At 44.8% G+C, this 71,907-nt stretch overlaps 2 protein-coding genes across 2 annotated transcripts; both read right to left on the bottom strand.

Moving 5' to 3' along the window:
• Positions 1–1,095: 1,095 nt before the first annotated feature.
• Positions 1,096–9,359, bottom strand: LOC138664364 (uncharacterized). The gene is made up of 3 exons (XM_069751003.1): positions 3,176–9,359; positions 2,850–2,984; positions 1,096–1,826 (listed from the first exon to the last, which is right to left on the bottom strand). Exon 1 carries the CDS (start codon positions 9,357–9,359, stop codon positions 7,053–7,055), a length of 2,307 nt encoding a protein of 768 aa, XP_069607104.1. The 3' UTR covers positions 1,096–1,826; positions 2,850–2,984; positions 3,176–7,052.
• Positions 9,360–12,263: 2,904 nt separating this feature from the next.
• LOC138664363 (bactericidal permeability-increasing protein-like) lies at positions 12,264–57,367 on the bottom strand. The gene is made up of 16 exons (XM_069751002.1): positions 57,262–57,367; positions 56,007–56,115; positions 43,769–43,883; positions 41,315–41,443; positions 40,679–40,834; positions 35,938–36,001; positions 35,801–35,861; positions 35,497–35,588; positions 35,249–35,425; positions 33,897–33,956; positions 33,501–33,671; positions 33,359–33,426; positions 21,528–21,570; positions 15,129–15,189; positions 14,831–14,904; positions 12,264–14,255 (listed from the first exon to the last, which is right to left on the bottom strand). Exons 2-16 carry the CDS (start codon positions 56,110–56,112, stop codon positions 14,154–14,156), a joined length of 1,479 nt encoding a protein of 492 aa, XP_069607103.1. The 5' UTR covers positions 56,113–56,115; positions 57,262–57,367; the 3' UTR covers positions 12,264–14,153.
• Positions 57,368–71,907: the final 14,540 nt, after the last annotated feature.

Raw genomic sequence — 71,907 nt, 5'->3', positions numbered from 1 at the left:
GGCGCATCACCGCAAATGAAGGTAACTACAGGTCATTGACCTACTTTCCATTCATTCGCTGGGGTTTTACAGGCACGAGCATCATGTGTGACCATTATACAGTATGGAGCACTGTGTGGCCATTATACAGTATGGAGCATCATGTGTGGCCAATGGCCACAATGGCCACTGGCCATTATACAGTATGGAGCATTAAGTGTGCCCATTATACAGTATGGAGCACTGTGTGGCCATTATACACTATGGAGCATTATGTGTGGCCATTATACAGTATTGAGCATGATGTGTGGCCATTATACAGTATTGAGTTGAGCATCATGTGTGGCCATTATACAGTATGGAGCATCATGTGAGCATTATACAGTATGGAGCATCATGTGTGGCCATTATACAGTATGAAGCATCATGTGTGACCATTATACAGCATGGAGCAGTATGTGTGCCCATTATACAGTATGCAGCACTGTGTGGCCATTATACAGTATGGAGCATCATGTGAGGCCATTATACAGTATGGTGCATCATGTGTGACCATTATACAGTATGGAGCATTATGTGTTCCCATTATACAGTATGGAGCACTGTGTGGCCATTATACAGTATGGAGCATCATGTGTGGCCATTATACAGTATGGAGCTTTTGTGTAGCGACTTTTGTGTTTCGACTTTTATGTGGCGAGGTTGGTGTATGTGTGGTGAAATATGTGCTGAGGGTGGTATATGTGTTCAAGCACGTGGTAGTGTGTGGCACATTTTGTGTGTGTTCATATCCCCCTGTGTGGTGAGTATCCCATGTCGGGGCCCCACCTTAGCAACTGTACGGTATATACGCTTTGGCGCCATCGCTCTCACTCTTTAAGTCTCCTTGTTCACATCTGGTAGCTGTCAATTTGCCTCCAACACTTTTCTTTTCACTTTTTCCCCATTATGTAGATAGGGGCAAAATTGTTTGGTAAATTGGAACGCGCAGGGTTAAAATTTCGCCTCACAACATAGCCTATGACTCTCTCGGGGTCCAGACGTGTGACTGTGCAAAATTTTGTGGCTGTAGCTGCGACAGTGCAGATGCCAATCCCGGACACACACACACACACACACACACACACCTTTATATCTATATAGCTCTGGCAAAATTGAGAGACCACTGCAAAATGTTCAGTTTGTCTGATTTTCTCTTTGTAGGTATATTTTTGAGTAAAATTTAAATGATTCATTTATTCTATAAACTCCTGACAACATGTCTCCAAATCTCCAAGCAATAAATTTTGTAATTTTTTTCTGAAAAGGATAAATGGTCAAAATATAAAAAAAACAAAAAAAACAACAGTGCTTTCAGACCTCAAATAATGCAAAGTAAACAAGTTCATAATCATTTAGAAACAACAATACTAATGTTTTAACTCAGGAATAGTTCAGAAATCAATATTTTGTGGAATAACCATGATTTTTAATCACAGCTTTCATGCGTCTTGGCATGCTTTCCCCAAGTCTTTCACACTGCTTCTGGTGCAAAAATGTAAGCAGCTCTTCTTTGTTTGATGGCTTGTGACTATCCATCATCCTCTTGAGGTTTTCAATGGGGTTCAGGTCTGGAGATTGGGCTGCCCATGACAGGGTTTTGGTGTGGTGGTCTCTTCATTTTTGCTAGAGCTGTATATGTATATATACTGCACTCCTCTTCATGAAATTTACAGAAGTCCATTCACTCGATGCAAAATCAATCCCATCCAGATGAAAGGAACTTATCTCCATCATGTTTCAGGGTTAAACCATAATTCCGTAATGTACAGTTTCATCTGCTATGCGGCCTCCCAATATGTCAGAAACTGAAGAGAAAAAAAAAGGAGCTTATTTATTTTTGCCTGTTTTTTTAGGATATAAAAAATAATTTTTCAGTGACCGCAAAATAAATTTTACACCATGCATAGTTACATAGTTAAATAGGTTGAAAAAATACCTAGGTCCAACAAGTTCAATCTTTCTGCATCAAATACTTTTTTTTCTGCAGTTTTTATGCTGCGTATTTTTTATAAAATGCAAGTGACCTATTTCAATTACACAGATGGTGCAGAAAATCTGCAACACCAAAAACTCACCAAAAACTCACCAAAAGCTCATTGTGGTAACGTAACCCACTCTCCAATCAAAAGTCTTGAAGGTGAAGGTGCTATTCCTTTGAACTAGATCAAGTTTTTCGAACACTTAATAGGAGCAAAAGCCTGAACATGTGCACAGTAATGTTGCTTTTACATTGTGGTGCACCATGTTCACTTCTTGCTATGTGCTGTGTGTGTTGTGTGCGTTTTTTTTTTTTTTTTAAGGCAGGTTCCATACCAAATCCATCTGAAAAAGATGTTGTGTGCACATATTCTTAGGGCGTGCAGACAGTTTTTCTAAGGCACTTAAAAAAAAACAACTTTCTAGTTGAAACCACTTCAGGAAATGCTCCTTCTTTGGGGAGTTTTTTTTTTTTGTTAGGAGTTTATCATTTACCGAAGAGGTTTTAAAGATTTTTTTTTTTCTGAATCGTGCTTTTTGGGTTTGTTTGCTGCAGACGCCTGACAGTAACTTTCAGTTTTCTCACCATTTTTCACTACCTGAAGTAGAAAAAAGTGCTAAAATAAACTGAGCATATGACAAGAGGTTTTACAGCAAAAATAAATGAGTTTTTCAAGTGTATGTGAGGCAATATTTCAGTAATATTTCAGATTTTTAGCTGACTCACTTAAAGGGAACCTGTCACCAGGTTTGGCCGATATGAGATGTGGCCACCACCTTTCAGGACTTATACACATATCTGCCCCCAACCTGACCTGGAAGAACTGTAAAATAAGTTTGATTATACTCACCTGCGGGGCGGTCCGGCCCAATGGCTGTCGCTGGTCTTGGTCCGGCACCTCCCATCTTCTTATGATCGCCGCCCTCCTGTTGCTTCTTGTGAATGGCGCGCCCCTTTGTCATCCACACAGGCGTATTTCTCTGACCTGTTGAGGGCAGAGCAAAGTACTGTAGTGTGCATGCACCGGAAAAGGTCAGAGCAGACAGTTACTCCATCTGCATCATTACAATGGCCCTGTCAGTGCAAATGTCCAAATCCTATTTTCAAGAGCTCCAGTTGTAATCCCCAATGGAATCACTGATGAGTGGCTAGAATGCAATATGAACATAGACTTACTCAGCACCAAGATTGCCTTTGAGAGCGGTGGTGTGATATCGGTACCGGTAGCTGGGCATCTGGCTCGTAGCTCAATGTCGGGCAAATGCCTTCTGATGGTTTGTGTAGACAGTATTTGATGTCTTAATCTTGGTATTTCATAGATTAATCATGGAACCAGTGGTGCAGCCATTTCTCCAGTGTTCAAAAAGCCATTTTTCAGCATGACAACACCAGGCAGCATGCTAACATGAGCAACCTCCACGTCCAAAACGTGCTACCATGGCCTGCAGTGTTTCCAGACTTGTCTCCCATTGAACACATCTGCAATTGTAAAAGGAGCTGACAGCAGAGGATCTTGATGATTTGCCCAAGTGCATTCAGTGCGGCAGAACATTCCTCAGGCAACCATTAATAATCAAATGTAAGTAATGAAGCGAACACATTTATACTTTTTTTTTTAATGAGGAAAATTAATCATTATCACATGTCCGTGTGTAGCAAAAGTATGTAAACCTATGCCTTTAATATCAGGTGTCATTTCCCCCCAGTGCAGTGAGAACTGCCTCTAAACATTCAGTTATGAAGTTATACAGTTCAGGTATTGTTGATTAGTCAACTTGGAGGAATTTTAGCTCAATCCTCTCTACAAAACAGCTTCAGCTCTGTTTTTAATCACCTTTTGGTTGTTTGTGGTTACTCCCTTTTGGTTCTTGTTGGGTTTCAGCTCTGTTATGTTGGTGGGTTTGCTCCCATGAACTGCTCGCTTCAGGTCTTTTCCAAGATTTTTATAGGATTAAGATCAGGACTTTGCCAATCAAAACCTTTATTCTTCTTTAATCAGTCCTTTGTATAATGATTTGTGACTTTGGGTCGTTGTTTGCTGCATGAGCCATGTGCTCTTGAGATTCAGCTCATGGCTCAGATGCATCAATACTGGCCTAAACCATGATGATGTATCACCACCGTGTTTCACAAATAGTATAAGCTTTTTATGCTGTATGTAGGTTGTTTTTTTTTCTCCAAACATAACACTTCTCATTTAAAGGGAACCAATAAAGTAAAAAAAAACAACACTATTAGCTTGTAGATATGGGATTAATCTTTCAGGTTAATAGCGTTAGGAAGTCGTGCAGCTGCGGCACTGAAAGCTCTGCTGCCGGGAGGAAATGGACTCTATTCCTCCCGGCAGCCTTTGGCTTTCAGTCATAGAGGCTCGGCCAGCATGGCTTCAGTCACCGCTCAGAACATAGTGAGTGGCCGTTATAACCTCACCCCGGCACTGACTGACAGTCGGCTCACAGCGGTGCATCAATACAGATATAGCTGTCAGTCAGTGCCATAGCGTGGTTATACCAGCCATTCACTATGTACTGAGCGGTGACTGAAGCCGCGCCTTTATGACCGAAGCCCGATGCTGCCGAGGTAAATAAAGTTCATTTCCTATTGGTAGTTGCACTTTCAGTGCGGTGGTTGCAAGGATACAAAATGCTATTAACCTGGAGATTAACACCATATCTGAAGGTCAATACCATTTTTTCACATGACCGGTTCCCTTTAAATCAAAAGCTCTATTTTGGTCTCATTCATTCACAAGACATTGTTCCAATAGCCTTGGGGCTTGTCCAGGTGATCTTTAGAAAACTGCAGACAGATAACATTGTTCATTTTAGAAAGCAGTGGCATTCTCCTTCAGATTCTGCCATGAACACTATGGCAACCTCCTAATGGGGAACTTGTGAACAATTACATCAATGTGAGAGAGGCCTTTAGTTGCTTAGAGGTTATCTTGGGCTCGTTTTGTGATTTCACAGACTACTATACACCTTGCTCTTGGAGTGATCTATGTTGGTTGAACACTTCTGGGGAAGGTAATGATGAATTTCCTCCATTTGTGCACAAAATCTGACTGTGAATTGTTGAGGTCAAACTCTTTACATATGGTTTTGTACCCTTTTCCAGCCTGATGGGCATCAACATCTCTTCTTCTTAGCCTCTCAGAAATCGTTTTTTGTTTAATGCCATGATACACTTGCACAAATACAGTATGTGTTGTGTAAATGAGAAATTGATCGATCCCTGTTTTTTTTTTTTTAAATAAAACTGGTTGCACACTCACATCTGATTGTGATCCCATTGATTGATTGAAAACACTAGGCTCTAATCAGACCTGTACATAAAACTAATGAAACACCATAGAAAATGTTGTAATTGGGACCCCTTACCTCTTGAAATAAAATATATATATATTTGACTATTCAATGATGTACTTGTCCTGATGATGCAGATGTTGCTGAAATCATGATGACGGGTGGGGCAAGGGGCAGGTGCTAAGAAGCGCACTGCCCCCCTGGCTTACGCACCCATAGTGACGGCGTGGTCTGTCACTATAGGTGGAATGCCTCTGGCTCTAATTTTACCCTCAAATTTTATGCTTATTCTAAGGCTATGTTCACACTTTGCGGATTTTGCTGCGGATCCGCAGCAGATTTGACCGCTGCGGATCCGCAGCAGTTTCCCATGAGTTTACAGTACAATGTAAACCTATGGGAAACAAAAAACGCTGTGCACATGCTGTGGAAAAAAACGTGCGGAAACGCTGCGGATTACATTCCGCAGCATGTCACTTCTTTTCTGCGGATTTTCACCTGCTCCAATAGGAAAATGCAGATGAAAATCCGCAGTAAAAAAACGCGATAAATCCGCAGTAAAAACCGCGACGGGTTTTCACTGCGGATTTTGGAATTCTGCTGCGGAAAAATCCGCAGTGGAATCCGCAAAGTGTGCACATAGCCTAAAGGTTCACATACTTTTGCCACTCACAGACATGTGATATTGGATAATTTTTCTTCATTTAAAAAGATGACAAAGTATAATATTTTTGCCTCACTGGATTTGGTTCTTTTTCAGCTTTCAAACCTTTTTGAAAATGTGATAAATTTAGATAAAATTTATGTAGAAATATGAAAAATTCCTGAGGGTTCACAAACTTTCTCTCGTAACGGGTGCAAGTCAGCGTGGCTATGGATGATATGAGAGCGGCAGCCGCTCCTACCCGGGCTAGGCTGTAGTTTATTGATAGTCATAAACTGATAAAACCTCACATGATTGTAAGTAATAAACAGAACATAAAAGAGGCGATTATATCTGGTAATTTCCAGGCGGCTTTATTACAGTGAGCGATTTATCAATCAGGGTTATTTTTGGACACTTCTCAACTTTCTGCTTCAGCTTTGATAAATTGCATTCTATTATTTCCATAAAATTCACTTGGGACTACAGGAACCATGTTATAAATCTGCATGAGCAGGTTTGAAGAATTATAGGTAGTTTCCAAATATGTGCGGGATTCCTAAATCACTGATCCTGTCTGAGGATGAGGGTATGTGCACACATAGAATGGTCCACTGCGGATTTTTCCGCAGCGGATTTGATAAATCTGCAGGGCAAAACCGCTGCGGTATTTCCTGCGGATTTATCGCATTTTCTTTTGCGGATTCCGCTGCGGTTTTACATCTGCAGTTTTCTATTGGAGCAGATGTGAAAAGAATTGACATGCCGCGAAAAAATAGAATTATTCTTACCGTTAATTCGGTTTCTAGTAACCCACCACGACAGCACACCTGGAGGATGTTACCCCTTTCCTAATAGGGACAGGAAATGACAAGAGGTTAAATAACCCCTCCCTCCTCCTCCCCTCAGTGTTATTATAAAGGACCACAGGAGAATGAATGCTTCAAATTATATTTATTCTTTTCAGAACGTATATTAAGCAAAGGGAGGGATTACTCCTGCTGTCGTGGTGGGTTACTAGAAACCGAATTAACGGTAAGAATAATTCTATTTTCTCTAGTAACCCCCCACGACAGCACACCTGGAGCAGTACCCAAGAGTAATTTTAGGGAGGGACTACAGCACTAAGGACTTTTTCTCCGAAGGCTAAGTCTTCTTTTGACATCAGGTCAAGCCTGTAATGTTTGGAGAACGTATGGACCGAGGACCACGTAGCCGCTCTGCATATTTGCTCGATGGAAGCACTGGCTTTCTCGGCCCAGGAGACAGCTGTTGCTCTAGTAGAATGAGCTGTGAGCTTTTCTGGTGGTGGAAGGCCTTGAATTTGATAAGCCTCCAGGATTGCTCTTTTGATCCAATTTGCAATTGTGGATCTGGAAGTCTTCTTCCCCTTATTCTGGCCAAGAAGATGAATAAACAGATTTTGATCCTTTCTAATCTTCTCTGATGCATGAAGATAATAGAGTACCATTCTTCGAACATCCAAAGTATGGAAATGTTCCTCTTCCTCATTCTTTGGTTCTTGATAGAATGATGGAAGAATTATCTCCTGCGATTTGTGGAAATCGGAGACGACCTTTGGGAGAAAGGATGGGTCTAATCGCAGGATAAGCCTGTCCTGAAGAATCTTCATGTAGGGCTCATTGATTGACAGGGCTTGTAGTTCACCCACTCTTCTGGCTGTTGTTATGGCTACCAGGAAGGTGGTTTTCCAAGCGAGTTTATCCATGGTTATGGAAGATAAGGGTTCAAATGGTGGCAGTGTAAGTCCTTTCAGGACTATATTCAGGTCCCAGGATGGAACTATATTTATGGGTCTTGGAGATATGCGGGATGCCACCGTCATGAATCTTCTTACCCATCTATGGTCAGCTAAAGACTGGTCAAAATAAGAGCTCAAGGCTGCCACTTGTACCTTGAGGGTGCTGGGTCTGAGACCCTTCTCCAGCCCATCTTGTAAAAAATCCAGGATCTTGGCTAGGTTTGGTTTATCTGGGTTAGGTTGTTCAGGAGCACACCATGTGATGAAAGTCTTCCAGATTTTTTGGTAGATCGAATTAGTAACTGTTTTGCGGCTTTTTTGTAATGTTTTAATTACTCTCTTTGATAGTCCTCTAGTTCTCAGAATTGAGAATTCAGAAGCCAGGCATTTAGGTGTAGCCTCTCGGGATCTGGATGCAGTATTGGCCCCTGGTAGAGAAGATCTTTGACAGGTGGAAGTGCTATTGGCCCATCTATTTTTAGACTGATGAGGGCCCCAAACCAACCTCTTTTGGGCCAAAGTGGAGCCACTAGGATCACCTTGAGTTTTTCTGCCCTTATTTTCTGCAGGACTTTTGGTAGGACTGGCAATGGCGGGAAAGCGTATGCTAGCGTGAATGTCCATGGCTGGACCAATGCGTCCACAGCTAACCCTGGATTCATCGGATCTAGCAAGAAGAACTGGTCTACCTTTGCGTTCTGACTGTTCGCGAACAAGTCCACTTCTGGCTGTCCCCATCTTTTGACTAGTATCTGAAAGACTTCTGGGTTTAGGCTCCATTCTCCTGGATGGACCTCTGTTCTGCTCAGGAAGTCGGCTTGTACGTTTATCTCCCCTTTTATGTGTAGGGCGGATATGGAGAGAACATGTTCTTCGGCCCACGAAATTATTCTTGCTGATATTCTTTTTAGATCTTCGTGTCTTGTACTTCCCTGGTGGCGAAGGTGGGCAACTGTTGTCATGTTGTCTGAGTATATTTTTATGTGGGAATTTTGTACAAGAGTTACCGCCGCTTTGAGAACTTCTTCTACTGCTTTTAGCTCTTTGAAATTCGAGGATTGTTGTGCTATTTCGGCCGACCAGAATCCCTGGAATATGTGCTGGTCTACCGTAGCTCCCCAACCTTTTCCACTGGCATCTACTGTTATGGTCACTGCTGGGACCTGCAACCAGGGGACTCCTCTTATTAAGTTCTCTTTTTGTAGCCACCATGTTAATGAGGACTTTACGTGCGGTGGTATCTGGATCTTTTTGTCTAGAGATCTTGGGGATCCGTCCCAGCTTGACAGAATATGTGTCTGAAGTATCCTGGTGTGGGCTTGAGCCCATGCCACCATCTGAATGCAAGATGTCATGGTACCTAGAACTGACATGGCCCATCTTAGAGATACTCTCTTCTTGTCCCGCAACATTCTTATCTTTGATGTAAGCAGAGACCATTTTTGTTCGGGCAAGAAAGATGTTTGGCTGTGGGAGTCTAATAAGACCCCTAAAAAGATCTTCGTTGTGGACGGAACCATATCCGATTTTTTGGGGTTTATCACCCATCCCAAGGATGACAGGATCTGGACTGTTGTTTGAAGATGTTCCTGTAGAATTGGAACCGTGGGAGCCACTACCAAGAGGTCGTCGAGGTATGGGATTATGCATATCTGCCGACTTCTGATGTACGCCATCACCTCGGACATGACCTTTGTAAAGATCCTTGGAGCTGATGATAGTCCGAATGGGAGGACATTGAATTGGAAGTGATCTATAACTTCTCCTCTGGTGACTGCAAACCTTAGAAATTTTCGATAGGTTGGATGGACTGGGACGTGATAATATGCGTCCTGTAAGTCGATGGTTGCCATGACGAAGTCTTTCCCTATTAAGGGTACTGTCGATCTCACGGACTCCATTCTGAATCTTCTGTAGGTTACATATTGATTCAGCGGCTTCAGATTGATTATCATCCGATGGGATCCGTTTGGTTTCCTTATCAGAAAAAGGCTGGAATAATGGCCCTTGTTTCTTTCGTCTTTTGGGACTGTGGAGATCACATTGTTGATTAAGAGATCTTCTATCCCAGTTATCAGGGTGGACTGTAGCTTCGGTGTTGATAACGTTGTCGTTTTCATTCTTTTTTGGGGATATGATGTAAACTCTATTTTCATCCCCTCTTTGACCAATCTTAAGGTCCACTGATCCACACCGATCTCTTGCCAGACTGGGAGGAAGTTCGAAATCCGACCCCCCACTATGGCGGCGTCATTGCTTTCTCTGGTTTTGGGGTTGTGAAAGAAAAAGATTCCTGTCTTTCCCTCCTTTCGGATAGCTCCAGCGACCTGTCTTACCCTTTCCTCTGTATTGAGGAGTATGCTCCTGCTGAGCGCGGAAGGGTCTTTTCCTAGGGTTTCTAGGTTCTGGTAAGGTCTTTTTCTTGTCTGAAGCCTTTTCCAAAAGATCATCCAAGGCTGGTCCAAACATATACTTTCCTTTAAAAGGAATAGAACACAGCCTCATCTTGGAAGTCATATCCCCAGACCAGGATCTTAGCCAGAGTGCACGCCTTACCGAGTTTGACAGTGCAGATGATCTCGCCGTCACTCTCACGGATTCTGCGGAAGCATCTGCTAAAAAGCCTGTTGCCTTCTGGAAGATAGGCAAGGAGGCTAGAATATCTTCTCTCGGGGTACCTGAGGACAAGTGCTCCTCTAGCTGCCCCAACCAGCGATGCATCGATCTAGCCACGCAAGTGGATACTGAATTGATGTTCAGTAAAGACGCTGACGTTTCCCACGACTTCCTTAGTAGTCCGTCCATCTTACGTTCCAGAGGGTCTCTCAGTTGGGAGGCATCCTCGAATGGTAGCGTGGTCTTTTTGGCTACTCTGGCAATCTGGACGTCCACTTTTGGGACTTCTGACCAGCATGACACTGTCTCGGCATCCACAGGAAATCTGTCTTTAATTTCTGCTGGAGTAGTCAGCTTCTTTTCTGGGGATTCCCACTCGTCCAGAACTAAATCCCGGATGTTTTGGTGAATAGGAAACACCTGACGCTTCCTAGAACGAAGTCCTCCAAACATCTCTTCTTGCACTGACTGGGCCGTCTTCTCTTCCTCAACCTCCATAGTTTTCCTTACAGCCGTAAGGAGTTCTTCTATATCAGATGAAGAGAAGTAGTATCTCTCTTGCTGGACAGTTTCAGAGTCCAGGGATAATTCACCCTCCTCTGGGGGTTCGTCCGACATCTCTCCCTGAGAGTCCTCCTGCTCTTCCTCCTGTGGATTAGGTTTTCTTTTCTTAGCCTCAGGAGGGGCACTAGGAGATGGTGTAGGCTGGGAAAGAGTGGCCAGAGATGTTTTAATCTCCTGCTGGATTAAGGTTTTAATCTCCTCTATCAGGGATGGCTGTTCCTCTCTGATAATTTTGTCTGTGCATTCTTTGCACAATGATTTCTTGTATGAAGAGGACAGCTTCTTCATACAAACTGCGCATTTGCGGGTCGTTTTTGTTTTGCTTCCTGATGTGGGTTCCTTGTCCCCCTAAAAAGGAAGGGGAGAAGGAATCATAAGACTACAACCCACATCAGGGAATGGACACCCGGGGCCAGACTACTCACTGGGGCCGGGATGGTGCTGTGTTCTGCAGGTGCAGAGCGCGAGGAAGCAGACATCTCCATAGTCTTCACCACACAGTGGTCCTACCTGCGATGTCTTCCTGTCCAGGGCCTGAATATATAGGCGACCGGACGCAGCACCTGTCCTCCTGGATGAGGACCTCCTCCTCCGGTGTCCGGAAGTACATGGGGGGAGAACGCCGACGTCTTCCATGCTGTCTGCCTAGCGTTCCTGGCTGGAACGCACGAGGAACTTCCTGATTCAGAGAAGCTGGCCGGCGTCTGACGTCATATCCGGCCGCCGGCTTCAGACCGGAAGTACCCACACGCGCGCGCGGTGCGGAGGAGGAGAAGGGCTGGAGAGCTCCGAGAGGCCTCCAGCCGAAGAACGCCCCAGACCTTACCCGCAGGCACGGAATGGCGGCGGTGAAGAGTCCCGAGTCGGAGGAGACGGGAGCAGCGACAGGGAATGGACGTAAGTCTGATCCCCGCTGCCCGGCTAAACAATTCATATTCCCCCCGGTGACCGCTGCCGGCACAGTGCACCTGGGATGACCTCTTCATCCCTAGTAGGGACAGGAAAGAACACTGAGGGGAGGAGGAGGGAGGGGTTATTTAACCTCTTGTCATTTCCTGTCCCTATTAGGAAAGGGGTAACATCCTCCAGGTGTGCTGTCGTGGGCGGTTACTAGAGAAATAAAACGTTGCGTTTCCATGCGTTTTTTTCCGCAGCATGGGCACAGCGTTTTTTGTTTCCCATAGGTTTACATTGTACTGTAAACTCATGGGAAACGCTGCGGATCCGCAGCAAAATCAGCAACGCGTGCACATACCCTGAGACATGTACTGTCTGGATGAAGTGACCTGTCATGTAGGTATATTTTATTATCCAGTGGGACATCAGAACGTGCTAATTATACATTCACAGACAAATCAAAGGACAATAATTTTTCAAATTAATAGATTTATTACAATGTCCAAAAATCTGCATTATGCATAATTGTTCTCTGTCACCACCTGGCGGCCATTTGGCGTACTGCATTTATGAGCTAAATTTCATTTTCTCTGTCACTTTAAATACCTATCTCCACCAGTTCATGAAGATTTTGAGATTGTCTCTGTTGCCAGAGAGCCATTCCAACATACTAGGGTTCACTAAAAAGTTTCATAGTTCTAGGTACGTTGTTAATAATTGCTGGGGGTCCCAGCTTGACCCCCACAATTGTGAGAACATAGATCCAGATTTCCCTGATTTAAATAGCGGTCAAGCATGCACAATGCTGATTCATCATTAATTGTCCATGGGGCTGATGGAGTGCTGTATTTGGCTATCTCCATCACTCCCATAGTCTTTCAATGGAGTGGCATTGTCTATGCTCCCATGCAGTGCTAGTCAAATAAGAGATGAGCGACAAACAAACTACGATATTTCAAACTTTATGCCATACTGTTGGCAAAAACTGCTTAATGAATTCTCCCCATAAGGGTCTATGCACACGTTGCGGATTTGGCTGCGGATTCACTGCAGCTTTCCATGCATTGTACAGTACCATGTAAACCTATGGAAAACCAAATCCGCAGTGCACATGCTGCGGAAAATTCCGTGTGGAAGCACTGCGTTGTATTTTCTGCAGCATGTCAATTCTTTGTGCGGATTCCACAATGTTTTACACCTGCTCCATAATTGGAATCGGCAGGTGTAAAAATGCAGGTGAAATCCGCACAAAATCCGCAGGGGCGTTTTACCTGCAGATTATTCAGAACCTGTGCAGAAAAATCCGCAATGGAATCCGCAATGTGTGCACATACCCTAAGAAAGGCTTTATAGACCTAATGGTGTAGCACACTCTGCTAAACTGGCTGTATCAACAAAGGGGTAAATTTACTTCTGCCATCTAGTGGCAAAACGTGAAACTACATCACACCGCAGTTCTAACGGCAACGCGTTTGGAAAAACTAGGAAACCTTCTTTTATGTCCGACCTTGTATGAAGAACCTATGTAATCCACAGAACTGGAATTTTTTTTGCCGATGGATCCTGGACCCATTACAATGAGGCACCTTTTTTGTAGCCGATTGTTCGTAAAGAAAAAAAGAAAAAAAAAAAAAAATGGAGTCAAATCTCACTTTGGTCTGTGTCCTGGATCAAACTCATCACTGCAAATCAATGGCCCCATGAAAAGAGAAAAAGGGATAGCACATGGATGTCATCCGTATTTTACTATTTGACATTTTTTATTTTATATGAGAAAAACGGATTCAACAAAGATTGTAAAAAAAAAAAAAAAAAAACATTCACACGGATCAAAAATGGATCCAGCATTTGGCAACAAACCTGGCCGAGGGGGAAAAAAAGAACGGACCTTAGTTACACTGGATCTCTGACTGTCGATTCCTCGCTGTGTGATGGTCCAGGTAGCCGCGGAGCCAGCCACACATCACTGTGGTTCTGGGACGCGAGTCCTCCTCACCATTAGGCCACTCGCTTTCTTGGCCTCACATTAAAAATAATTGACACTTCTTCCTCGCCCTAAATGGTGGAGCCCCCAGCTGCGGACTCGGGTGTGGGACTGGACCTGAAGGGCAGTTTTATTATAATGGAGACGGTTTTCATATAATATTATTAGACAGCATCACAGATCGCAGTGCAAACCTCAGTTATGTGGCACACCATGCTTTGCACTGCGGCTCTGCTTGCTCATTTTGCGTTTCGAGAGGTGGTTTTCTTGACAACCAGCCATGACTGATAACGGAGAACAATAGATACAATTACAGTAGGCTTTTTCTGATGATCACATCGGATTCTGCGTTGATGTCACGTCTCCGTGGGTGAAGGCTGAGATCAGAGCACAGCGAGCGGCTCCCTGTAGGGCGGATACTCAGACTTCATAGTACGGTGAGAGGATGGAGTCAGTTGGAGATTAGTCATAATAATTAAATAGCCCTGAGGAGAGAGGAGAACCTGGTGGTCATCCACGGGGAAGAGCCGGGTATCTAAGCCCATCGTGTACCATACTGTATGATAAGACCTCATCCAATCATGTGTGATCACACATAAGCCTATTATGTGTGATACTATGCATCTAATTCTCCTCATTTGTTGTATATTGTCAGGGTATCTAAGCATTTCATGTGTCTACTACTGTACCTGTACCAATTATGTGTGATACGGTTTGCTGAGTTCCTGCATTCAAAACTATAATGGTCAATACTGACTGCTGAGATGGAATATGTTATCCTTTCAGTTTGCTGTATCTAAGCTTATTGTGTGATATTGTCTGCCGAGTTGGCGTATTTAAGCCTATTTTACAATATGGTCTTCGTTGCTTCTGTATCTAAGCCTATAATGTGTGATACAGACTACTGAACTGCTGTATTTATGCCATTTGTGTTATACCATCCGGTTAGCTGCTGTATCTAACTTTATTAAATGTGATAGTATCTACTGTGCTTATGTACCTAAGCCTATCATATGCAATACTTTTTGCCCGGCTAGTGACTTAATGGATGGGACTTCACCTGCAGCACACGAACGATGGGGTCTTGGAGCCGGACTAGAGGTGTTGGCAGTGGGAACATGTTCTTGAGTCGCTCTGCAGACAGATGACAGAGGTGAAAGACGCTGTAGTGTTCATCATGGGGGTTTATCACTAATAAATCCTCTGCCCCTGCGGGGAGCTATCGGGCTCCCTGGGCTATATCGTTTGTAGCTGGGTAGACACAAGATGACTGGTTAAACATAAGATGGTCTGGTCAATGGCTGTCTGAGGACCCTCTATGACCCACCGTAACATAACTCATATTAAAAGACCCTTACCATTCAGGAATGGGGTCATTATTTTCAGGCCTAAGTTAAGAGTTTTCTGCAGAGAGTCCATCTAATAGAAAAATACATGAAACATAGATCATAGAAGGTTCACATATTGTACATTCATAGTGAAGCAGCGCTGCAATGTAAAGTATGAAGGTGGGAGATGGACTCCAAACTATGTAAATAAGGTGAAGTCACTGATTACAGCTAAGGTCTAAAGAAGCAGAAATAAAAAGCAGCCGCATCCAAGGAATGGAGATATAAAAAGCAAATATAAAGTATGTAATCCACAAAGGCATTCAGTGCTAGGAATCTTTAGGGTATGTGGACACGTTGCGGATTTTGCTGCGGATCCGCAGCGGTTTTGACGCTGCGGATTTGCAGCTTTTTTTTCCATGAGTTTACAGTACCATGTAAACCTATGGAAAATAAAATCTGCAGTGCACATGCTGCGGAAAATAGGAATCCGCAGGTGTAAAACCACAGGTGGAATCCGCACAAAAACCGCATAAAATCTACGGTAAATCCGCAGTAAATCCACAGGTAAAATGCTTTTTTTTTTTCCTGCGGATTTCTCAAAACGGGTGCGGAAAAATCCGCAGAGGTTCCATCTACGTGTGCACATACCCTTAGACTTTGTGCTCCGCAACATTGAAATTACACCAAAAAGGAAACGTTGTGGAATTATGGAAATCACAGGACGGAGACGTTCCTGATCTGCAAATGATGGGAAAAAAAACATTTTTAAAACATCTTGATTTATTAAGTAATAAATCCCGACACTTACAGCCTCGGCTGGTATCAGTGAGGTTATTGATGGTTGTCTGAGGAAAGTTCTGCTGCGATGAATGCATTTGGAAAAATCATCAAGATCCGCTGCTGGCAGCTCCCTTTGCAATTGCTGAACAATGACATCCTATACACCATGTTTCAAATTATGCAAATGATATTTTTCTCAGAGTTTCCTAAATGGTCAGTGCAAATGACAGTAAGTCTAATAAAAGTCATCACCCGTTAGATTATATATCGAATTTTATTGAAGAAACCTCCCAATGATAACAGTATAATCGCCAAAATGAATAAAAACTCAAAATGCTCTGTTCCAAATTATTAGGCACAGTAGAATTTCTAAACATTTGATATGTTTTAAAGAACTGAAAATGCTCATTTGTGGAATTTGCAGCATTAGGCTGCCGTCACACTAGCAGTATTTGGTCAGTATTTTACATCAGTATTTGTAAGCCAAAACCAGGAGTGGAACAATTAGAGGAAAAGTATAATAGAAACATATGCACCACTTCTGTATTTATCTCCCACTCCTGGTTTTGGCTACAAATACTGATGTAAAATACTGACCAAATAATGCTAGTGTGACGGCAGCCTTAGGAGGTCACATTCACTGAACAAAAAAGCTATTTAACTTCAAAACATCCTAACAGGCCAAGTTACATGTTAACATAGGAACCCTTCTTTGATATCACCTTCACAATTCCTGCATCCATTGAACTTGTGAGCTTTTGGAGAGTTTCTGCTTGTATTTCTTTGCATGAAGTCAGAATAACTTGATTGTATACATCTGGTCCACTCTTAATTCTCTGACCAAGATGAGCAGAGACCACTCCTCTCTGCTTCACACCTGAATGCACTTAGTTGTACATATATTGCATAGCTCAAGTCTGCATAGACTTCAGTCTGCAGTGTGATTCCTATAAGTGTGTCCTAGAAGTGTGAAGATTATGTAGAATTAAAACCAGAATTGGACCAGAAGGGAACTGGCCAGTCACTGAAAACAATGTTTCTGTTTGTTTTCACTTTCACCCCTATAATCATTCACTTTCTGCTAACTCCCCTAATCCCTACACCAAGTAAGGAACTGTTCATCTCTTCTTCAATCCTCCCCATCCACCTCACCTCCTTCTCCAAACTGTTCCTTAACATACAATCCTCGGTCTCCAAACACAGACAGCCCCCTTATGCCCTCTCCTGCTCCCACCTGCTAACACTTTCTCTGCTCCTTCTCACTGCTGGTGATATCTCTCCAAATCCTGGTCCTTCTCACCACATTCCCACAGTTATTTCTACCTCCCATCCACGCTCTATCACAACCTTCCGTAACCTCTCTAACCTTATACCCATTCACCCAGCCCCTGCTTCCCCAGTCCCACTAACAGGAGCTCTGTGGAACGCTCGCTCTGTCTGCAACAAGCTTTCCTACATCCATGATCTTTTTGTTACTACCAAACTTTCCTTCCTCGCCATCACCGAAATCTGGCTCACCCCTTCTGACACAGCCTCGCTCCTGCTGCACTTTCGTATGGTGGCTTCCACCTTTCTCACCCTCTCCCCCCCCGCCCCAGCAGCAAACGTGGCGGAGGAGTTGGTTTTCTGTCAGATACCTGCTCCTTCACCCCAATCCCACTGCCACCCTCTGTTACCCTCCCTTTCTTTGAGGTGCACTCTGTGTGCATCTACTCTCCCTCCAACTGGCTGTCATCTACTGCCCCCCAGGGCCAGCCACCACCTTCTTTGACCACTTCACCACCTGGCTACTTCATTTCCTTTCTGCGGACATCCCCACTATCATCATGGGCGACTTTAACATCCCCATTGACACTTCCCTCTCAGCTGCCACTAAATTTCTATCTGTCACTTCCTCCTTTGGCCTCACTCAATGGTCTTCTACAGCCACCCACAAAGATGGCCACACACTGGACCTCATCTTCACCCGCCTCTGCTCCCTGTCTAACCTCTCTAACTCACCTCTTCCTCTCTCTGTCCACAACCTTCTCACATTCTCTTCCCTCCACTCCATGTCTACAATCCCCACCCCACAAACTTTCACACGCTCGCAGAAATCTTAAACACCTTGACCTACACTCATTCTCTGAATCCCTCCTCCCTCTTACAGATATAAGTTCCTTACAAAATGTGGATGACGCTGCCGCTCTATATAACACCACAATAGCTGTAGCTTTGGAATCTGCTGCCCCACTTACACATACCAAAGCTCGCAAAATCAACAGACAGCCCTGGAACACCAGCCTGACCAAAGAACTGAGGCGAGCTTCCAGGGCTGCTGAGCGGAGATGGAAAAGATCCCACGATCCAACGAGCACTTCATCACATTCAAACAGTCCCTCACTACTTTCAAGACCACACTCGCCACAGCTAAACAAACCTACTTCTCATCTCTCATATCCTCCCTGTCTCACAACCCTAAACAGTTATTCAATACCTTCAATTCTCTCCTCCGTCCCCCAGCACCTCCTCCCTTCCCACTCATCTCAGCTGAAGACTTTGACATCAGAGACAGTTTTGGTCAACAACCCCCAGAGCTCTTCCTCTCGACTTCCCAGCCCTCCACCTCCAAAACCAACTTCTCCACCATTACAGAAGATCGACTCTCCACTCTACTCTCAAGATCACATCTCACCACCTGTGCACTTGACCCGATCCCATCCCACTTCATCCCAAACCTCACCACAGTCTTCATCCCAAACCTAACTCATCTCTTCAACCTATCACTAACAACTGGTGTTTTCCCCTCAAGCTTTAAACATGCCTCAATCACACCTATCCTCAAAAAGCCCTCTCTTGACCCATCCTCTGTATCTAGCTATCGCCCTATATCACTTATCCCCTATGCCTCCAAGCTACTGGAACACCACGTCTACCTTGAACTGTTCTCCCATCTCTCTTCTTCCTCCCTCTTCGACCGCTTACAATCTGGCTTCTGGTCACACCACTCCACTGAAACTGCCCTAACTAAGGTCACCAATGACCTCTTAACCACCAAGAGCAAGCTACACTACTCTGTCCTCCTCCTCCTGGACCTGTCGGCTGCCTTTGAAGACACAAAAGCGCACAGAGAGGTCAAAAAATACTCTGTTGTAAAAAAGTCACAGTAAATAAGCAAGTGCTAGTCAAAAAATGAAAAAATACAGGGTATTTAGTTAATACGTTTTTTTGCAAAAAAAGTATGTTAAGCTGCTCCACCAATCGCCAAGGTATAACCATAATAGAGCAGTCCTATCTAATGTATATAATCCCTATCTGGTGTATTTAAAAACCTGATCATCTGTATAGTACCTGTATAAGCAGGGTTCAGAGAGAAAATATCCATGTGGAACTTGCAGGATGGAACAGCTACAATGAAAATGACCCACAGAGGAGTGGTGGACTCCCCAGTCTTGTAGAAACAAGAGAACAATTATAGAACCAAAAACACATGGGCTACTTGCACAGTGAACAAGTCTAAATACCCTGTATTTTTTCATTTTTTGACTAGCACTTGCTTATTTACTGTGACTTTTCTACAACAGAGTATTTTTTTACCTCTCTGTGCGCTTTTGTGTCTTCAAGTTCTTTGGTGGTGTGAACAGGTTTCTACAGACTTGTTCACTGTTTCTACAGACTTTGTGCGGATTCCGCAGCGGTTTACACCTGCTCCATAATAGGAATCCGCAGGTGGAATCCGCACAAATTCCGCATAAAAACCGCGGTGAATCCGCAGGTAAAACGCAGTGCATTTTACCTGCGGATTTATGAAATCAGCTGCGGAAAAATCCGCAGCCCTCAAAAATACGTGTGCACATACCCTTACAAGAAAAAATAATTTTTTTTTGTGTTTTTTTCCACCAAGGGTTATTTGGACATTTATACCATTCTTTGGGGCCGTACCAAATTATTAACTTGGATATTATCGTGCTATATTTGGTCAAACATTTAATTACCTCACCCCCAATGTGATGACAGAAACTGCTTTTCTTTGATGTGATGTATGATGCTCGGTGGTATGGATTATGTTGCTACTCGTAACTGCTTTTCCAGGTTTGCGCCAGTTAGTCTCGAGCACAGACGAATCTTTGCGATGATAAGTTTTGTTAAGAACTCGCAGCAGTAAGTCATACTGAACTCAGATGTATATTACACTGTAGGTCTTCTCACACGGGGAAATTCGTCATAGCTCACATTACACTTATAGAACTCAAGTAATGGGAGGTCTGCATAAACATCACATAAAGGATACAGAGACTGCTGTCTATACATTACCTAGAAGACACCAAGACTCCTGTCTATACATCACATGGGAGACACCGAGACTGCTCTCTATACATCACATGGGAGACACCGAGACTGCTGTATATACATCACATAGGGGATACAGAGACTGCTGTCTGTACATAACATAGGAGAAATCGAGACTGCTGTCTATCATCACATGGGAGAAACCGAGACTGCTCTCTATAAATCCCATAGGGGATACAGAGACTGTTGTCTATACATCACATAGGAGACACTGAGACTGCTGTCTATACATTACATGGGAGACACCAAGACTGCTGTCTGTACATCCAATAGGGGATACAGAGACTGCTGTCTATACATCCCATAGGGAATACAGAGATTGCTGTACATACATCACATGGGAGACACCGAGATTGCTCTTTATACATCACATGGGAGACACTGAGACTGCTCTTTATACATCACATGGGAGACACTGAGACTGCTCTTTATACATTACATGGGAGACAGAGACTGCTCTTTATACCTCACATGGGAGACACGAGACTGCTCTATATAAATCACATGGGAGACACCAAGACTGCTCTCTATACATCACATGGGGGACACAGAGACTGCTCTCTATACATCACATAGGGGATACACAGATTGCTGTCTGTACATCACATGGGAGACACTGAGTCTGCTCTCTATACATCACATGGGAGACACTGACACTGCAGTACAGAATGGATCAATGATGAAACCAGTAGTATGGTCATTTCACCAAAGTGTCCTAGGAGCAATTTTTTATCCCAAAAACACCAGACCGCATGTTGCTTGTGCTACCGGGAGCAGCCTGCGTGGCTTAAACATGCTACGATGGCCTCCAGCGTCTCCAGATTTGTCTTCCATAGATCACACTGCGGACATCATTAGTCGGCAACTGCCCAGGGAGCTGCCAGAAGCGGATCTTGAGGATTAGCCCAACTGCTGTCAACGCAGCAGAACACTCCTCAGACGATCAGTAATAACCTCACTGATAGCTTCGAAGGATGTAATGTAAGTGCTGGGATTTCTACCTGTGGCTAATACTGATGAAATTGAAGTGTTTTTAAAATGTTGATTCCATTTTTTTCACCTTTTGCCGATCAGTAACGTGTCTATCTATCCTGTGATTTCTATAATTTCACAACTTTTCCTTCAGTAGGGAGAGCTGTGGCCAATCCATGCATTAGCGGTCCGTGCTCCGGCCGGATTGCACGGATGTCTGATTGAGCATTTAGCGTTGCAATTAAAATGTTGATTATAGGGTACAAACTAAATTACCAGAAATGAGCAATAGGTGGCAGGCCTAAAGGAGCTTCATTACTAATAGATAATGGATAAGGCACTCACCTTCACAGGACCCACATCAGAATGTATCAGTGTCAGCGAAAAACTACAAAGAAAAACTGGAGTCATCTGCCAAAGAATGACACATCTCATCTGCACTTTGCTTCTGTAAAGCAGCAGTCTACAACCTATAGCCACTTTGTACATAAATTACTCTTGTACTGATGGTATGTGCTCAATCATTTCACCAGCAGAATAGCGAACGCAGCTCTGGGGTATAATACAGGATGTAACTTAGGATCAATACAGGATAAGTAATGTAATGTATGTACACAGTGACTCCACCAGCAGAATAGTGAGTGCAGCTCTGGAGTATAATACAGGATGTAACTCAGGATCAGTACAGGATAAGTAATGTAATGTATGTACACAGTGACTGCACCAGCAGAATAGTGAGTGCAGCTCAGCTGCTGCTCATTGTGTTGATTGTGGGTGCGGTCGCTGCTGAACCTGCTGTGTGCTCCTGAGCTCCAGAGAACCACCATCTCTCCACCCGGGGACCTGCTCTCTCTCTTACCCAGGGAGGGAGTGGGTTTCCTGGGATGAGTGAAGGAGCCAAGTCCCAGGCTTCTGCTTCCCGGACCAGGCTGGCGGGGGGCAGAAGGAACCAGCAACCAGCCTGCACATCAGAGGATTCGGGGGTGAGACGCTCAACCAGGAGTCGCAGCAATGTGGCTCCTACTCCCCCCAGGTCTGCAGAGACCCAGAGAAGCCGCAAGGCTTCCATGGAGGAGAAGCCTGCTAGCGTGCAAGATAGCGGCCCTTCCGGAGGAAAGCTGAGTGCTCAAGGAGGTGAGGCCGACCTCACTGAGGAGGGTTGGGCGCTGCAGAGACCCCGGGAGTCTGTGTCCACCTATGCCTCCCGGGTCATGAGCCACCTTCGTGAGTATGAAGATGCTAGCAAGACCTTGAGAAGGCTCCGGGAGGAGCTGCGCTGCACAAGCGCTAAAGCTGCAGGCGCCTCCAGACCCAGGAAGACGCAATTCCAGGCGGAGGTAAAGATTCTGAAGCTTGAAATTAATGACCTGGAGGTAAGAAAAGCATTTATTCGAGAAAAAAGTGGACCATTTAAAGAAAAGCTTATAAATGAAGACAGATTCAGAGAAATGGCTGATAACAGAGAGCAAAGGCAGATGGGGCTGCAGCCTGAGTGCCAGGTGGATGATGATGATGAGGAGGAGGAGGATGACCAGCAGAAAGCTCCACCTGGCAGCCCTCTTAATCACTCAGAGGCCACGTGCAGCGAGCTCCCTGCTGGACAGGCGACAATGACATCTCGTCGCAGTTCTGCTGGCTCTGGGGAGGACAGTGACATCGGCCAGGGAGGGGCGCTAATGGCAGAGATCAAGCTGCTGGAGTCCCCAGTGTGCCTTCAGAACTTCCATCTTGGTGATGATTTACCAGAGGAGGCACCTGGGGGCCAGAAGAAAAAGGCAAAGAAAACCACCAAGCCAAAGCTGCAGGAAGCGGTAAGCTATGTATATGCCCCCCTCCCTGTACCCCCTGAGTCGGCTGCAGGGTCAGCTCGCTGTATAAGCCCCGTTGCCCAGCCCAGCCCGGGTTCTGCTGTGGATCCGGTGCAAAGGCACGGGGAGATTACAGAGCACGGTAATGAGGCGCAGAGCTCCGTCTCTGCTTGTAGTAGCGGGGCCGTAGCAGCAGGTGCATCAGCCGAAAGGCTGGATAGTGAGGGCGGCCCGGCGGCGGGCATACGATCAGGCCACGATACTGTGGTCCGCTCCTCAGTGGGAGGGGGGAGCGGCCCGGTGTCGGGGGCAGCTCCGGTAGCCTCGGTGCCCCTGAATACTGTTGCCGCTGATCACTTAGTTGAGGGGCGGCGGCAGTGTGAGGGGGTTACCGGGGCTGGGAGTTCTGGTCTTCCCAAAGTCCTATTTTGTGTTGGTACCGCTGGTCAACAAGATCCTGATGCTAAGGATCAGCGGTGCCCCACAGCAGCTAAAGATCAACGACGCCTGGTAGCAACCATGAAGCAGCGGAAAATATTAACTAATGATGCGGAGGGCACACAAAAAACCAGGGGTGAGGTCACCTCCAGTTCTGTGGAGGAGACTCAGCCCCTTGTGCCTGATGATGCGGAGGCCAAAGTGTCACCCCCTGTTGTCACTGGTCCAGCAGGAGTGAATGTGGTGGTGGGTATGGATGCAGAAAACTCTTTGTCTAGTGGTGTGGTTGCAGGTTTGGTAGAGGGTGAGGGGGTTATGGAGGTGGGTAATGGTGATGCTGATGGTGTGGATGTGGTCACTGGTCCGGTTGCCCCCCCGGTGGTGGCAGCGCCTGTCAGGAGTTATGCCGCTGTCACCTCCGGGGGAAATAGGGCATCCTCCTCGTCTCCGGGCTCTGGGGACGGCATGTTGCAACGGCGTCTCCTGGAGGCTCTAAAGAGGGGGGAGAGATCACTAATAGTAGAGGGTCGAGAGGTTGATCTATCCTTCTGGATAGAGAGGCATGGCCTCGGGGCCTTCCGAGAGCAAAGAGGGGGGGATACAGTGTGGTCCCTCCCAACAGCCGGGCCGGGTAGTGTGCGTAGGAATGTGGTCCATCTTCAGTGGAGGGGCAATGATGCGTGTCCTCCAAGGTCTAAAGTTGTGGAGCTCCTGCTGAGGATGGGCTTCAGTGCGATTGACATCTACGCCTTGATACATCCCTATTCCACACCTAATTTTGATGTCAGCTTTGTTCGGCCGGAGGGGCTTGAGCTCTTCTGGTCGAACTATGAGTTGACAAAAAATGAGCCCGGCTGGCAAGACTTTGCCGTTCAGGTGGTGTCTCGTCAAAATCAAGTCAAGAAAGTGACCGTGATGACTTGTAACGAGTCACTTTCTTGTTATGACATCATGACGTGGCTTGGCCGGTATGGAGAGGTGGTAGAAATGCCAAAGAAAAACCGTGATGAGTTTGGTATCTGGTCAGGGGCCTGGACGTTTGTGGTAAAACTTAAGCGTTCAGGTGGTACGGTTGCCCACATACCATCATCTGCCTTCCTGGGTAGGGATCGTATCCTGGTCTTCTACCAGGGGCAACCGAAGCTCTGTCACAAGTGCGGCGACCCCACACACTTCAGCGCAAACTGCACTGTGCAGAAGTGTGCATTGTGTGGGGATATCGGCCATATTGCTGCATCTTGTGTGGAGATTAGGTGTCACCTGTGTGGTGAGTTAGGTCACCCATTCAGCCGTTGTCCTCGCTCCTTCGCTAACGCAGTCGTGACCCCGGTGGGAGAAAGCCGTGAGGCTGATTCTGCTGGGGAAGGGACTAGCAGGGGTGAGGGAGCTGAGGGGCCAAGGAAGAAAAGCAATAAAAAGACACCTGCACAGCTAAGGCGTCTAGACAAGCGCAGACAGGATAGGGAGCTGGGCGAGCCTCGTACTACTGGGGCGGCCCCTGTCCTGGATGCCAGTCTTGCTGCTGAGGCCCCGAGGGATGATGAGTTGGATGAGGAGGTCAGGAGGATCCACAGGGAGGAAAGTGCCACTGCCTTAGAGTCCTCCCATTATGAAAGTATGGATGAGGATAATAGGCAGTGGCTAGAGGACAAGCGTAAGCTCGGCACCAAAAAGAAGAGAAAGAAGGGAGATAAAACATCTTCTCCCGCTCTGACCAAGGTACCTAAGGAAGGAAAAACCGACTCCCCTCTGGTTGGTCTTTCTAACCGGTTCCAAGCCCTTGAAAACATCTCTTCCTCTGAGGAGGAAGCTGAGGGTGAGGTTCTGGCTTCGGCGGGGCTCACAGGGGACGCCGAGTCTCCTCCATCTGGGAATGTAAGATCCTTGGAGGGAGGGACTGGCCCAGAGTCCGGAGACGAGGACGAAAAAAATAAAAAACACGTGGGTATGGATACCTCATTGTCATTAAAGAGGGGGAAGGATTCCTCCTCTGAGGCAGAGGATAAGGGGAGTGGGAAAAAGAAAGCCATCTAACTCAATCACCAGTGATGGCGGTACCCACTCCGTTGACGCTGGAGTCCATTAATGTCGCCAGCATAAAGTCAAATACAGCTAGATTTGCGGCCTTTGATTTTCTCAGCCGGGTTGAAGCTGACATTTTCTTTTTGCAAGAGACCAGGCTGCCAAACATGGCAGATGTGTTTAAAGCTAAGAGGGAGTGGGGACTCGGGCCCTCCTATTGGTCTCTTGCGGCCGAGCCGTATAGCGGAGTGGCGGTCCTTTTTACCGCACCGGTGGAATGCCGACGGGTTATTGAGTTAGAAATGGGGAGGTGCCTGATCTTAGATGTCCTCATGAAGGGACAAGAGCTCCGGCTCATCAACATTTATGGTCCCCAATCTAAGTGGGACCGGAAGTGTCTCTTTATGAGGATCAAGCCCTACCTTTTTACAAGTCGGCAGGTTGTCTTTGGAGGGGACTTCAATGCTGTCACGAGGCCCCGAGATAGAGGAGGTTCCAGAGACAAGCTGACTTATGATAGCGTCGCCCTTAATAGTATAGCTAGTGAGGCTCGCCTGGTGGATGTCCACATTCGGCACACCCCAGGCCACGAGGGGTTCACCTATCATAGAGGTAACTGTAGGTCCAGAATAGATAGGTTTTATTTAAAGGAGGAAGCTGTCTCTTCAGCAGTGTCTGTTGTTGAGGTGGAGTTCTCCGACCACTGTTTAATTTTGTTTTCTCTGAATGTTACAGAGACCCTCCGGATGGGAAGAGGCTTTTGGAGGCTCAATTAATCTCTCTTGGAAGAAGCGGAGATAAGACAGTCCTTTGAGGAATTTCTTCAGGGCCAGGTACCATTACTGGATCTTTGTAGTAGTAAGTCAGAGTGGTGGGAGATGTTTAAGGAAAGGGTGGCGAGATTCTTCCGCCAGCTCTCGAGCCTCAGGAGTCTGAACAGGTACCGTCTGTATCAGGGTCTGAGGAGGAAACTCGAGCATCTTGTCTCAACTGGAGGTAGCCGCGAGGAGATCTCCAGAGTGAAATCTTTGCTTATGAGGTGTCAGTACGATAGACACGCATCTTTGGTTTTTGAGAGGGATTATGGGAAGTACCGCTCACCCGACCCTTACAGAAACTGCAGGATGTCAGTGAATAGTAAAGTGGTTACAGGACTGGTCGACACTGCGGGGTCCCTGAGACGATCCAGATCAGGGATCCTGGAGGTTGTCAGATCCTTCTACTCGCACCTCTTGGGGAAGAGGGATCTTGATTGGGATGAGATGTCGGCTTTCCTGGCTGAAGCTGTCCCCGAACCAGGGGTAGACCCCTCTCTTGACGTTTTGACAGAAATGATCAGTGAAGAGGAAGTTCAGTTGGCGATTGAAGGGCTTGCCCCCAAAAAATCGCCTGGTCCAGATGGCTTAACATCTGAATTCTATAAGACCTTTAAGGACGTTTTGGTTCCCCTCTTGACTGAGGTATTCAATGAGTGTCTTTCCTCGGGCACTCTGCCGAAGTCAATGAGGAGGTCTGCTCTGATCATCTTGTCAAAGGGTAAGGACCCGTCTTGCATTGGGAACTGGCGTTCCATAGCGCTTCTGAATGCAGACAGGAAGGTTCTGGCAAAGGTGCTGTTTAATCGGCTGGTGAAATTTGCACCCCGACTCCTTTCGGGGGCCCAGCATTGCTCTGTTCCAGGCCGCAGCACATTTAGTGCTGTGCTCAGTGTCCGAGAGGCAGTGGAGCAGGGTAGGGCTGGTCACTGGAAGGGGTACATGCTGTCACTGGACCAGGCAAAAGCGTTTGATCGGGTTAATCATGAGTACCTCTGGTCCGTCCTTCTGAGATATGGCCTGCCCGGGGGGTTTGTTGATTGGCTTAAGACCTTGTACAGTGGGGCAGAGAGTTTCCCGCTTGTGAATGGTTGGATTGGCAGCTCTTTTGAGGTTGGGTCCGGTGTTCGCCAGGGTTGTCCCTTGAGCCCGCTGCTGTACGTGTTTGCGATTGACCCTCTTCTTAGGAGGGTGGAGCGTAGACCGTTGGCCGGGATCGGGATGGACCGGGCAGCACCGGAAGCCACTCTGAGGGTGGTGGCGTATGCCGATGATGTCACTGTGTTTGTTTCCTCTCATGAGGAGGCAGGGTGGCTGATGTCAGAGGTAGATCGCTACTCGGAGGCATCCGGGTCCAAGATCAACCGGGATAAGTGTGAGAGTCTCTGGCTGGGAGGAGGAGATCCTGGTTTTGATCTCCCGGACACCCTTCCAGGACCCAAAGTCTCTGCAAAAGTCCTTGGCATCGAATTTGGCTAGGGGGATTACCCCAAACAAAATTGGGACAGCAGGCTAGAGATCGCCACTCAGAAGGTGAACCAATGGAAGGGTTGGTCTTTGACCCTAAGGGAAAGGGTAAACCTGATCAAAACTCGGGTCTACAGTTTGTTCTTCCAACTGTTATGGGGGAATAGACTGAACCTGGTCAAGAGGGAGGTTACTTACCGTACGAGGAGACTAGGAGGGTTGGGTATGGTCAACCCTGTGGTATTCCTTGTGGATACCTTCATTAAGATCAATATCACAAACCTCTGGAAAGAGGGCTCCTCCGTGGGTATTCTCCTGTAGGGGATGGTTTCAGCCTTTCTTCCAGGAATGGGAGACAGGAGGGCAAGTGAAGGATCTTCGCACACCACATGGACATCATCCGGCTTACGCTACCTTGGTTCTGAAGGTAATTCGTCGGTGGGGTCTGGGAATGTGGGAGATCAGGACTCTGCCAAGGAAACTCCTTGACAATAGGGTTCTGTTGACCCATTTCCAGAGGCCTCTGGCGCTCAGGGACTGCCCAAGTCGGGATCTTGGGATGGGTTTGCATCTTTTGAATTCTATCAGGATCCCCTCGAAGTTTTGGGACTTAGCTTGGCGCTGCTTCCATGGGAAACTGTGTGTGAGGGACAATCTGAAGTGTAGGAGCTCTGAGGACAGGAATTGTCCTCGGGAGCATTGTGGTACCTTGCTGGAAAGCATGGACCACTTCCTGCTTCATTGTCCCTTCAACACAGAGGTGTACAACAGGGTGGGTGCCTTCATTGGCTGGTCTCGGCTGGCCGGTCTCTCCTATGCAGAATGGGCCTATGGAGCATTCGGAGACCTTGGTGGTCGGGACCGCTGCACCTTATTTCTAGTTAGCGCAGTGGTTAGGTATCACACGTGGAACGCACGGTGCTTAGTATCGACGCAACGAAAAATCCTCCCAGTGGAAGATGTGTTTAGGACCATACTCTGTGACCTGGTGAAGGTGCGCTCTCTGGAGTATGGGAGACTGGGCGCACGGAGGGACACTCTCCTCTGGAAGGGTTTTTCTTTTAGTGTGCCCTAGTCTGGTCATCTCCTTTCCTGGTGGTGGGCTGCTGCTGACACTGTAGATTTTTGTTTTGTTTGATCATTATACACTGATGTAGGGCTGCAGGCGCCGAACTTGGGCTTCGTGATGTGTAATTATTGTGGTATGTGCTGCTGTATATAATGTACAGTTAGGGCCAGAAATATTTGGACAGTGACACAATTTTCGCGATTTGGGCTCTGCATGCCACCACATTGGATTTGAAATGAAACCTCTACAACAGAATTCAAGTGCAGATTGTAACGTTTAATTTGAAGGGTTGAACAAAAATATCTGATAGAAAATGTAGGAATTGTACACATTTCTTTACAATCACTCCACATTTTAGGAGGTCAAAAGTAATTGGACAAATAAACATAACCCAAACAAAATATTTTTATTTTCAATATTTTGTTGCAAATCCTTTGGAGGCAATCACTGCCTTAAGTCTGGAACCCATGGACATCACCAAACGCTGGGTTTCCTCCTTCTTAATGCTTTGCCAGGCCTTTACAGCCGCAGCCTTCAGGTCTTGCTTGTTTGTGGGTCTTTCCGTCTTAAGTTTGGATTTGAGCAAGTGAAATGCATGCTCAATTGGGTTTAGATCTGGAGATTGACTTGGCCATTGCAGAATGTTCCACTTTTTGGCACTCATGAACTCCTGGGTAGCTTTGGCTGTATGCTTGGGGTCATTGTCCATCTGTACTATGAAGCGCCGTCCAATCAACTTTGCAGCATTTGGCTGAATCTGGGCTGAAAGTATATCCCGGTACACTTCAGAATTCATCCGGCTACTCTTGTCTGCTCTTATGTCATCAATAAACACAAGTGACCCAGTGCCATTGAAAGCCATGTATGCCCATGCCATCACGTTGCCTCCACCATGTTTTACAGAGGATGTGGTGTGCCTTGGATCATATGCCGTTCCCTTTCTTCTCCAAACTTTTTTCTTCCCATCATTCTGGTACAGGTTGATCTTTGTCTCATCTGTCCATAGAATACTTTTCCAGAACTGAGCTGGCTTCTTGAGGTGTTTTTCTGCAAATTTAACTCTGGCCTGTCTATTTTTGTTATTGATGAATGGTTTGCATCTAGATGTGAACCCTTTGTATTTACTGTCATGGAGTCTTCTCTTTACTGTTGACTTAGGGACAGATACACCTACTTCACTGAGAGTGTTCTGGACTTCAGTTGATGTTGTGAACGGGTTCTTCTTCACCAAATTAAGTATGCGGCGATCATCCACCACTGTTGTCATCCGTGGACGCCCAGGCCTTTTTGAGTTCCCAAGCTCACCAGTCAATTCCTTTTTCTCAGAATGTACCCAACTGTTGATTTTGCTACTCCAAGCATGTCTGCTATCTCTCTGATGGATTTTTTCTTTTTTTTCAGCCTCAGGATGTTCTGCTTCACCTCAATTGAGAGTTCCTTTGACCGCATGTTGTCTGCTCACAGCAACAGCTTCCAAATGCAAAACCACACACCTGGAATCCACCCCTGACCTTTTAACTACTTCATTGATTACAGGTTAACGAGGGAGACGCCTTCAGAGTTAATTGCAGCCCTTAGAGTCCATTGTCCAATTACTTTTGGTCCCTTGAAAAAGAGGACGCTATGCATTACAGAGCTATGATTCCTAAACCCTTTCTCCGATTTGGATGTGGAAACTATCATATTGCAGCTGGGAGTGTGCACTTTCAGCCCATATTATATATATAATTGTATTTCTGAACATGTTTTTGTAAACAGCTAAAATAACAAAACTTGTGTCACTGTCCAAATATTTCTGGCCCTAACTGTATATATTGTATATAGGGATATAGATTTGGGTGTAGGTGTTACGTTGGGTGGTGGGAAAAGGGGGGAGGTGGGATTATCTTGTGGGACTATGGGACACTGGGTTGTTTGGGGGAAAACTGTCACTGCCTGATCTGGCCTATGGACGTTGGACATGGACTGAGGCATGAGACGCAGGACCAGCTCTCAGGTCAGTGCGGGGGGTTGGGAATGGAGGATATCTTAGCATTGTATATATTTGTAGTTATTTTATTTAAAAAAGAAAAAAAAAAAAGTTCATGTATATAGTTTGTTTGCCATTGTTTATTTTATTTGTTATTATTATTTTTGTTTGGTGACCGGACCAGAAGGTCAAAGTAGTTATTCTGTATATACTGTATATACTGTGTGAGAGGAGAGAATGAGCGGCTGGACCAGTGTTCAGTATACTGTTTATTTTCTGGCTAATATTTTTGTTATGTTTTCTGCTATTATTATTGTTATGTTTTTCATTTTTATAATAAAAGATCTACAGGATGTAACTCAGGATCAGTAATGTAATGTATGTACACAGTGACTGCACTAGCAGAATAGTGAGTGCAGCTCTGGAGTATAATACAGGATGTAACTCAGGATCAGTAATGTACTGTATGTACACAGTGACTGCACCAGCAGAATAGTGAGTGCAGCTCTGGAGTATAATACAGGATGTAACTCAGGATCAGTACAGGATAAGTAATGTAATGTATGTACACAGTGACTGCACCAGCAGAATAGTGAGTGCAGCTCTGGAGTATAATACAGGATGTAACTCAGGATCAGTAATGTAATGTATGTACACAGTGATTCCACCAGCAGAATAGTGAGTGCAGCTCTGGAGCATAATACAGGATGTAACTCAGGATCAGTACAGGATAAGTAATGTAATGTATGTACACAGTGATTCCACCAGCAGAATAGTGAGGGCAGCTCTGGAGTATAATACAGGATATAACTCAAGATCAGGACAGGACAAGTAATGTAATGTATGTACACAGTGACTGCACCAGCAGAATAGTGAGTGCAGCTCTGGAGTATAACAGAGGATGTAACTCAGGATCAGTACAGTATAAGTAATGTAATGTATGTACACAGTGACTGCAGCAGCAGAATAGTGAGTGCAGCTCTGGAGTATAATACCCGAGTATAAGCCGACCCCCTAATTTTGCCACAAAAAACTGGGAAAATTTAATGACTCGAGTATAAGCCTAGGGTGGAAAATGCAGCAGCGGTAAATTTCAAAAGTAAAAATAGATACCAATAAAAGTAAAATTAATTGAGACATCAGTAGGTTAAGTGTTTTTGAATATCCATATTGAATCAGGAGCCCCATATAATGCTCCACAAAGTTTGATGGGCCCCATTAGATGCTCCATATTAAAATATGCCCCATATAATCCTGCATAAAGGGTAATAAGGGCCCCATAAGATGCTCCATAGAGATATTTGCCCTATATAGTGCTGCACAAACGTTTTGGCCCCATAAAATGCGCCATACAGACACTTGCCCCATATAGTACTGCACAAGTGTTATGGCCCCATAAGATGCTCCATACAGTCACTTGCCCTATATAGTGCTGCACAAACGTTATGGCCCTATAAGCTGCTCCATACAGTCACTTGCCCCATATAGTGCTGCACAAACGTTATGGCCCCATAAGATCATCCATACAGTCACTTTCCCCTTATAGTGCTGCACAAACGTTATGGCCCCATAAGATCATCCATACAGTCACTTGCCCCTTATAGTGCTGCACAAGCGTTATGGCCCCATAAGATGCTCCATACAGTCCTTTGCCCCATATGCTTTTGCTGCGATAAAAAAAAATTTAAAAAATCACATACTCACCTCTCGTTGCTCAGGACCCCCGGCACTTTCAATAGTCACCTGCTCCTCGTTCCGGTACAGCTCCGTCTTCAGCACTGACGTTCACGCAGAGGGCGCGCACTGACCACGTCACCGCGCCCTCTGACCTGAGCGTCACAGCCAGAGGATGTTGAAGACGGGGCCGCACCGGAACGAGGAGTGGTGAATATCGCGCAACGCAGTGCTCCCCTCCCCGTATACTCACCTAATCCTGGCGCGGTCCCTGCACATCCCTGCTTCTTCCAGCACTGCATCTTCTTCCTGTATTGAGCGATCACAGTTACCGCTCATTACAGTAATCAATATGCGGCTCCACCTCTAAGGGAGGTGGAGCCACATATTCATTACTCTAATGAGCGGTACCATATGACCGCTCAGTACAGGAAGAAGCTGCAGCACTGGAAGAAGCAGGGACGTGCAGGGACCGCGCTTGGAGTAGGTGAGTATAATTACACAGATGCCGCTCCCCCTCCACTGCCGACCCCTGGGTATGACTTGAGTAAAAGCTGAGGCTGAAAATCTCGGCGTATACTCGAGTATATACGGTAACTCAGGATCAGGGACAAGTAATGTATGTACACAATGACTGCACCAGCAGAATAGTGAGTGCAGCTCTGGAGTACAATACAGGATATAACTGAGGATCGGTACAGGATAAGTAATGCAATGTATGTACACGGTGACTCCACCAGCAGAATAGTGAGTGCAGCTCTGGAGTATAATACAGGATGTAATGGATTTAAAAATAAAATTACATTTTTAAAGGTGTTTAAATGTAGGCTTACCCTTTAAGGAAGTTGGTAAATGAAATTTGCAATGTTAGAATTTGGTTATTGACTGACTAATATTGATTTTTGGCTACATACTTCATTATGGATATAGTTGCTCCCACTGTTTCTTCAGATAAGATCACATTTACTGCAGTCTCTGAGTCCTGTGCAAAGAATACTGGGATCATTACATGGATCATTAGTAAGACTCACATCATCTCTCCAAACAGCAACTCACGGCCTGCATCTGGAAAACCGGGAACCGCGTCTGGTTCGGATACACGGCAAATGCCTGGATCTCTGCAGACACCTGCACTGTTAGTGAGTCCGGCTGGCAGCTAACGGACGGGGCTGATCGGGCAGAGACCTGGAGGACAAGTGGCGGGGAGTCCGGGAAACATTTGGGGAGCTGTGGATGAAGGAGGAGACACTGTAGTTTAAAAGATTTTTGGGATCTCATACACTTTGTTGGTACTATCAACGCAGCATTTTAGCTGCCAAAAAAAACCCAGAAATACAAAAAACACTCTGTGTACATCCACTTAAACAATGTCATTTGGTTAGTAAGTCACAATCAATGATTTTCAGAGAATTGCCACATCCAATATTGAGCAGATTCACAGGAGACTCTTACCTCCGGCACAAACACGGTGAGACTCTTCACATTCAGGCGGAGAGGAGATTGCTTCGGGATCTAAAACCAGAGCAATAGTAATTAGTGATGAGCGAGTGTACTCGTTGCTCGGGTGACGTCCGAGTATTTTTTAGTGCTCGGAGATTTAGTTTTCATCGCGGCAGCTGAATGATTTACAGCTACTAGCCTGCTTGATTACACGTGGGAGTTCCCTATCAACCAGGCAACCCCAACATGTACTCAGCCTGGCTAGTAGCTGTAAATCATTCAGCTGCCACAATGAAAACTAAATCTCCGAGCAGTCATAAATACTCGCTCATCACTAATAGTAATCCTTATCACGTCGCAGACAATTCCCTCCCGAAACAAAACAGCCAAGTTTCTACAGAACTCTTCACCCATCTCCTGCCCTGTTAGATATTCTTCAAGAGTTGGAGACCACATCTGTTTAAGTGGTCTGGCCTAGAGTCTAATTCATTTATAGGAACTAGTCTGGGTCTGTATTAGTTTACGCGGTCTGTTCTGGATTCTAAATAATTTTAGGGGTTTCATCTGTCTAAATTTGTTTTTAGGGGAGAATTTATTCAGGGTGCCTGATTCAGTTAGGGGTCTGGTCTAGGGTCTGAATTTGTTTAGGACCTTAGGCTTAGAGAGTGTATTTATTTAGGTGATCTGGTTTGGGCTTTGCGCTTGTTTAGTAGTCCTGCACTTGGGTCTGTATTTGCTTCGGGGTGTAGTCTATATTTGGGTTAGGACATCTTGCTTGGGGTCATAATTTGCTTTGGAAGTCTCCTCTGAGGTATGTATTTGCTTATAGGGCCTAGTTTGGGTTTTATATTTGCTTATAAGGCCTCTTCTGAGGTGTGTATTTCTTTAGGGTGCCTGCCCGAAGTCTGATTCTGTTATGGGTCTGGTCTGGGGTCTGTATTTCTTTTGGAGCTCTGGTTTAGGGTCTGTATTTATTTAAGTGGTCTAGCAGGAGGTCTGTATTTATTTAGATGGTCTGGGATCTGAATTTATTTAGGGGTCCTGGATTGGGCTTTGTATTTGCTCAAGTTCTCAACTGGGGTCTCTATTTGCTTTAGGATCTGGTCTGGGGTCTGAATTTATTTTGTGATCTGGTCTACGGTCTATATTTGCTTAAGAGCTTGGGTCTGGGCTCAGTATTCAGGGGGCTTGGTTTGGGGTTTATATTTGCCTAGACGGTCTCATCTGGAGCCTATATTTATTAAGGGTGCCTGCCTAAAGTCCGATTTGGTTAGGGGTCTGGTCTTGGGGTCTGTATTTGCTTAGGGGTTTGGTCTTTCAGGAAATTGGACATCTGTTTCATAGTATGAGGCACCTCTGCTTACCATGTCATCAGTGATGTTAATCCCTAGTACCCCCGCCTTATAGTGCACAAATCCGGCAGAGTTTGCTGTGATCTCGGACAACGCCAGGAGCAGCATGCGGGAGTCGACATCTGGCAGAACAAGCTTCACCGGAGGAAACGGTAGATCCCAGTGCCGATACCGACCCTCAAATTCGCCCTAGTGGGAAAGACAAGTAATAATGGGGCCGTATGTTCACTGGCCACTGACCCATCCAACATATCACTTACTTTCACCAGGAGATCAAAGCTCTTTTCTGTGATGGGTGGAGGACCCAGCAATGAGACCTCAAATATGGAAACCTGGTCCACTGGTAAGGAAACTGCAGATATAAACAAGGTGGTATTATATTGTATTACTTTATTATATACTGTAAGATCTGTGTCAGTCTTCCATTTAGTTCTGCCGTTCTACCCATATAGAGGGCATGAGTACATAAAAATATGGGAGGATACAAGAGGACATCCCTCCCTGATGGGGCACATCAACTGGGGCAGTGGACTGTATAGGTGGGTGTCGTTGCAGACTGATTACCTGGTAATTTGCTCAGAATTTCCTCCATATATTGAACCGCTTTTGAAAACTCTGGACAGATCTAAAGGAAACAAACAAAGCAGTCATGAAGAATTCCTCATCTACCCTGACCCTGGCATGAGCATCCATGTTCTTACCTGTGTGTGTAGAGCATCATGAATGGGGCCCAATATTGAGTCTTTAAACATGTTAAGTAGCCACCTATGGATAGGTAGAGTTTCAAGAAACTAAGTGAACCCCATTGGAACTACCCATATTCATGCATTGATCACTACAAAAAAATTGGTCAGATTGTGTTTGTTTTTAATTGTGACTTAGATACAATCTATGTTACAGTCACAGCTCACGAAGAAAAAGTAAGTGAACCTGTCTGATATCAATTTCTTCTATAGTTAAATGGCAAAATGTATTTCAATTAAGGAGGTGAAATTACAAGCGCGGAATGGATTTTATAGATTCTTTGACCATTAAATTAAAGGCACAAAAACTCTGGTTACTGCTAAAAATCTGTTCTTTCAAGAAAATATAGGATGAACAATACCCCTAGTCAGACACTGTTAAAGAACGGTTTTATGAGCAGGCAATCCTTTATCATTCACAATAAATCTGTAGGGTAAATTGGTTGAGTGACCAAACGATATGTGCAAAAATGCTCGTTCATTGTGTATGAAATCGAAAAGGAGACCAAAAAAAATAATCGCTGCTCTAATTGTTTGTTCAATATTGTTGGTGCGCTCCAAATTATCTAAGAGGTTAAATGTTTGCATGATTTATTACATGATCCTTCTCCTAAGTAAATACTTGTCTCCCATCGTGTACAGGTCACTTATTTAGATTGTATCGTCAATAGCTTACAGGATTATGTTCTCGCGTTAATGGGCTCTTTGAACATCTTAAGGCTACATTCCCACAATGAGCTTTTTTATGTTGCAGATTTTCTGCACCTATTAAGTAAAATACCGTATGTTCTGGTGTATAAGATGACTGGGCGTATAAGACGACCCCCAACTTTTCCATATAAAATATGGAATTTGGGATATGCCCGCCGTATAAGACGCGGGTCATCTTATACACCCAGTCATCTTATACGGCGTGTGGTTCCCAGGGCCTGGAGGAGAGGAGACTCTCCTTCAGGCCCTGGGATTCATATTCATGTAAAAAATAAATAAAAAAAATAAAAAACATGGATATACTCACCCTCGGACGGCCCCTGGCTCACAGCGCTGCTAGCGTCTCCTTCCGTTCCTGAGAATGAAGAGAGTGAAGGACCTTCCATGACGTTGCGGTCACATGAGCGGTCAGGTGACCGCGACGTCATCGAAGGTCCTTCACTCTCTGCATTCTCAGGAACGGAGGGAGACACTAGCAGCGCTGTGAGCCAGGGGCCGTCCGAGGGTGAGTATATCCATGTTTTTTATTTTTATTCTTTATTTTTTACATGAATATGGATCCCAGGGCCTGAAGGAGAGTCTCCTCTCCTCCAGACCCTGGGAACCACACGCCGACATCCAGGATCGCTCCCTGCACACACCGTACCCGGTGTATAAGACGACCCCTGACTTTTGGGATAATTTTTAGGGGTCAAAAAGTCATCTTATACGCCGGAAAATACGGTAGGTTACTTGGACTTTTTAAAAAATATGCAGCATCAAAAACTCACCGTGGGAACGTAGCCCAAGAAGGAGTTAGGATATGTGCATACAATGACTTTTTCAGGCGGACTCTGCCTGGAACCCACTAAACCAACGCCAAACAGAATAAACAATTACGCTGCAATGTCAAAACAATTGCTGATAACTTTGTCTTTTTTTTTTACATCTTTTATCTTCTTCAGGCTTTGAGCCACAAAGCGGCTTAAAGTGACCTGACCATTCTTTAGAAGGTTTCCACTTGGAAGCCCCCACTTTATTATATCTACTATATAATTGTCTAAGGGTCACTTCCGTCTTTCTGTCTGTCACGGAAATCCCAAGTCGCTGATTGGTCGCGGCAATATGGCAAAATGGCAGAGGTGAGGTGAGATGTGTCTGTGTATGTATGCAGAGAGGTAAATGGTGCTGTGTGTGTGTGTGTATGTATGCAGAGAGGTGAATGGTGCTGTGTGTGTGTGTATGCAGAGAGGTGAATGGTGCTGTGTGTGTGTATGCAGAGGTGAATGGTGCTGTGTGTGTAGGTGAAAGAGAGAGCAATGATGGGGGTGATTGGGTAGAAGGCAATGATTGGGTTGACAGAGAGGGCATTGATGGGGCAGAGAGCATTGATTGGGTTGACAGAGGGCAATGATGGGGGTGATGGGGCAGAAGGCAACAATTGGATGGATGGAGAGGGCAATGATAGGGGTGGTGGGGGAGGAATAAATGATGGAGATGGTGAATGGGCAATAATGGGGGTCGTGGGGGAGGAGGAAATAATGGAATGGGTAATGATGGGGTGATGGGGAGGAGGCAATGATGGAGGTGGTGGAATGGGCAATAATGGGGTGGTGGGGAGAAAGCAATAGTGGAGGTGGTGAAGGCAATCATGGGGGTGGGGGAGAGGGATATAACGGGATGCGGAGGGAGGAGGACAATGAGGAGTGTGGGGGATTGGGATGGGAGGAAGGGGGATTTATAATGTATTTAGGAACAGGGGAAGGTGGAGGAAGACGTTATTGCCGATTATTCTGTCTAAGGCTTCTTTCACACTTGCGTCGGCCGCGCATGCGTGGTAGAAAATGGCGGACACGACGTATGGCCATATGTCACAATCCATTGGCAATACAAGTCTATGGGCAAAAAACACATCCTGCGGGCACATTTGCGGGATCCGTTTTTTGCCCAAAACGACGGATTGCGACGGATTAAAAAAAAGCTAGTGTGAAAGTAGCCTAACATAGTCCCTTAGTATAAAGTGTACTCACTTATGTATAGCACAGTCCCTGTGTGTGTATGTATGTATATATATGTATATATATATATATATATATATATATATATATATATATATATATATATATGTATATATATATACACACACACACACAGTACAGACCAAAAGTTTGGACACACACCTTCTCATTTAAAGATTTCTCTGTATTTTCATGACTATGAAAATTGTAAATTCACACTGAAGGCATCAAAACTATGAATTAACACATGTGGAATTATATACTTAACAGAAAAGTGTGAAGCAACTGAAAATATGTCTTATATTCTAGGTTCTTCAAAGTAGCCACCTTTTGCTTTGATGACTGCTTTGCACACTCTTTGCATTCTCTTGATGTGCTTCAAGAGGTAGTCATCGGAAATAGTCTTACAACAATCTTGAAGGAGTTCCCAGAGATGCTTAGCACTTGTTGCCCCTTTTGCCTTCACTCTGCGGTCCAGCTCACCCCAAACCATCTCGATTGGTTTCAGGTCTGGTGACTGTGGAGACCAGGTCATCTGGCGTAGCACCCCATCACTCTCCTTCTTGGTCAAATAGCCCTTACACAGCCTGGAGGTGTGTTTGGGGTCATTGTCCTGTTGAAAAATAAATGATGGTCCAACTAAGCGCAAACCGGATGGAATAGCATGCCACTGCAAGATGCTGTGGTAGCCATGCTGGTTCAGTATGCCTTCAATGTTAAAAAAAATCCCCAACAGTGTCACCAGTAAAGCACCCCCACACCATCACACCTCCTCCTCCATGTTTCACGGTGGGAACCAGGCATATAGAGTCCATCCGTTCACCTTTCCTGCGTCGCACAAAGACACGGTGGTTGGAACTAAAGATCTCAAATTTGAACTAATCAGACCAAAGCACAGATTTACACTGGTCTAATGTCCATTCCTTGTGTTCTTTAGCCCAAACAAGTCTTTTCTGCTTGCTGCCTGTCCTTAGCAGTGGTTTCCTAGCAGCTATTTTACCATGAAGGCCTGCTGCACAAAGTCTCCTCTTTACAGTTTTTGTAGAGATGTGTCTGCTGCTTGAACCCTGTGTGGCATTGACCTGGTCTCTAATCGGAGCTGCTGTTAACCTGCGATTTCTGAGGCTGGTGACTCAGATAAACTTATCCTTAGAAGCAGAGGTGACTCTTGGTATTCCTTTCCTGTGACGGTCCTCATGTGAGCCAGTTTCTTTGTAGTGCTTGATGGTTTTTGCAACTGCACTTGGGGACACTTTCAAAGTTTTCCCAATTTTTCGGACTGACTGACCTTCATTTCTTAAAGTAATGATGTGTACTCCTTTTTCTTTACTTAGCTGCTTTTTTCTTGCCATAATATAAATTCTATCAGTCTATTCAGTAGGACTATCAGCTGTGTATCCACCAGACTTCTGCTCAACACAACTGATGGTCCCAACCCCATTTATAAGGCAAGAAATCCCACTTATTAAACCTGACAGGGCACACCTGTGAAGTGAAAACCATTTCCAGTGACTACCTCTTGAAGCTCATCAAGAAAATGCCAAGAGTGTGCAAAGCAGTCATCAAAGCAAAAGGTGGCTACTTTGAAGAATCTAGAATATAAGACATATTTTCAGTTGTTTCAAACTTTTTTGTTACGTATATAATTCCACGTGTTAATTACAATTTTCATAGTCATGAAAATACCGAAAAATCTTTAAATGAGAAGGTGTGTCCGAACTTTTGGGCTGTACTGTGTATGTGTATATATATATATATATATATATGTGTATATATATATATGTGTATATATATATATATATATATATATATATATATATATATATATATATATACACACACACATATATAGCCTTGTTGCCTTAAAAGGAGGCCCCGACACATTTCCTGCACAGGGGCCCCAAGCTGTCTGTGTCCGCCCTGCATGAGATAGATAGACATGAGATAGGGATAGACAGATAGATTGATAGATAGATAGATCTTTTACTGACCCAGCTCCTCCATGAAACCACAGGTTGACATCTCTGGCACCGGAGGAGCACCCAGCGTTCCATACGGCTCCATGTCCATTATCATCACATGTGATCCCCAGAACTCCACTGAGAGTCAGACCTTTGACGCTGACCTCCAGGTGGGTGGATGCAGAGCTGCGGAGAAGAATATCCAGCTGTTTTGTCATTGGTTTCTTAGTTCTGTCTTTGGGAAAGCTATAATGGCGGCCATGTACTGTATTTTTTATTTATTTATTTTACTCACTTATATAGTACCATTAATTCCACAGCTCTTTTCAGACATTATCTTCACTGTCCCCATTGGGACCCTATCAGTAGGTCTTTGGAATGTGGGAGGAACTTGGAGAACCAGAAGACAACCAAGCAAAGCGGGGAGAACCTACAAACTCCTTGCAGATGTTGTCCTGGGTGGGATTTGAACCCAGGACCTCAGCGCACTACTGTGCTTGCCCAGCTTGTCATCCAAAATTTCCAGAATCAGGCATAATTAATATTATTATTATTATTATTATTATTATTATTATTTTTTTTAATAAAAGAGAAGCCACTGACTTCTATATTCTCCACCCCCTACATACCGGTACATGACAGTTCTCCCTTCCCCATAACACTTACAAGAGGACCGTTTTGATGTACAAGTATCCAGTCACGTGGAGTTGGCCATCATTAATGGAGACTTTGACTCCAGTGTCTGGAGAGAATGAGATATCTGAAGAGGAGAGATCCACGTCTTGTATCTTTAATCTGCAGAGGAAGCAATGACATACAGAATGTGAAACGTCACGTATGGTCAGCCGCATTACATGCTCTTCTCCAGTCACATCCAGAATTCTGTTTTCTCTTCATACATGAAACTGCTGTATTGTAAGGTACTGTTCACACCTGGCAGACAGCACCTTCATTGTAACACATGGGGTCATGTCACAGAGTTAAAGGACCATGGCCTATGGCTAGCTACAGTCCTGTATGACTGTTTATTATAGGAGCAGGAAAACAGAATTCATAGCTGTAACGGATCTGTCCCAGACCTAGGCAAAGTGCGGTCCGGGGCCACATGCGGCCCTTTAGGCGTTTCAGTGTGGCCTGAGGACATCCAGCAGTCTATATACAGATACGTGGCCGCCCTCCTTCCTGTGTATCACTTTCTATGATACTAGTGAATATAGGGATGGAACAGGAAGCTCTTACCTCCTTGTTCCATCATTGAGTCTGTGCATCTGAGAGAACCGCAGGCCCGATGGCGTCACTACATCGCACCAGCAGCGCCTCAGTACACAGTGCAGGCCAAAGGGGTTAGGGGAGTAGCTTTTTTTTTTTTTTTTTTTTTACATCACTCTTCATGGTGGTTCAGGGGCTGTATGGGGACATAATACTATGTAAGGGGACTGTATGGAGACATAATACTGTGTAAGGGGACTGTATGAGACATAACACTGTGTAAGGGGGCTGTATGGGGACATAATACTGTATAAGGAGGCTGTTTGGGGACATTATTCTGAGTGGGGGGCTGTATGGGGACATAATACTGTCTAACGGGGTAGTTTGGGGACATCATTCTTAGTGGGGGGCTGTGTAGGGACATACTTATTGTGGGGATATCATTGTATGTGCTGCATTGTGGGAATACCATATTGTGTGTGTGGGGGGGGGGCCTTTGTGGGGACATCATACTGTCTGAGGGGATATCATACTGTGTGGGAACTGTGTAGGCATGATATTGTACAGCAAGCTGTTGACCAAGGGATAACGAGAGCAGTATGATTTACTGCCTTTTATATGCTCTATAAAAAACAGTAAATTATATCGATTTTATTACAATGCAAGCTGCAATAAGCTATATCCTAATATGTATTAACAGTAGTAGCTAATCAACATCCTGCTCAATATTAAGTGATAGAATCTAATATAAAACAATAATAATAAGCAGAATTAAGGTCGCCATGATGGTTCAGCCCTCCACTACAGTTACCGTATCTCATGTGGCCCCTTGGGGAAAATTAATTGCCCACCTCTGCTCTAAAGGTACCGTCACACTAAGTGACGCTGCAGCGATACCGACAACGATCCGGATCGCTGCAGCGTCGCTGTTTGGTCGCTGGAGAGCTGTCACACAGACCGCTCTCCAGCGACCAATGATGCCGGTAACCAGGGTAAACATCGGGTTACTAAGCGCAGGGCCGCGCTTAGTAACCCGATGTTTACCCTGGTTACCATCGTTAAAGTAAAAAAAACAAAACACTACATACTTACCTACCGCTGTCTGTCCTCGGCGCTGGGCTTCTCTGCTCTGGCTGTGAGCACAGCGGCCGGAAAGCAGAGCGGTGACGTCACCGCTCTGCTTTCCGGCTGCCCGGCGCTCACAGCCAGAGCAGAGAAGCCCAGCGCCGGGGACAGACAGTGGTAGGTAAGTATGTAGTGTTTGTTTTTTTACTTTAACGATGGTAACCAGGGTAAACATCGGGTTACTAAGCACGGCCCTGCGCTTAGTAACCCGATGTTTACCCTGGTTACCAGTGAAGACATCGCTGAATCGGCGTCACACACACCGATTCAGCGATGTCAGCGGGAGAGCCAGCGACGAAACAAAGTTCTGGACTTTCTTCCCCGACCAGCGATGTCACAGCAGGGGCCTGATCGCTGCTGCCTGTCACACTGGACGATATCGCTAGCCAGGACGCTGCAACGTCACGGATCGCTAGCGATATCATCTAGTGTGACGGTACCTTAACAGTTACATGATAAAGTTATGACTACCTGCAGCCACCATTAGGGGGAGATTACTATGTACAATTGTACATAGAACTCAATAATAAGACATGGAGTGAGCTGCCTCTAGTGGTAGCTGCAAGGATACAGGAATTTATCATATAAAACTATGGGTATTTTGAGATCTGTACCAGAAAAAAAAATAGATACGACCAATTTTACGACGAAGAATGGTGCACACCTGAGGAAGCGGAGCATGGGATTCTCTATTCCTTTGCCATGCTCCGCCCGGTACCAGACACAGCCTGACTGCAGTGTTCCTATAAGGATGAGTGGTACTCTGTCCATCACACCAGAACTTACTCTGAGACATAATAGTAAATCCGACCAAGAACGGCAACAGAGACGGAGCCGCTGACATCAGGGATTTTAACGGTTTCGAGTCTCCTGTGCATCTCCTCTAACCCCACCTGCCAACCTGAGGAGCAAAAATAAGTACAAGAACCGCCATGAAACTCATTACTATTGCTGCCTTTTGTACCGGAAACATAGATAGAACAGCACCCTTTTATTTTATGGGTGGTTGGGTGACTATTCTACATTTCCAAGCTTTGTCCACCACGTTCAGTTAAAGGGGTTGGTGGGGCAAATACCTATTCCGAATCCTGGCAGCAAAAGAAAGGTATAGAGGCCAGGATTACCTAGACTGATACATTGTAACAAAACTCAGCAGGGTAAGCAATTTCCATTATGTAATGATTAAAGCGATATCAAAGCATAAAGGTGACTCTACGATGCAGAGGAGACGTGGTCCAGACTTTTCACAGCTCCCCATTCCTCCGCGGTGGCCATTTTGGAAATAAAGAAATTGAGGCAGCAGCAAAATGGAGGCAGTATGGTTTTTATAAATCAGAATGCACATTTCCGCCTTTCACCACTGGATATTTTTACATTTTTGCACTTTTGTTTTTAGAGCCATAACTTTTTTATTTTTCAGCCAACACAACCGCATGGTCTCGTTCAGACGAGCGTATTATCTGTACTTGTCTCGCCGTGTGTTGAAATCGGCCAGCGCCCAGACAGCACATGGACCAAGGGCTGCTCAGATGACAGGTTTTGTTTATACAGACCAAAGGTCAGCATGAAAATAATTGCAAGATGCACCAATTGCTCCCGTAATCCTTGAGGATAATCACCCATTCAAGTCTGTAGGTTCGCAAAAAACAAAAATTGGATCCCATCCAGATCATCTGTTTTGCATCTGATTTTTATGGCTATGTTCCAATTCTTAACATATTAAACTGTATTTCTTTTTGTACATTTTATTTACTGCTGATGTATAAAAAGGGATGTCACACGGATGTAAAATAAAGTACAAAAAGGATAACAATATGGGAGAGAATCAGATGATTTTCATACACTCGCCCTTGGAGGTCCTGTTATTTTTACGGGATGAGTTATCACCATTTATTTCTACCATATAATATACTGAAAAATTATAAATAAAATTCTAAATATGGCATAAACCCCCACAAAAAGTGCAGTGCTACTGTGAGAGGTAAATTTGCTGCTTTTTGTTATTAATATTATTTTATGTGGTACATTGGGGACAATGGTTGTTCAGTAGTGAACAATCCCTTTGAGGCCGGTTTCACACGTCAGTGGCTCTGGTACGTGAGGTGAGAGTTTCCTCACGTACCGGAGACACTGACTCACGTAGACACATTAAAATCAATGTGTCTTTGCACATGTCAGCGTGTTTTTACGGACCGTGTGTCCATTTGGAAAACACAGAGACATGTCAGTGTTCGTGGGAGCGCACGTATTACACGGACCCATTAAAGTCAATGGGTCCGTGTAAAACACGTACTGCACACGGATGTTGTCCGTGTGCAGTCCGTGTGCCGTGCAGGAGACAGCACTACTGTAAGCGCTGTCCCCCCGCGTGTGGCGCTTAAGCCCCATTCATTTCTTCTCTCCAGCAGGGTTCGCTGGAAAGAAGGAATGAATAATCTTTTTTTTTATGTATTTTTGTTTTTAAAATAAAGTTGCCGGTAACCAGCCCCCTCCCACCCCCTGTGCGCCCGCCCGCTGGCATTAAAATACTTACCCAGCTTCCTCGGCGCTTGCATCCTCTCAGTGGAGCGCCCCCAGACACAGGGCCACGCGTTTCGGTACCGGGCCTCTCTGGTTCGGTTCTGAGGCTGTCACGGTGGCTAGACCCGGTCCGCGACCCTGCTAAGGGGCGTCCAATGAAAGTGGTGAAACAGTCTGTCAGTGGTTCGTGACGCCACCTGTGGTGTTCGGTCAGGGTGACCGACGCTGCTATGGGGTCCACTGTGGTGATGGAATGGCAGCTGGATGGTATACCTTCCCACAGGTGAAGTAAGTCCCCAGGGCTTCCCAGTAAGGTGGATGATGATGGTGTGAGGTACAGTCAATAATGAGGACACAAGGTTGCAGTCTCTTTACCTCTTTACTGAAGGCTTCAGGATCCTCAATCCAGAGTACGTTTAACAGGGCTCTCAGAGACCGGCCGGTCCGATGGGCACATCCAGAGTTTCCTTCGCAGATGGAAATCGTTGCCTACCACTAGCGCCTGTGTGTTGTAGTCCTACCCTGCTGAGCACTCGGAATAGCCCTCACAACTGCTGTTCTCGTTCGTTCGTTCTCTACAGCTCTCTCTCTCTCGTTCTTTAGTTCCAGATGTTACTAGTTTCTAACGTCCCCCAGGTATATTATGGCTAGGACGCCACCCGTGTGACGGGAAGGCTTGGAGGTGTTCCGGGACCCTAGAGACGCCCCTCTCCCAATGTTGCCCCCTATGTCTTCGTAGGTGTAGTAAGGTAGACAGCCAACCTATGATTAACTGTCCAGCGGAGTTTGAAGTAAGGCCTGAAGTCAGTTACTCCTACGGTGTTCTGGCCACCAACTATGCGCCTCAGTAAGATGTTGCCTCTCTCTCTCTCGGCACGACTCTTACTGGCTCTCCTTTGTGCTTGATCTCGTTTACACGGTTCCACAATATCCTTCCCTTCGTGTCTCTTTCTTAGGATACCGCCGCAGGGTGTGCAGGCGCGGTTCCGTTACGTTCTGTTCTGTTCGCTAGGCACCTGCCAGGTTCCCACGCCTGACAGGGACCCCCCTGTGCCTTCTCCCTGCAACACCCCCTGCCACGGGATGTTGCCTGGATCCAACCCAGTCAGCTTCTGACTAACTTCCTCCCCAGCCCCTAGTTTTACCAGTGTGAGGAGTGGCCCAATAAATAAAGCCTTTTTCTCCCCCTAGTGGCCGGAGTGTGAAGTGTAATGTGTTCTGGTGATACCTGGTCAGGAGAACTCCTTAGTGCCATCAGACGTACCACTACTCCCCTTAGCGGCAGAGTGCCATACTGCAACGACCAGGTCTCTGGGGCGCTGCACTCCCCCCCCTTCCCGGTTAGATCCAGTACTCCTGGACTGGGAAGAAGAACAACAATACAAAACAGCAAAAGACATACAAAATTTTTGAAATGCTTAGAACAAGTAAATAGAAAAGGTGCTTCCCTTTATGGGAGGTAAGGACACTTGAACGTTACAAACAAAAACAAGGTTAAATATTTTTAAATAACATTTTTGACTATAAATAACTCTCAGTACCCAGCAGGGTATTCTACTAAGTGCAAACTCTGAACAATAAGTTAACTTTTCCTTTAAGGGCGTACACGCTGAACCCACTAAAGGCCTACCATAAAATGCTATATAACTCAGCTTCTTTTTCCGTTCCAACTTCACCAATGCAGGACCGCCTAGCTCCTTGGCTGGGCCTACTGCCATTGTGCCGACCATCTTTCTACATCTCTCAGGAGGACTCTCTAACCCTGGAAGCATCATCTTCGCAAAGTCTTCTCTCGCTTGTAAAACCAGTAGGGAGCACCTTTAAGAAGGTGCAAACTATATACAAAAACAGTTTTGAATCATTCACCGTCCATGATCCGGCAGTCTTTTAAACAGTGACAACTTGTGCAAACGTAGAAAAGAAATAGAAAACATTAGGGATCCCGGGTAAACAAAGGGATCCCTATGAGCTAACCCTGGTCGGGTTTAACCCCTTAGTGACCGAGCCAAATTTTTTAAATCTGACCAGTGTCACTTTATGTGGTAATAACTCTGCAACGCTTCAACAAATCCCAGTGATTTTGAGATTGTTTTTTCGTGACACATTCTACTTTATGATAATGGTAAATTTAGTTCAACATTTTTTGTGTTTATTTATAAAAAAAATCAAAAATTTGAGAAAAATGTTAAAAAATTAGCAATTTTCTAAATTTGAATGATTATCCCTTTAATCCAGATAGTCATATAACAGCAAACCATTAATAAATAACATTTCCCACATATCTGCTTTACATCAGGACCATTTGTAAAATGTTATTTTATTTTGTTAGCATTTTAGGAGGTTTAAAAATGTAGCAGCAATTTTTCATTTTTTCAAAGAAATTTACAAAATTTATTTTTTTAGGGACTTATCCATGTTTGAAGGGACTTTAGCGGTCCCATATATTGGGCAACCCCCAAACGTGATACCATTTTAAAAACAGCACCCCTAAACATATTGAAAACTGCTGTCAGGTAGTTTATTAACCCTTCAGGTGCTTTACAGGAATTAATGCAAAGTGGTATGACAGAAATGAAAATGTGTATTTTTACCACCTAAATGTTGCTAACTTCTAAACAGATTACTACAGCCGTCAGACTCTAAGGCCGCGATTTGGTCATGAACTGCCATGGCAAACATCAGGACAACAGAATCATGATCTGAGGGCACCAATTGGGATAAAGAGGAAGCCCCCACACTCTGTTAACCATTTATAATGATGTAGTCACTATTGACAGCAGCATCTAAGGGGTTAAACAGATTTAGAAGGTGCAAATACTGATCGTGGCTGGTGCAGCAAGTTGTCAGCTATAGTGTACAGCCGACAGATGATGGATTGTCATCTGTATGGGGAGGCTATTCTCTTATATCTCAGGTCAGTTAAAAGACGTATTGGCGGTCATTAAGGGGTTAAAGTAGCAGCAACAGCAGGAAACAGTTAAGTATATACATATTCGGGTCTCCGAGGTTTATTTCCTCGGCGTTAGTGGCTGCGAAAACTCCACCGGCAGCAGTGGGCAGGGTCACCCCGCCGGGTACTCACGGGCACTCGGTGTGGTCACAGGAGACCCTGGGCTCCAGTCAGGGGTCTGTGTGGCGATTGTCCTGGACCTCGCAACAACCCAGGCGCCAACCACTCCCGAGGTCGAGCTGTCCGCCACCACCGTAGTAACAGTGTCCACAGTACAAGTGGTGGTTTTCACAACAGTGCATGTAGGGGTCACCACCGTGGTCTTGGTGACGGTCGTGGTTCGGTCACAAGGGGGCACCCTCGCTATGGGGGATGGCTTCGCCGCCGCTTTGGTCGATGATGTCATGGGGCTGGTCGCTTGCACACATTCAGGGCGAACCAACCCCTCTCCCCGAAGTGCCGGGTGTAGGTGACTTCGTCCCCCTTGTACAAATCCCGGTCCGGGTGGCCTTCCTTGAGATGGGACTCCACATCCCTCCGGTTTACGAAAACCTCGGAATATAGGTCCGGCTCCTTGATGAAGCCCCTTCCTCCACGGAGCCGAAACTCAACAACGGTGCCCTGCCTGCGCGGGGCCTGGTGGGTGGTACGGTCCTTGCGGGCCCAGTCCTTCACTTCAAGGTCCCGCCGGTAGTGGGCTTCCCGCTGGGCCTGGTGCTGTCTCTCCATCTCCTCCCACTGCCGATCTAGCTGGGCCTGGTACTGCTCCCAGCTAAGGGCCTCCACCATCTCTCCCTCCTGTGTCTGCACCCCGGGGAACCCCATGATGTCCGACCCCGGGTTCACCCAGCGGCACACCGTACGCTCTGCGTAGACCTCGCCTGGCATGGTAAGCGGTGAGATCGGGGCCTTGAGGAAGTGCTCCACGCCCGTGGGTTGGTCCCATTGTGGAAGGCGCTGGAGTTTACGGGTCCCAGGGAGAGGGGGCGCCGCGACCGGGCCTATCAGCAGGTCTTCCGCGGCCGGGGTGGGATCGGCGGACTCACCGGTCGATGCGGCTTCCTCCGGTGCGACCGACTCCAACGGTGATGAAGATTCCAGAGTCAGGAGTTCCTCTGCGGGTATCTCTTTGCACGAGGCCTCGGTCTCAAGCCGCCACTGGAGAAGCTGCTCCACAAGATCCTCCATCTCGCCCTGTAGGAGACCGGTCCCGGATGTGAGGCCCTGGCTGTGATGCTCATCCGGGTAGCTGGGGGAACCCTCTGCTTCGACCCCACAGTCTGTGTCTGAGCGGTCAGCCAAGGCGTCCTCCACGTGGGTCGCTTCCTGGTCTCTTTCCCGCTCTCTCCTTCGTGGGCGGTTTCGTTTCTTGTTCCTCCGCCCCCATTGAGGATCAGGGGGCGGATCTCTGCTGCTGACGGACACGTCCTCAAGGTGCAGAAATATTTAGACTGGGCGGCCATTATCTTTCGCGCTCTCCAGCTTACTCACGCCCACTTCCACGCCCTTCTTCTCCTGCGCTCCTCGTGGCGCTACAATGGCGACGGTTTTGGCGGGAATATTGCGGTAGATAGCAATTCACAGTCCTTGCAACAAATCACAGTCCAACACGTTTCAATCACAGTTCCAAGGCACACATGACCCAATTCTTCAGGCTTAAGTACGATCCTGTTCGTGACGCCAAGTTGGAGCGCCCCCAGACACAGGGCCACGCGTTTCGGTACCGGGCCTCTCTGGTTCGGTTCTGAGGCTGTCACGGTGGCTAGACCCGGTCCGCGACCCTGTTAAGGGGCGTCCAATGAAAGTGGTGAAACAGTCTGTCAGTGGTTCGTGATGCCACCTGTGGTGTTCGGTTAGGGTGACCGACGCTGCTATGGGGTCCACTGTGGTGATGGAATGGCAGCTGGATGGTATACCTTCCCACAGGTGAAGTATGTCCCCAGGGCTTCCCAGTAAGGTGGATGATGATGGTGTGAGGTACAGTCAATAATGAGGACACAAGGTTGCATTCTCTTTACCTCTTTACTGAAGGCTTCAGGATCCTCAATCCAGAGTACGTTTAACAGGGCTCTCAGAGACCGGCCGGTCCGATGGGCACATCCAGAGTTTCCTTCGCAGATGGAAATCATTGCCTACCACTAGCGCCTGTGTGTTGTAGTCCTACCCTGCTGAGCATTCGGAATAGTACTCACAACTGCTGTTCTCGTTCGTTCGTTCTCTACAGCTCTCTCTCTCTCGTTCTTTAGTTCCAGATGTTACTAGTTTCTAACGTCCCACAGGTATATTATGGCTAGGACGCCACCCGTGTGACGGGAAGGCTTGGAGGTCTTCCGGGACCCTAGAGACGCCCCTCTCCCAATGTTGCCCCCTATGTCTTCGTAGGTGTAGTAAGGTAGACAGCCAACCTATGATTAACTGTCCAGCGGAGTTTGAAGTAAGGCCTGAAGTCAGTTACTCCTATGGTGTTCCGGCCACCAACTACGCGCCTCAGTAAGATGTTGCCTCTCTCTCTCTCTCGGCACGACTCTTACTGGCTCTCCTTTGTGCTTGATCTCGTTTACACGGTTCCACAATATCCTTCCCTTCGTGTCTCTTTCTTAGGATACCGCCGCAGGGTGTGCAGGCGCGGTTCCGTTACGTTCTGTTCTGTTCGCTAGGCACCTGCCAGGTTCCCACGCCTGACAGGGACCCCCCTGTGCCTTCTCCCTGCAACACCCCCTGCCACGGGATGTTGCCTGGATCCAACCCAGTCAGCTTCTGACTAACTTCCTCCCCAGCCCCTAGTTTTACCAGTGTGAGGAGTGGCCCAATAAATAAAGCCTTTTTCTCCCCCTAGTGGCCGGAGTGTGAAGTGTAATGTGTTCTGGTGATACCTGGTCAGGAGAACTCCTTAGTGCCATCAGACGTACCGCTACTCCCCTTAGCGGCAGAGTGCCATACTGCAACGACCAGGTCTCTGGGGCGCTGCATCAGCGTCGCTGCTTGTCCTGTATGAGCGGTCACGTGGTACCGCACATTACAGTGATGAATATGCGGCTCCACCTCCCATAGGGGTGGAGCCGCATTTTCATTACTGTAATAAGCGGCACCACGTGACCACTCATACAGGAAGAGCTGCGACGCTGAGAGGATGCAAGCGCCGAGGGAGCTGGGTTAGTATTTTAATGCCAGCGGGCGGGCGCACAGGGGGTGGGAGGGGGCAGATTACCGGCAACTTTATTTTAAAAACAAAAATACATAAAAAAAAAAGATTATTCATTCCTTCTTTCCAGCGAACGCTGCTGGAGAGAAGAAATGAATGGGGCTTCAGCACCAGATGCAGGGGACAGCGCTTAACTGTAGCGCTGTCTCCTGCACGGTGCGTGTGGTACCCAGTCGGCACACGGGCGGCACACGGATGCCACACTGATGTCCCACATGAGCACACGGACACGGATAATTCCGGCACCGGAATTATCTGGACGTGTGAGACTGGCCTTAGGGTATGGTCAGTATTTGGTCAGTATTTTAACCACGGTATTTGTATCCAAAACCAGGAGTGGGTGATAAATACAGAAATGGTGACGTGTTTCTATTATACTTTTCCTCTGATTGTTCCACTCCTGGTTTTGGCTACAAATATTGAGGTAAAATAATGACCAATATTCAAAAAGGGGACAAAAACTGAACCCGGAAATTATAGGCCAGTAAGCTTAACCTCTACTGTGGGTAAAATCCTGGAGGGCATTCTAAGGGATGCTATACTGGAGTATCTGAAGAGGAATAACCTCATGACACAGTATCAGCACGGGTTTACTAGGGACCGTTCATGTCAGACTAATCTGATCAGCTTCTATGAAGAGGTAAGTTCCGGACTGGACCAAGGGAGCGCAGAGGACGTAGTGTATATTGACTTTTCAAAAGCTTTTGATATGGTGCCACACAAAAGGTTGATTCATAAAATGAGAACAATGGGGATAGGGGAAAAAATGTGTAAGTGGGTTGAGAGCTGGCTCAGGGATAGGAAACAAAGGGGGGTTATTAATGGAACACACTCGGACTGGGTCGCGGTTAGCAGCGGGGTACCACAGGGGTCAGTATTGGGCCCTCTTCTTTTTAACATATTTATTAATGACCTTGTAGGGGGCATTCAGAGCAGAATTTCAATATTTGAAGATGAATCTAAACTCTGCAGGGTAATCAATACAGAGGAGGACAATTTTATAGGAGGATTTATGTGAACTAGAAGCTTGGGCTGATAAATGGCAAATGAGCTTTAATGGGGATAAATGTAAGGTCATGCACTTGGGTAGAAGTAATAAGATGTATAACTATGTGCTTAATTGTAAAACACTGGGCAAAACCGTCAATGACAAAGACCTGGGTGTATGGGTGGATGACAAACTCATGTTCAGTGGCCAGTGTCAGGCAGCTGCTGCAAAGGCAAATAAAATAATGGGATGCATTAAAAGAGGCATAGATGCTCATGAGGAGAACATAATTTTACCTCTATACAAGTCACTAGTTCCACTACACTTAGAATACTGTGCACAGTTCTGGTCTCCGGTGTATAAGAAAGACATAGCTGAACTGGAGCGGGTGCAGAGAAGAGCGACCAAGGTTATTAGAGGACTGGGGGGTCTGCAATACCAAGATAGGTTATTACACTTGGGGCTATTTAGTTTGGAAAAACGAAGACTAAGGGGTGATCTTATTTTAATGTATAAATATATGAGGGGTCCGTACAAAGACCTTTCTGATGATCTTTTAAATCATAGACCTGAGACAGGGACAAGGGGGCACCCTCTACGTCTGGAGGAAAGAAGGTTTAAGCATAATAACAGACGCTTTTTACTGTAAGAGCAGTGAGACTATGGAACTCTCTGCTGTATGATGTTGTAATGAGTGATTCATTACTAAAATTTAAGAGGGGACTGGATGCCTTTCTTGAAAAGTATAATGTTACAGGGTATATATACTAGATTCCTTGATAGGGCGTTGATCAAGAGAACTAGTCTGATTACCGTATGTGGAGTCCGGAAGGAATTTTTTTCCCCAATGTGGAGCTTACTCTTTGCCACATGTTTTTTTTTGCCTTCCTCTGGATCAACATGTTAGGGCATGTTAGGTTAGGTTATGAGTTGAACTAGATGGACTTAAAGTCTTCCTTAAACCTTAATAACTATGTTACTTTTGCTCTGATTGTTACACTCCTGGTTTTGGCTACAAATACTGAGGTAAAATACTGACCAAATACTGAATGCGTGAACGTGGCCTTAGGAGAAAAATAGGCTGAGTTATTAAGCTCTTCACGACTTATGACGTATGTAAGCCCGCAAGGGCAGGGTCCTCGCCCCTCTGTATCAGTCCGTCATTGTTAGTTTGTTTACTGTATGTGATATTTGTAACTTGTATGTAACCCCTTCTCATGTACAGCACCATGGAATCAATGGTGCTATATAAATAAATAATAATAATAATATATACATCAGATGTCGTGTCTCTCCTTTTGATGCGGGATCCAGCGCTGAGCCCGCATCTTTTCCGGCACATAACATCCCCCCGGGCTGTTAACATGTTAAATACCCCTGTCTGTGAATATCTGACAGCGGCAGTTAAGATGATCGCGTCACTAGCTCCGCCCACTGGCGCCCATGTCACATGCCCGTGGGGCGCCGATGGGTAGGCTTGACAACATGGGGTCTGCAGGGAGACCCCTGTGGTTGTCTTTGCCAATCTGCTATGAGCGCCGCCCCGTGGCCAGGGTTCAGAGCAGATGATCATTTTTGCCACACGTAGTAAGGCTGAAGTCTGGCTATGTCTAGAACAAGCAATCAGATGATCGCAGCTTCAAGTCTCCTAAGCAAGTAGAAGTGTAAAAAAATATATTTTTTTAAAATATAAAAGTTAAAATCACCCCCCTTTTACCCTTTCAAAATAAACCAACAATAAAAAAATAAACAAAACAAATACACATATTTCGTATTGTTCAGAAACACCTGATCTATCAAAATATAAAAAGAATTAATCCGACCTGTAAACGGCGTAACAAACAAACCAAAACGCTAGAATTTAATTTTTTCTTGGTCGCCTCAACATTGCAATGAAATGCACTAACAAGTGATCAAAGCATCATCTCTACCTAAAGATGGCATCAATAAAAACGTCAGCTCGGCGCACAAAAAATAAGCCCTCATCCAGCCCTAGATCTGAAAAATGGAGAAACTGCAGGTCTCGGAAAATGTCGCCATTTATTTTTTAAACAAACTTTTGATTTTTTTTTCACCTCTTAAATAAAAAAATAACCTAAACATGTTTGGTATCTACGAACCTGGAATATCACCGCACTTGGATTTTTTTTCCCGTGTTCCAGCACATTATATGGTAACATCAATGGTGTAGTTCAAAAGTACAACATTTCCCGCAAAAAAACAAACCCTCACATGGCCATATTGACGGAAAAATAAAAAAGTTATGGCTCTGGGAAGAAGGGGAGCGAAAAACTGAAAGTGAAGAGGTTAAAGAGTTACTACTAGTGTTGAGCGCGAGTGCTCGTTATTTGTGTTTGCCTAGAGTGCTCGGGTACGCACTAAAGGTACCGTCACACATAACGATATCGTTGCTTTTTGTGACATAGCAACGATATTGTTAACGAAATCGTTATGTGTGACAGCGACCAACGATCAGGCCCCTGCTGGGAGATCGTTGGTCGTTGAGGAAAGTCCAGAACTTTATTTCTTCGCTGGACTTCCCGCTGACATCGCTGGATCGGCGTGTGACACCGATCCAGCGATGTCTTCACTGGTAACCAGGGTAAACATCGGGTTACTAAGCGCAGGGCCGTGCTTAGTAACCCGATGTTTACCCTGGTTACCAGCGTAAACGTTAAAAAAACAAACACTACATACTTACCTTCAGCTGTCTGTCCCCGGCGCTGTGCTTTTCTGCACTCCTCCTGCATCCTGTGTCAGCGCCAGCCAGCCGGAAAGCACAGCGGTGACGTCACCGCTCTGCTTTCCGGCTGACCGGCGCTGACAGTGCAGAGGAAAGCAGAGCGCCGGAGGACAGACAGCTGAAGGTAAGTATGTAGTGTTTGTTTTTTTAATGTTTACGCTGGTAACCAGGGTAAACATTGGGTTACTAAGCGCGGCCCTGCGCTTAGTAACCCGATGTTTACCCTGGTTACCGGGGACCTCGGGATCGTTGGTCGCTGGAGAGCGGTCTGTGTGACAGCTCTCCAGTGACCAAACAGCGACGCTGCAGCGATCGACATCGTTGTCGGTATCGCTGCAGCGTCGCTTAGTGTGACGGTACCCTAAGAATCGCAGGCACTCCAGTGACATGTTTGTGTCCCCGCGCCCGAGTGTTTTGCGGCTGTTAGCCACAAAGCATGCGGGGTTAGCCGTGTATGTCAGGCAATCCCTGCATGTTTTTTGGGTGTCTAACAGCCGTGAACCATGCATGTCACTGGAGCACCTGCGATACTGGGTGCGTACCCCAGCACCTTAGGAAACCTCGAGTAACGAGCACTCGCGCTCATCACTGGTTGCTGCCATTTTACTGCCATGCACTCACCATACTGCAGTCCTTTTAGTGTCAGCCGCCCCTTTATTCCAGGATCATCGGCTTTGGTATCAGAAACAATGAAACCAAAAGTGAGAAAGATCAGCCTGAGCTCCATTATCTGAAGGAGAGAAATACACAGATATACAGCAAACATTGCACCATGGAGATGACTCGATGTTCCATTTTTTTCCTTTCTTGCTGTCATCCAGAAGCTGAACCATTAACAGCTGAGGGTTTGTTACCGCTGTATTCAGTCTTGTAAATCCTCTGTGAGCTACCCATCTCTCCAGCCCTGATAGTTGCTACAATGTATCAGTACAAGCAAAATACATAAGACTGGGGCTCATAGAGGATTGTTCAGACTGGATACAAGCAGAAAAGCCCACAGCTGTGAGATGTACCGGGTCTGCGGGGGCTACGGAAATCCATCTGGAAAATCAGGTTGGAGATAAACCTACTGCATTTTATTGTATCATCCTGAGCAGTGCTGTATGTATCTGATCTGCCATCTATTCCATATTTTATCATCTATTATTTATATAGCTCCAACACATTCTGTAGTGCTGTACACAGGTTGTGATCACTCAATCCCTGTCCCATGGGTGGTTCACAATCTCCCCGCCTTGGCATACAGAAATCAGTGGATTGGGGGAAGAAACTGAGAAAAACCAAGTTCTTGGCACAAAAAGGACATAGAAACTTGTAGGGGAAGAAACAGTTAGAGGATATTAAGCTGCTCCTGCATTACTTCAGATGATTGTGCCCCTCATACATCTCTTTACCACCCGCAGTGAATCTGTCATCCTTGCATTCTATAGCTATCATCCTTCCCATTTATATGGTCAAGACTTCTCTTGTGCTGCAGTTGTATCCTTGAATACTCCCCCATTGGCAGTCACATTCTGGTCATACACAGTCAATATGCTCCTGATCCAGCCATCTTTTTAGTATTTTTTTCTTGTTGTTAAATAGTAAAACACAACATGATATCTGTAACAACTGGAAAGTTTTACCGTATGAATTGTAGTTTGTGCATTTCCTTGTACCACATATTGACTTGGCAGCAACAACCAGGAAAAACCTCAAGCAAGCCCTTCATAGGGATCATGGTTAAGGCTGACTTTCTACCTGATAATATTTAGGAGAGGAGTTAAAGCTACCAGGTCAATTCAGTGTATTGTCAGGGTGTCAGGAGAAAGAAAAAGGCATCCATAAGTTGTCAGAGATTGGTAAAAGTTGTCAGGAGTAGTCAGAGAACACTAACCTGGTGACAGCGCCCTCAGTGATCTCAGCCTGCAGTTGGCAAACTCTTGTCTAATGGCACAAATACACGAAAAATGAAAGAAGGAACTGCACAAGGGAGGAGCCGCTACACAAAAGTATTGAAAAAAACATTCCCAAACATGATCATATTCTGCACTGACACACAGGAAGAACACAGAACAGGTGACTTATCGCAATAAACTTTTTTTTTTTTTCAGTTTATTCACTGCAAACATACAGTATATCTAAGGGTATGTGCACACGTTCAGGTTTTTTAGCTTTTTTTTTTCACGAAAAAAAGTTATAAAAACTCATTAAAAATGCATACATTATGCATCCTATCATTTAGAATGCATTCTGCATGTTTTGTGCACATGATGCGTTTTTTTTTCGCGAAAAAAACGCATTGCGGTAAAAAAAGCAGCATGTTCATTAATTTTGTGGATTTTCTGCGTTTTTCCCGCTATTCTATGCATTTGGAAAAAAACGCACCAAAAACGCATCAAAAACGGATGAAAAAATGCGAAAAAACTCATGCGGATTTCTGGCAGAAATGTCCGGTTTTTGTCAGGAAAATTTCTGCAAGAAATCCTGACGTGTTCACATACCCTAAAGACAGCAACATAAAATGGGGGCTCTGATGCCGACCTTTCCAAAATTATCACTTAAGGAGTCATGCAAATGAGAAGAAATGACCTGCTGGAGGCTTGTGGGCTGTCAAAATCTATTTGCTGTATCTAAGCCTGTTATATACATTATTGTATTGTGTACCTAACTGCTACATCTAAGCTTGACGTGTGTGATACCGTGTGCGGAGCTGCAGTATCCAAGCCTACACTCTGTAACCCTTACAGTGCAGTATCTAAGCCAATCACATGTGGCACTGACATTTAATCTAGAGTATCTAAGGCTACTTTCACACATCAGGTTTTCGACGTCAGGCTAAATCCGGCTAATTTTCAAAAAACCGCCGGATTAATTTTTTATTTACCATAGACTTGTATTAGTGCTGGATTGCGCCAGATGACATTGCGTTTCGTCCGGTTTTCGCCATATCCGGCAAATCTGCCGCTTCCGGTTTCTTGAAAAAATGTCCATAGCAACGTTTTTTGTCACAGGTGAAAAAGCCCGGCTGTTTGCTAGAATGGAAGCCTATGGGAGCCGGAAAGTGCCGGATCCGGAAAAAGGCAAAAAAACGGATCTGTCGCTTCAGTTTTTCATAATCTGCGCCGGATCCAGTTTTTCCAACATTCCCCGGATTTAGCCTGACACTGAAAACCTGATGTGTGAAAGTAGCCTTAGCCTGCTACAGATGGATCTGGATAAGTTGGAAACTTGGGCTGAAAGGTGGCAGATGAGGTTTAACAATGATAAATGTAAGGTTATACACATGGGAAGAGGGAATCAATATCACCATTACACACTGAACGGGAAACCACTGGGTAAATCTGACAGGGAGAAGGACTTGGGGATCCTAGTTAATGATAAACTTACCTGGAGCAGCCAGTGCCAGGCAGCAGCTGCCAAGGCAAACAGGATCATGGGGTGCATTAAAAGAGGTCTGGATACACATGATGAGAGCATTATACTGCCTCTGTACAAATCCCTAGTTAGACCGCACATGGAGTACTGTGGCCAGTTTTGGGCACCGGTGCTCAGGAAGGATATAATGGAACTAGAGAGAGTACAAAGGAGGGCAACAAAATTAATAAAGGGGATGGGAGAACTACAATACCCAGATAGATTAGCGAAATTAGGATTATTTAGTCTAGAAAAAAGACGACTGAGGGGCGATCTAATAACCATGTATAAGTATATAAGGGGACAATACAAATATCTCGCTGAGGATCTGTTTATACCAAGGAAGGTGACGGGCACAAGGGGGCATTCTTTGCGTCTGGAGGAGAGAAGGTTTTTCCACCAACATAGAAGAGGATTCTTTACTGTTAGGGCAGTGAGAATCTGGAATTGCTTGCCTGAGGAGGTGGTGATGGCGAACTCAGTCGAGGGGTTCAAGAGAGGCCTGGATGTCTTCCTGGAGCAGAACAATATTGTATCATACAATTATTAGGTTCTGTAGAAGGACGTAGATCTGGGGATTTATTATGATGGAATATAGGCTGAACTGGATGGACAAATGTCTTTTTTCGGCCTTACTAACTATGTTACTATGTTACTATGTTACTATTCTTTCTGATAGCTAAACTGTTGTACTGTATCTACACCTATAATATGTGATGCTGCCTGCTGAGCGGATGTATCTAAGCCTATCCTATATGATACTGTCAGCTGAACTACTCTATGTATATTGGATCCTAAGTGGTTTTTGCAGCTTAAAGGGAAATAACCATCAAGTTTTTGTGTTAAATGTATTTTTTTTTAAATGTTGGCAATATTTTTTTTTTCAGATCACAATCTGTGTAAAAAAAAAAAACATCCAGCAGTTTTCACACTTGTCACTAGAGATTTATCAGTATCATACTCCAGTTGTTTCAGGAAACAACACATGTACATAGCCGTAATGAACAGACTGATGAGTTGGGCCAAATAGTGTGCAAGATCCAGTCCAGAGGCCATATCAGTAGTGTGCGGCTGCTTGATGGGAGCAAAGAAAATCGCCTCTTACTTGATGGCATCTGTGGCTTTTCTTTTGATTAGCCAGCCTGGCGTGGTATTAAATGTGCGTTCCGCCGCAACGATGGCGTCGTGCCAGGCTGGCTAATTCAAATAGGATCCGATGATGGAGTAAGGTAGGTGGCGGTTCTCAGGTCTCCCTATCAGCAGCTACAAATTGCAAGATTACTAATGTTGTTTTATAATAAAGATCGTGAGACTGAAACAATTGTCAAAAATGAAAAAAAAAATGAATCTAACACAAAAACCTGATTTAAACAATAGGTAATTTATGATGACATGTTCATTTTTATGAACGGTTTCTGTCACCAGCCATTCTGTCACATGTTAGTAAAGTCGGACGGCTTGGCGAGGGGCCGGATATTATACACCAGGGACGAAGGGCCACATTATACACTTGTGACAATGGGACTAAATGAAAAAAACTGAATTCGGTGAGTAAGATATGTGCCCAATACTTTTCTCCATACAGTGAATGAGGCTTTTACGTTCTGGACAGGAGACTCATGGCTGATCTTGATATCGATACTAAAAACATTGAATGTCAGACACGTAAAACCGACCTTAGTTTCTTCTCATGTGATGAATCATATCACGTAGCTTTGGTGCAGATAATTCCTTTTTACCCCCACCAAGATCAACAAAGCAGAAACTTCCCAGCTGTAGAACTTTAAACGGAAGCCTCATTGTCGCAGAACAGGGAACAGAAACTCAAAAGCATACATAGCAGAAAAATAAGAAATGCAGACTAAATAACCCCAAAATATTTAATTATAAAACATGAGGGCAGAAACGACTAAAAGAAATTCAGCCTTGTAAACCCCGTGTAGTCCACCCAACGTCTAACTCAGATAACTGCAACTGGTTAAGTATAATTTATATAAACCTCCCATTAGAGTTATGTTTGAATTTGTCTGAGTTTTGTTAGCCTGTAGGCAAAATAGATATGTAGGGTGTGATTTTTTTAATTTATAAATATTTATGTTCTATACATTTTCCACAAGAATAAACTGTACCATAATGCGACTCCCTATGTACAAGTATATAACTACTATAATACTGCCCCCTATGTACAAGAATATAACTACTATAATACTGTCCTCTAAGTACAAGAATATAACTACTATAATACTGCTCCCTATATACAAGAATATAACTACTATAATACTGCTCCTATGTACAAGAATATAACTACTATAATACTGCTCCTATGTACAAGAATATAACTACTATAATACTGCTCCTATGTACAAGAATATAACTACTATAATACTGTCCTCTAAGTACAAGAATATAACTACTATAATACTGCTCCCTATATACAAGAATATAACTACTATAATACTGCTCCTATGTACAAGAATATAACTACTATAATACTGCCTCCTATGTACAAGAATATAACTACTATAATACTGCTCCTATGTACAAGAATATAACTACTATAATACTGCTCCTATGTACAAGAATATAACTACTATAATACTGCTCCTATGTACAAGAATATAACTACTATAATACTGCTCCTATGTACAAGAATATAACTACTATAATACTGCCTCCTACGTACAAGAATATAACTACTATAATACTGTCCCTATGTACAAGAATATAACTACTATAATACTGCTCCTATGTACAAGAATATAACTACTATAATACTGCCCTTATGTACAAGAATATAACTACTATAATGCTGCCTCCTATGTAAAGAATATACGGTAACTATTATCATACTGCCCCTATGTACAAGAATATAACTACTATAATACCACTCCCCACATACAAGAATATAACTTCTATAATACTGCCCCCTATATACAAGAATATAACTACTATAATACTGCTCCTATGTACAAGAATATAACTACTATAATACTGCTCCTATGTACAAGAATATAACTACTATAATACTGCTCCTATGTACAAGAATATAACTACTATAATACTGCCTCCTACGTACAAGAATATAACTACTATAATACTGTCCCTATGTACAAGAATATAACTACTATAATACTGCTCCTATGTACAAGAATATAACTACTATAATACTGCCCTTATGTACAAGAATATAACTACTATAATGCTGCCTCCTATGTAAAGAATATACGGTAACTATTATCATACTGCCCCTATGTACAAGAATATAACTACTATAATACTGCCCCCTATATAGAAGAATATAATAAAGAAAATATTGATCCCCACATACAAAAATATACTGTTGAAACCAGAAGTTTACATACACTATATGAAAAGACACATATGCAAATTTTTCTCAATATCTGACATGAAATCAGAATAAGCCTTTCAAGTTTTAGGTTAATTAGGATTACCATAATTATTAATATTTGCCAGTATATTGAGAGAAAGAATGTATTAAGGCATTTGTATTACTTATTGCAACGTCAAAAGTTTACATACACTAAGATCAGGGGTGGATTAAGGGTAGCCAGGGCCCCGGGCTGTTCAGACTCTGTGGGCCCCCCGGTCATGCAACGGGGTCATCATATACCTGAACCAGATTATTCCAGAAAAATAGTTGCTGAGTGAAACTCCACTTCTCACCTATCACACATTAACAGTTCCCATCACCAGATCACACATATAGCCGGCAGCTTTTGTTTTGGCCAAAAGATTTTTCAAGCCGCCACCATAACACGGTAGACACTTTTGGCCGGGCCCTACTCTATTGTAACCTATTAAATGTTTGTTAACCCCTATCTGACCTCGGACGGGATAGTACGTCCGAGGTCAGATCCCCTGCTTTGATGCAGGGCTCCGCAGTGAGCCCGCATCAAAGCCGGGACATGTCAGCTGTTTTGAACAGCTGACATGTGCCCGTAATAGGCGCGGGCAGAATAGCGATCTGCGCACCTATTAACTAGTTAAATGCCGCTGTCAAACGCAGACAGCGGCATTTAACTACCGCTTCCGGCCGGGCGGCCGGAAATGACGTCATCGCCGACCCCGTCACATGATCGGGGGTCGGTGATGCGTCTCCATTGTAACCATAGAGGTCCTTGACACCTCTATGGTTACTGATCGCCGGTGGCTGTGAGCGCCACCCTGTGGTCGGCGCTCACAGCACACCTCCATTTCTGTTGCATAGCGGCGAACAGCAGATCGCTGCTATGTAGCAGAGGCGATCGGGTTGTGCCTGCTTCTAGCCTCCCATGGAGGCTATTGAAGCATGGCAAAAGTAAAAAAAAAAAAGTTGAAAAAAATGTTAAAAAAATAAAAAATATATAAAAAAGTTTAAATCACCCCCCTTTCGCCCCAATCAAAATAAATCAATAAAAAAAATATAAAATCTACGTATATTTGGTATCGCTGCGCTCAGAATCGCCCGATCTATCAACTAAAAAAAAGCATTAACCTGATCGCTAAACAGCGTAGCGGGAAAAAAATTAAAAACGCCAGAATTACGTTTTTTTGGTCGCCGCGACATTGCATTAAAATGCAATAACAGGCGATCAAAAGAACGTATCTGCACCGAAATGCTATCATTAAAAACATCATCTCGGCACGCAAAAAATAAGCCCTCAACCGACCCCAGATCACGAAAAATGGAGACGCTACGGGTATCAGAAAATGGTGCAATTTTTTTTTTTTTAAGCAAAGTTTGGATTTTTTTTTCACTACTTAGATAAAAAATAACCTAGACATGTTAGGTGTCTATGAACTCGTAATGACCTGGAAAATCATAATGGCAGGTCAGTTTTAGCATTTAGTGAACCTAGCAAAAAAGCCAAACAAAAAACAAGTGTGGGATTGCACTTTTTTTGCAATTTCACCGCACTTGGAATTTTTTTCCCGTTTTCTAGTACACAACATGCTAAAACCAATGATGTCGTTCAAAAGTACAACTCGTCCCGCAAAAAATAAGCCCTCACATGGCCAAATTGACAGAAAAATAAAAAAGTTATGGCTCTGGGAAGGAGGGGAGTGAAAAACGAACACGGAAAAACGAAAAATCCCAAGGTCATGAAGGGGTTAAAATATGCAATACAATTTAGGTATATTTTTAATTTATTTTTCAATTTTTAAAATGACCAATAATATCACATACAAAGAACAAATACCACCGCAACATGACCTGACCACATATTACCACCACAAAGTGACCAAATAGCACATACAAGGGACAAATACTGCAAAACCATGACCAGACCACATATTACCACCACATAGTGACTGAATACTACAATACTGATCAGTAATAAAAAAAACACAATACTATCACCATAAGTGCCATTATACACAGGAGATCTGTACTTAGTATGCAGTGTCTGTGTAGAGGTAATACAGTGATCACCGGTGACATTATACACAGGAGCTCTGTATATAGTATACAGTGTATAGTGTCAGTGTATAGGTAACACGCTGACTCGCCAGTGACATCTCTAGGTGAAGTCCTTCATCTTTCATCCAGCGCATACCGCCATCACTTCATCCAACCAGGACTCGTCTCAGCAGGAAATAACACAGTTATCTCGAGCTCCGCTTGCAGAACACATTACTTAATTTTTCCCAACTTCTACATTACACCACATAAAGAAAAAAAGACGACATATTGTCACTCTGCACAGTAACAAGAGCACCCCCCAATTTAAAACAGTATACTAAAAAAAAAGAAACAAAAAAAAAAAAAACACATCACTGCAGTAATAATATCCCTTAATTAGCCCCTATGGTAATAATAATATCCCCCATCCTGGCCCTGTGTATCTCATTCATGGCTCCAGCTATATGTTCTCGCATCCTGCCCTCATGAGTATCCATCCTGCTCCATATGATCTCCCCATCCTGCCCCATCGGTCTCCATCGTATCCATCCTGCCCCATGATCCTGCACGATCTGTCTCCAATCCTGCCCCATGTCTTTCATTCTGCCCCGTGTTTCCAATCATGCCCCGTATCTACATTCTGACCATGTCAACAATCCTGCCCCCAGTGTGTCCAGCATCTCTGCCCCCAGTGTGTCCAGCATCTCTGCCCCCAGTGTGTCCAGCATCTCTGCCCCCAGTGTCCAGCATCTCTGCCCCCAGTGTCCAGCATCTCTGCCCCCAGTGTCCAGCATCTCTGCCCCCAGTGTCCAGCATCTCTGCCCCCAGTGTCCAGCATCTCTGCCCCCAATGTATCCAGCATCTCTGCCCCCAATGTATCCAGCATCTCTGCCCCCAATGTATCCAGCATCTCTGCCCCCAATGTATCCAGCATCTCTGCCCCAAATGTGTCCAGCATCTCTGCCCACAGTTTCAGCATTCTGGCCTGGGTCCCCCGGATTGCCGCTCTCAATAAAAAAAAAAACGAGTTCTTCTTACCTGACTGCGCTCCTTCGGCGAAGCTCCCTCCTCGCAGCTGAAGCACGCACTCGCCGGCGACTGACAATTACATCAGACACCGGCGACGTGCGCGCTGCGGATGACGTCAGCTGCCAGCCTTCGATTGGCTGGCGGCTGTTAACTATTGACGTGCGAGCCCCCTCTGCCCACCGGGCCAATACACCAGTCAGGGCAGTAATGCCCTGATGGCGGCAGTCAATCTGAGCGGTAGCCCAGGGCCCCCCCACACCACTGGGCCCTGGGCTACCGCCCAGATTGACCTAATTATAATCAGCCCCTGACTAAGATTACTATGCCTTTAAATAATTCCGGACTGTCCATATCATGATGTCATGTGTTTGGAAGCTTCTGATGTTTTTTTGGCAACATCTGAGTTAATTAGAGACCCACCTGTGGATGTATTTAAATGCACACCTGAAACACACTACTTTTTTGTGTAGCATCATGGGAAAGTCTAAAGAAATCAGCCAAGATATCAGGAAGAGAATTGTGGACTTGCACAAGTCTGGCTCATCCTTGGGTACAATTTCAAGATACCTAAAGGTGCCTCGTTCATCTGTACAAACAATTATACGCAACTACAAACCAGATGGGAATGTCCAGCCATCATACCACTCAGGAAGGAGATGGGTTCTGTGTCCCAGAGATGAATGTGCTTTGGTCCGACATGTGCATATCATCCCAAGTACAAAAGCAGAAGATTTTGTGAAGATGATGTCGGAAGCTGGTAAGATTTTGTCAATATCCAAAGTGAAACGAGTACTGTATCAACATGCTCTCAAAGGCCACTCTGCCAGGAAGAAGCCATTACTCCAAAAGAAACATAAAAAAAGCCACATTAATGTTTGCAAATCCACACAGGAACAAAGACCTTAACTTTTGGAGACAAGTCCTGTAGTCTGATCAGCTAAAATTGAACTTTTTTTGGCATAATGACCATCATTACAATTGGAGGAAAACAGAGGAAGCTTTGAAGCCTAGGAACACCATCCCAACTGTGAAACATGGGGGTGGCAGCATCATGTTGTGGGGTTGTTTTGCTGTATGAGGGACTGGTGCACTTCACAAAATAGATGGCATCATGAGAAAAGATTATCTACTATATAATTGTCTAAGGGTCACTTCCGTCTGTCTTTCTGTCTGTCACAGATATTCATTGGTTGCGGCCTCTGTCTGTCCTGGAAATCCAAGTTGCTGATTGGTCGCGTCAAAACAGCCACGACCAATCAGCGACCGGCACAGTCCGGTGGCAATATGGCCGCTCCTTCCTCCCCACAGTCAGTGCCCAATCCGTACACCCCTCCCGTCAGCCCTCACACAGGGTTAATGGCAGCGTTAATGGACCGCGGTGTAACGCACTCCATTAACGCAGCTATTAACCCTGTGTAACCAACTTTTTACTATTGATGCTGCGTATGCAGCATCAATAGTAAAAAGATCTAATGTTACAAATAATAATAATTAAAAAAAGGTTATTCTCAGCCTCCGCCGTCGCGTCCTCTCCTCGGCAGTGCAAGCGGCAGGTTTTGGTGCAAAGGATGCTATGAGAGAAGGACCTTCCATGATGTCACGGTCATGTGGCCGCGACGTCATCACAGGTCCTGCGCTCATACCAATCCTGGGACCAGAAGCTGCCGCGTGCACCGCACACAAGCGCCAGAACTACAAGGGGCTCTTCGGAAGGTGAGTATATGTTTATTTTTTATTTTAAGTCTTTTTTAACCACGCATATAGTGCCCACATTGCTATATACTACGTGGGCTGTGTTACATACTGCGAGGGCTGCGTTATATACTACATCGCTGCTATATACTATGTGGGCAGTGTTATATACTATGTGGGAAATGTTATATACTGTGTGGGCTGCGCTATATACTACATGGCTGCTATATACTATGTGGGCAGTGTTATATACTGCATGGGCTGCGTTATATACTACATGGCTGCTATAGACTACGTGGGCAGTGTTATATACTGTGTGGGCTGCGTTATATACTAGATGGCTGCTATATACTACGTGGCCAGTGTTATATACTATGTGGGCAATGTTATATACTGCGTGGGCTGCGTTATATACTACATGGCTGCTATAGACTACGTGGGCAGTGTTATATACTGTGTGGGCTGCGTTATATACTGCATGGCTGCTATATACTACGTGGCCAGTGTTATATACTATGTGGGCAATGTTATATACTGCGTGGGCTGTGTTACATACTGTTTGGGCTGTGTTATATACTGCGTGACCACTGTTATATACTGCGTGGACTGTATTAACGCATCGGGTATTCAAGAATATGTCGTGGCCTGTGCTATATACTATGTGGCTGCTATATACATAGATATTCTAGAATACCCGATGCGTTAGAATCGGGCCACCATCTAGTGTGACAATACTGAAGCAACATCCCATGAAGTTAAAGCTTTGGCAGAAATGGGTCTTCCAAATGGGCAATGACCCATACTGCCAAAATGGTAATAAAGTGGCTTAAGGATAACAAAGTCAATGTTTTGGAATGGCCATCACAGATCCCCAATCTCAATCTTATTGAAAATGTATGGGCAAAACTGAAAAGGCAGGTGCGAGCAAGGTGACCTACAAACCTGGATCAGTTACCCCAGTTTTGTCAGCAGGAATGGGCCCAAATTCCGACCTACTACTTTGAGAAGCTTGTGGAAGGATATCCCAAATGTTTGACCCAAGTCATTCAGTTTAAGAGCAATGGTACCAAATATTAATGAAATGTAGGTAAACTATTGACTTTGCAGTAGCTAATAAAAATGCCTTAAAACGCTCTCCTTATTCTGGCACTTGGCAAATATTAATAATTATGGAAATCTTAATTGACCTAAAACTGGAAAGGTTTATTCTGATTTCATGTCATATATTGAGACAAACATGCAGATGTGTCTTTTTACATAGTGCATGTAATCTTCTGGTTTCAAATGTACCTACTATAGTACTATTTCTATGTGCAAGAATATAACTAATATAACACTGCAAAACATAAAAAAGTGGAATCCAGCATCCTCACATCTCACATGAATAGAAGTATCAATCAGAAGTTTATTGTCCACATATAATAAAATCCAGAACGAACCAGAAATAGAAATTCCTCTGACGCGTTTTGAACAGTAAAAATGTTCTTAGTCGTAGCTTATGGTGAATTTCACAAAGATGCAATGTATAGTTTAAGACAACCCATAAAAACATGGCAAAAAGATCACACGAGACATTAGACTTCGAAATTAGAATCAAGTGAGCAGTAAGTCTTTTGGAATTATTGAACCCATTTTGCAGGATCACACCATTAACTTATTGGTAGGTGAACAATATGATGTGATTTTCTGCAAAGGGTCATACATGTAATGTCGTATATATACACATATATATATACTAGATGGTGGCCCGATTCTAACGCATCGGGTATTCTAGAAAATGTATGTATGTACGTCCCGCTTAGCACAGCCACGTAGTATATAGCAAAGCCACGTAGTATATAGCACAGCCACGTAGTATATAGCAGCCACATAGTATATAGCACAGCCACATAACACAGACAGCCACGTAGTATATAACAGCCCACATAATATATACCACAGCCCATGTAATATATAGCACAGCCCACTTAGTATATAAACACAGCCCACGCAGTATATAACACAGACAGCCACGTAGTATATAGCACAGCCACGTAGTATATAGGACAGCCACGTAGTATATAGCAGCCACATAGTATATAGCACAGCCACGTAACACAGAGCCACGTAGTATATAGCACAACTACGTAGTATATAGCAGCCACGTAGTATATAACACAGCCGACGTAATATATAGCACAGCCCATGTAATATATAGCACAGCCCACGCAGTATATAACACAGGCCACATAGTATATAGCAGCCAGGCAGTATATGACACAGCCCACTTAGTATATAACACAGCCCACGCAGTACATAACACAGCCACGTAGTATATAACACAGCCCACGTAGCATATAGCAGTGTGGGCACCATATCCCTGCTAAAAAAAAAAAAACAATTAAAATAAAAAAGTTATATACTCACCCTCCGGCGTCCACCGAAGCTGTCCCGATGCACGCGATGCTGCCGCCAGATTCCGTTCCCAGTGATGCATTGCGAAATTACCCAGATGACTTAGCGGTCTCGCGAGACCGCTAAGTCATCTGGGTAATTTCACAATGCATCACTGGGAACGGAAGCTGGCGGCAGCATCGCGCGCATCGGCAGACAGCGGAAGGTGAGAATAGCACAATTTTTTTATTTATTTTGTATTATTTTTAACATTATATCTTTTTACTATGGATGCTGCATAGGCAGCATTAATAGAAAAAGGTGGTCCGGGATGGGGTGAAACACTGGCACTGACTGGAGGGGAGTAGGCAGGGGGCACTGACTGGAGGAGAGTAGGGAGGGGCCAATTCGCGGCCAGACTAAGCCTGTCACTGATCAAGAGAATGCCAAGAGTGTGCAAAGCAGTCATCAAAGCAAAAGGTGGCTACTTTGAAGAACCTAGAATATAAGACATTTTCAGTTGTTTCACACTTTTTTTGTTAAGTATTTAATTCCACATGTGTTAATTCATAGTTTTGATGCCTTCAGTGTGAATGTACAGTTTTCATAGTCATAAAAATACAGAAAAATCTTTAAATGAGAAGGTGTGTCCAAACTTTTGGTCTGTACTGTAGATCTGGGGATTTATTCTGATGGAATATAGGCTGAACTGGATGGACAAACGTCTTTTTTCATCCTTGCTAACTATGTTACTACGTTACTATGTAAAGCTAGGGGCACTCTAGCCATTGCTGCTCCCCGGATTATTTCTGATGGTGAAGATGCCAGGGCCATGTGCCTTATCATGGACTGGACCATTGGGAAAAGCCTGTCCCTTTCCTGGTCATATACATCAGAGGTTTGGCCACTACGAAAAGTTTTTGATGAACTTAAGGTAGCAGTTGGTGAAACCCAAAAACCTTTGTAACGCTTTTAAGTCCTCAGGACGATCCCAATCTAATACCGCCGGGACTTTCGCTGGATCCATGCATAAACGGGTGGACGATAAGAATTACGGTAAACCAAGAAGAGAAATGCCCAGGCTTGGGAGTCACCCTGAAGGAGAGAAATTATGATCCCCACCCATTGCTCTTTGGTTCCTGAGGATGAAATTTAAAGTAAAGCTTAGGCTACGTTCAGACTAGCGTTGTGCTAGTGTGCGTCGGGCGACGCAGCGGCGACGCACGCGTCATGCGCCCCTATGTTTAACATGGGGGACGCATGCATTTTTGTTTGTTGCGTTTTGCGACAAATGCATCTTTTTTGCCGCAAGCGTCGGACCAAGAAAACGCAACAAGTTGCATTTTTCTTGCGTCCGATTTTCGGCAAAAAACGACGCACGCGTCGCAAAACGCAGCGCTTTTGCGTGCGTTTTGCCGCGTTTTTTGCGTGCGTTGTGCGTTGCGTCGCCGACACAGCGGCGCACAACGCTAGTCTGAACGTAGCCTTACTGGACTCCCGGAAAACAGCAAACTTGTGTCCCCCCCCCCCCGAGAACCTAACAGGCAAAGCTATCTTGAGCTCCACCAGGGGTTGCCTGGGAGTCACAGTCCCTAAACTGGACATGTTTGGGTGCTGGAAAACAACAGTGCTTAGGTCTGCCACCTGCAGGCTTGGTTGCTGCAGTTGCCCTGCCAGAGCAGTCACTGGATCCATGATGGATTAAAAAATGGTTTGGGCCAGTGTTGATGTCACAGCATTATGGCAGGATATCCCGGGGCTTGGGGCTCTTTCCCTATCCCTAAAGCTAGGGGCACACTAGCTATCCCTGCTCCCGGATTACTTCTGATAGTGAAGCACTGCTGGCAGAAGAATAAGAAAAGCGGCATTCACAAAGTTGATGAAGATAAAGTCCTTTATTCCATATTTCAGGACATGGACAGGGTATGCAGGGAGTTCAGAGGGGTGCAGAGAAGAGAGTGTGCCTCTTATGTACACGAATATAACTACTATAATACTGCTTCTTCTGTACAAGAATATAACTGCTATAATACTGCTCCTGTGTACAAGAATATAACTACTAATACTGCTCCCTATGTACAAGAATATAACTAATATAATACTGCTTCTGTGTGCAAGAATATAACTATTATAATACTGTTCCTGTGTACAAGAATGTAACTACTATAATAACGCCCCTATGTACAAGAATGTAACTACTATAATAATGCTCCTGTGTAAAAGAATATAACTACTATACTACTGCCCCTATGTACCAGAATATAACTACTATAATACTGCCCATGTACAAGAATATAACTAATATAATACCGCTCCTATGTACAAGAATATAACTAATACCGCTCCTATGTACAAGAATATAACTACTGTAATACTGCTCCCTATGTACAAGAATGTAACTACTATAATAATGCTCCTGTGTAAAAGAATATAACTACTATACTACTGCCCCTATGTACCAGAATATAACTACTATAATACTGCCCATGTACAAGAATATAACTAATATAATACCGCTCCTATGTACAAGAATATAACTAATACCGCTCCTATGTACAAGAATATAACTACTGTAATACTGCTCCCTATGTACAAGAATGTAACTACTATAATACCACCCCTATGTAC

Source organism: Ranitomeya imitator, chromosome 2 (genome assembly GCF_032444005.1).
Source record: "Ranitomeya imitator isolate aRanImi1 chromosome 2, aRanImi1.pri, whole genome shotgun sequence".
Lineage (NCBI taxonomy): Eukaryota > Metazoa > Chordata > Amphibia > Anura > Dendrobatidae > Ranitomeya > Ranitomeya imitator.
The sequence above is the reverse complement of the archived record's forward strand: the minus strand, read 5'-3'. Positions and strand labels throughout refer to the sequence as shown.

What these genes read in the sequence shown, in the direction of transcription:
- LOC138664364 (XM_069751003.1), bottom strand. Translation starts at nt 9,359, where the DNA reads ATGCATAATCCCATACCTCGACGACCTCTTGGTAGTGGCTCCCACGGT.
- LOC138664363 (XM_069751002.1), bottom strand. Translation starts at nt 56,112, where the DNA reads ATGGAGCTCAGGCTGATCTTTCTCACTTTTGGTTTCATTGTTTCTGAT. An exon ending in CGGTTTTCCAGATGCAGGCC is followed by an intron (nt 33,427 to 33,500) that starts GTGAGTTGCTGT and finishes TTCTTTGCACAG; the next exon opens with GACTCAGAGACTGCAGTAAA. An exon ending in CCATCGTTCGTGTGCTGCAG is followed by an intron (nt 14,256 to 14,830) that starts GTGAAGTCCCAT and finishes CTCTCTCCTCAG; the next exon opens with GGCTATTTAATTATTATGAC.